The sequence below is a fragment of the Eleginops maclovinus genome, chromosome 9, assembly GCF_036324505.1.
Source record: "Eleginops maclovinus isolate JMC-PN-2008 ecotype Puerto Natales chromosome 9, JC_Emac_rtc_rv5, whole genome shotgun sequence".
Classification (NCBI taxonomy): Eukaryota; Metazoa; Chordata; class Actinopteri; order Perciformes; family Eleginopidae; genus Eleginops; species Eleginops maclovinus.
In genome coordinates, this window is record NC_086357.1 from 17948438 (window position 1) to 18013182 (window position 64745).

General features: G+C 39.8%; 2 protein-coding genes across 2 annotated transcripts; one reads left to right on the plus strand and one right to left on the minus strand.

Moving 5' to 3' along the window:
* Positions 1–766: 766 nt before the first annotated feature.
* ankrd13c (ankyrin repeat domain 13C) lies at positions 767–27065 on the minus strand. The gene is made up of 13 exons (XM_063890779.1): positions 24776–27065; positions 23129–23170; positions 17773–17877; positions 11899–11984; positions 11011–11056; positions 10123–10189; positions 8656–8800; positions 8049–8180; positions 7074–7235; positions 3452–3531; positions 2828–2926; positions 2314–2414; positions 767–2192 (listed from the first exon to the last, which is right to left on the minus strand). The coding sequence occupies exons 1-13, from the start codon at positions 25149–25151 to the stop codon at positions 2062–2064; spliced, it is 1572 nt and encodes a 523-aa protein (XP_063746849.1). The 5' UTR covers positions 25152–27065; the 3' UTR covers positions 767–2061.
* A 154-nt stretch (positions 27066–27219) lies between these two features.
* LOC134869280 (cystathionine gamma-lyase-like) lies at positions 27220–37871 on the plus strand. Its single transcript, XM_063890784.1, has 12 exons — positions 27220–27499; positions 29257–29338; positions 29529–29624; positions 29809–29918; positions 30613–30747; positions 30866–30923; positions 31260–31337; positions 31900–32052; positions 32735–32856; positions 33389–33441; positions 33840–33978; positions 36482–37871. The coding sequence occupies exons 1-12, from the start codon at positions 27314–27316 to the stop codon at positions 36497–36499; spliced, it is 1230 nt and encodes a 409-aa protein (XP_063746854.1). The 5' UTR covers positions 27220–27313; the 3' UTR covers positions 36500–37871.
* The last annotated feature ends 26874 nt before the right edge of the window (positions 37872–64745 follow it).

Sequence of the window (64745 nt, forward strand, 5' to 3'; positions counted from 1 at the left end):
TTATTACATGAACTTCTTTTCAATTGTTACACTATTTTCATGTGTTTACATACTGACCATGATTAATTTAACTTGACTTGTTCACAACATACTAAGACTTTTTAAACATCGATTTACAAACACACATTTAGTCCATTTTATAGGTTCACTATTTTATGACATGCTTTTTTCAAGGGATACTAAAATATGAACTACAATTAAAATAATTAAAGTCCAAACTCTTGGAGATGTGTGGAATTTTTATTTTTAGTGCATTTTTTTATTGAAAATAGTGTTGCAGACCTCTACAACATTTTTTGCTGTACATCCGACATGATGAATATCCAACCTAAAACATGGACAATAAAATAGCTGAAGACCGGAAGGAGCATAAAATGAAATGTAAAGTTTTATGTCAGGAGTAGAACTGCCAATTATAGCTGCACTGCCTGTCCCGAGGAATGAAATGTGAGAAATGTAATGTATTAGATTACACTGATACTGAACATGGAGGCGAAAAGGCTAATTGTAAAGACTTTAACCTTCACATCTGTGCAGTACATTACATTTTAAACTCCAGGAGAAGGCAGGTTAACCAATAAACATGAGCACCTGTCGTTATCGAAAGCTCATGAATTACAGCAGCAGCTATCAAACTTGTGAAGTGTTCAACTTTCAGAGGAAGCTTTGTGCTCTAGGTTTTTTCCCCCTGTGGAGTAGATTGTCCGGTCACACACCTGGAGGAGGGTCATAAGGTTTATCAGATCAGTGAAATAATGACAGAGAGTTAAGTGATTCACTGGTCCTTTAAAACATTACAAGTATGTACAAAACCGCAACCGCCACCATTTTACAAATAAACAAATTCTTGATTAACTTGTGACGCTACTATAAAAAAAAAATCCACAAGTCTTCCTCTTATATTCATCAGCACAACAAATAAGAAAAGAGAACGTAAAAGACGAAAGCTCATAAAACATGTATTTACACATTGTGCAGGGGAAAAGCCTGGCTCTCGTTAGGTGTAAAAATGGCATGAATGTTGTAGACAATCCTAATATCTTCTTGCAATATAATCCCCAGTCCCAATTAATGATTGTACAGTTTGTGACATAGTTTACAAAGGTCTAGTATGAAACAAAAGGCTTAGACATCATTACTTACACATGCTGCCACTCAAACAAATGAAACAAACGTTGTGGTACCACAGAAATTGCAGCGTTTCCTCGATGAAATTAAAATATTTTAAAAGCATGATTGAGTGTTGAGTTTCATAATACAGTTTTTGAACTCGACTGAATGTAGTGGATCTAGATAGTGCTCGAAGTTTCAGTGATGCTACTCCATGCCCGTTAAAATCAATGTTACACACTCGCACACAGTTTAAGGAATCCTGCTAAAACAGATTCTTAGGTTTTTAACCTCCAACAGATGGTATTCCACACAATTTCTAATAAGGATTTCAAATTCATCAGTGTCTGGAGCATCTTTCAAAACCTTTCATGGTTTAACATTGTTAATTAAGTCTAAACAATCGTGGTTTTATTCTCCTACACACCTGTCTAACAAATATTCATGAATAGATTGATGACAATGACCTCAGATCTAATGTAAAAAATTATAAAAGTCTATCGACGCAGAAAAAAAAGGACCGTAAAAGTCATTTTTGGCAGAATCCCTCCCCAACATCTCACACAGTAATATCAGTGCTTTACTACAGGTCAGTTAAACATATTCCCTTTATAAACATTACTTACACACTTAAATACATAGCATCAACTGAACTGTACTTATACCCCGCTTACAGAAAGCCTAGTTTAACTTCAATGCCCTCTTATTGATGGTTTAATCCCCATCTGAATGTGAGAGTACTGCAACACTGAGCTTTTAAAACACTGTTATCATGAGGCGATGTCGACCTCTTTGCAGCGGCTACTGTGATGTCCTGGATGTGTGCCGTTTGTGCTGTTCAGGGATGGGATGGGCGTTGGAATTAATCTCCGTTTCGTAATTTAAAAAAGTATGTTTTGTAGCATGATTTTGCCTTGTCGCACGTTTCTTCTCCTGTTCCAGCTTGAGGTGTTAAAGGTCGGGGAAGCGGCTGGGGTCTTCTTTATACTCGTTGGGAATGGTAAAAATGGTCTGATCGAACTCATCGTAGCGAAACTCCTGAAACGTGACGGTGGCAGTGATGGTGGGAAACACGGGGATGTCTGCACAGAGACACAAGAGGAATGGTTATAATAAAGAAATCTTACAGGCATGCTTTTGTTTTGTAAAATCTTTCAACGGTAGAATTCCTTCCGTATTTTAAATGTTTTTACTTCCACTCACCCAGTTTGACAGGAAAGCCGGGGGGGAGCTTCATCTGAACGAACTCCCTGAGTTTATTAAAGTGCTTGAAGGGTGCAATTACCTCCAGAACATTCAATAACCTGAGGGAGAGCAAAAACACCAAAGCACATAAACAACACAAAAATGCCAGGTTATAGAAAGAACACTGTGAACCATACACGTACATCTGGAATGCATGCTGATATAATGCTTTCTATTTGAACTAATAACATGTTTAATTATAAGTGCTTAGCTTTTTGAATATTTTCTTACATTCTTTATTTATAATTGCTTATTTCAATATCCAATTGAGTATTTATTAACAGTATTTACTTCATTTGCTGCTTTCATCAACACAATTATATTAGAAGCTTGAGAGGACAGATCTGTAACACATTGCTGAAACACAAACATTTCTCTTTTCATCACCACTGATGAAGATAAGATACATGATAAGCATTCTTCCGGATGCATTTAAATAGCAAACTGGATGGTGAATTAGGAGCAGACTCACGATTCGATGCCCAGAGGGAAATCTTGACTCATGGCTATCGTGGCTTTGAAGTTTTTCTTGCTCTCTTTGCAGACCAACTCTCTTCCTAGATGTGGAGCTCTGAGTGGAGAGAGAACAAATACATCCTGTCATAACGTCATCTCGTGCTGAGGAGCTTACAGATGTTTTATACAGAAATCTTTTTTACACTTAAAACAGATCCATGAGTTTTAAAGTGTGTAGATATTTTCAAGGAAGTAACTCGCCCTGCCTTGTGTCACTCAAACAGAAACTGAAATGTGACTCATCAGAGAGGAAACAACCAGCTTTGAAAGGTGCAGTTCAACTTTCTGTGACTCTAAAATTCTGACGTTTTCATGAGAAGATTTCCATTAAATTAAAAGAAACATCCGATTCGAGCAAGAAGAAAATACAACCTTCAATGTGTATGAAAATTACATACAAATAAGCCTGCAGCAAGATACTGTCTATAGAAATGGATTAATCTGTACTTTTTCTTATTTATAGCAGGAAACAAAAAAACTAGTTTCAGAATGTAAGTCTTTCATTCACAAATACACATTGTCTATGATTTACAGTAACACTACTGCTCATAATGGTTCTGGTTTCCTCTGTGACACGTACTTTCCGTTGTCAGCACTGATGTATTCCTCCCAGGATATCGTGTTGGGTGAGGGGGCGGTTAGAGATTGCCTCCTGGCCGGCTGAAGAGCAGAGAGTAAACAAAAACAAGGTTAGTGTTTTGTTGTGTTAGAGGCAAATCTAAAGGCTAAACTGCACCGGGGTCACACGTTACAGACAACAGTGGAAAACAAAGAAAAGTGGTATATATTCACACTGATGTCAGACAAAACAAACAAAATGTAATAATGAATCAACTGAAAACAGACAAACACTAAGCAGGTGTTGGAAAATTGGGTCAATGGAATATACTTATGAGCTCAACAGCAGATCTGAAAACCTTAGTTAAGAAATAATAATCTCAAATTTGATTTTGTTTTTCTATCACTCTGCCATTATTTATCCCTACAGAGCGATGCTATGTACAGCACAGGCCTGTAGAGGGCCCCGCTGCCTCACTAAACCCACTGACATCTGTTTGGCCTTTACATTCTCTCATAATGTGAAGTGAAACTGAAGTTCTATAATTAAGCACACCACTAAACAGCTGATACCTGAGACATGAATGTATTTCAGTGCTCTTTAACCTAAAAAAAAAAGTACATATTCCTGCTACTTCCAGAAAAGCAGCATTGCTCTTAATCCTTTTTGAGTTCACACAGAATTCCATTTCTACATTAGCAGAACACAGCCACAAAGTGTGAGTGTCAATACCATAGGTCAATACAAGATGTATGTTTGCTGTTCTGGGAACAACTGAGGATGATTACAAAATTCTGTATTGACTTTTAGTTGTTTACTTTCCTCGCTCCATCAACATTTTGCTTGCAGTAGTAACCCATGGTTGTAACAACTACATGAAAGCACTTATTATATGATCAGAATCAGTGTTTTACATTGAAGGGACAAATGTATAAGCCAAAGGAAGCAGTAATACACTTATGCTTTCCAACCAAACCGGTTCTGGTTCTAGCCTGTAGCACCCCTTGTGTTTCCACTGCTCAGAGTCCGAACGGAGCTCAAGTGGAGCTGCGTCATTGCGTCATCGTCTGCGTCAACGAAACCATTTACGTGCCCTCTTATGACTGATTCATATTCACTGTCTGACTGTCACACAAGCAGCTGATGCATACCCCCTCCCCATAAGTGAATGTGTTTCAGTCTGAATTGACGCTGTTTGGCATCACAACGCTGTTATGAAAGTGTCTCTGGCATTAGACAGGTGATGTTAGCATAGCAAGTGAGGCTACTCTGACTATCTTCACTACTCTGCTAACCTATTGTGGCATAAGTCGTTTTCTACAGGAACATTTTACCGGCGTAGTTTTCGTTATGATTTTACTTGTGATGGCAAACTGTGTAAAACCATGTATTGATTCCATCCGACAGCTGCAATAATACAAAACAAAAGGAAAACATCTGCCTGCTCTTGGTACGGATGGTCATTACAGTAAGGTAGAAATAAACAGAATCAAACTAAGCCTGGTTCGTGTTGCCTGACTTTATAAAGTGTGTGGTCACGTTCTAGTCACTTTGCTCAGCGCTACTGCTTGTATTCGCTGTACTCGCCATGAACTGTTATTGCTCAGGTTATTCTCGCCCCCCTCCAACGTAAGCGTGACGTATTTGGTTCTCGGATCTTGCCGGGCAGCCGAGTGGGGTCAGCAAGATCCGGTTTTTCGGCGCTTAAAGCTGGCGTCGCTGCGGTGGAAACACGAAAAACTAGATCTTTATCAGCTCCATCTCCGGATCCAGGTTGGTGGAAAAGCGGCATTTCTTGCAACAGTGATTAATGGAACTCCAACTGTCTTTTCCAATCATTTTTATTATCATCTGTGACTATCCACCAGCAAAGAAAACAAACCTCTAGAGATCAGCTACAAAAAAACGTTCCTCCTCTTATCAAATACTAGTCTAAACTTCCTGAGGAAAATGATCCTGCCCTCCTAAATAAAGTGTAAGAGCTTTCCTTCGGCGTCATTTTATTTTAAGATTGCTCTCGTTGACCCTATGAAGAGCTCCACCATGTTCCACCTAGAATTGACTTTCTCCTCAAATGAACTTGATGTTCCTGCCAACATTCACCCTGAATCAGGCCAGCTGACCTCTCTTTTGTAAGCTGTGGTTAAATAAAGCAACTAGGGCAGAATAATGTGGGAAAATGTTGTGAACGGCTGGACATCTGATTGTGCTAGAAGTCTGCTGTGTCGTCTCCTTCCCCACCTGCACTCTGAACACACAGATGTTTTGGTGTGTTCACTACTGGCAGCATCCTTGTGCTCGCTCTCAATGTGTTTATGGGTTGTGGCGTGTTGTTGTGACGAGGACAGAGTACACACAGCCGGCTCAGGCCCTGATATGTTGGTATTCCGCCGCCCCCCCCGCCCTCCATCATTCCATCGCACCAGGGGTTTTAGCCTTCATCCATGTGATCAATAGTGTCCGCTCTGTTCAAAAGCCCCCCACGCTTCCCTGTGTCCACAGGCAGCGCTGACCCTCTCTGCATCGCCGTGGTAAACACAGCTACGTCACAGCAGCTGCTTATTTTCCTCTCAAACACATTCCACATATAATTTCTCTGCTGCAGCGGAAAGAGAAAATATACCCACATCGACGCTAAGACCCACAGCTTTTTACAACACACGGGTGATTTGAATAAGTGGTGATAGTTTGACAGACAATAGAGATGATGAGACAAAGCCAAGCACAGAACAAGGCAGAGCGGACAAAAAACACACAGAGGCATCTATTGAGAGGTGAGAGGCTTTCATCACTGTGCGACTGGCTTTATGTCGGTGTTTAGACAAAGAGTGGCTGAGCAAACTCTAGAACCAAAAGCAGTGACAGACGATGGGCGGGACAATCATCCCTGTGAGTGTGAAGGTGCAGCTGTGTAGCCTTCACCACTAGATGGCATTGCAGGGACTTAAATCCGTGCAGAGTGGATGAGTAGGGGGGTGCACCTGTTTAAACTTTTTCATCCTGCTTTCATATCTGAAACAAATCTAAGATCAAAGAAGGACGGTGGGGAGTAAGTCAGGAATGTTTCAATAAAGCATGCAGAGGGGATTGACAGTGTCCAGCAGGAGCTATGGGATGTTTCTACAGGATATATCTCTGTGCAGATACAGTAGTGAGATCTGTGAGACTTCAGTCCTACCCCAAGGTTCCAGCGAGACAGGACAGTTTCAGGACAGGACTGGTGGTTACGCTGCAGGTTTGAGTGAACAGGATGTTTATCCAAGGAGCATTTTTACTGAAAAGTTCCTCGTCCTAGCTCTTTATGTCACGTTGCACACTAGTAGCCACCACTTGATGTCTTCTCAGTATCCACCAACTTTGTTTGTTTTTACTTACCCAAATACGTTGAAATTGAACCCCCCTGATGGGAATCAGTTTAAGTAGAGGCGATGGAAAGGACAAAACCCCCAACTCTTGGTTATATTTGAAGACACACTAACATACTAAATTTAGTTCTGAAATAATGGTTGCAGCTGTAAAACCTTTACTTTGTTTGCGTTGGCTGAATGTTGTTGTTTGTGCAGAGAATCACGCTGTGGTAGCAGCTCTTTTTCCTCAATCTACTGTGGAAATGAAAATAAGCCATATTTGAAAGCTGACTCACCTCAAAGTTCTGCTCTATGATATTCCCTCCTTTGCTCAGGCTCTCCATGATGGCTTTGTTCCTCAAGATGTCCTCCTCGCTCAGATGCTCCCGTCTCTTCCTGGACTCGAGCACCAGGCCGTTCACAGAGTAGAAATCTGCCAGAAAGTTTCCCACTCGCTCCTGGAGGAGGGAGAGACAGTTAGATAAGTCCCCTGCTGAGTCACCAGTTTCTCTTTTAAACACATGTTTAAAGGACAAAGTCAGAAGACATGAAGTAATAGCCACATAACTTATCCTCCTTCCCTGTGTGTGTTAACAATGAGTCTTTCACCTCTGGTTATTTCCTGGGGTAATGCCTGATTTAATTTCTGTCTTTCCTACCTGGTATGGGAGATGTACTGAAGGAAAAATGATCAGGAAAAGGGAAAGAGTTTACAGAAAGAGAAAGGGCGGGCTAACAACACATAATCGGGACGAGTTTATATGCTCATAAAGATGGAGAGGAAGAGGATGAAAGGACCAAAAGAAAGGTCTAATTCAGTCCAGATCAAACTATTGCCAATTTAACTGAAATGCATTACATGGCATTATGATCCTATAGTCAAGTAAAAACATGGATCCATTTATTTAAAGCAGCATATTGTTATGGCTTATAGTTTTTCCAGGTTTTTCAGGTCAGACATGCTGTTGTAAAGAGGTCACAGTCATTGCTCTTTTCAATAAACCAGCTGAAAACCATTACATATTGCAACTGATGTTGTGCTACAGATCATCTGTAATATACCCTTTGATATATATCTGTGTACCCTCAATTTCCTGCCGTAACCAGACAATTGATCAAATTCTTTTGAACTTTCTGTCTGGGTCAAACCAATAACAATTCCAGAAATTCCATATCCAGGTTGAGCCCTGCGACTCACAGCTGACGTGGGAGGACGTGGGAGTAATAACATGATAACAACTTCACAATACAACTTCAAGTGTTCCACAGACCGTCTTGTCCTCTCTGAAGAGCCAGCCGGTCTGCGCCCTGGAGAAGGTGATGGACTTGGTGGACAGAGTGGCCGAGTAAACATCGCTGCTCATCAGGATGTCCACTTCCTCCTCCGTCTCCATCTCCGACTCCTGAATATGCAGCACAGTGGTCAGGAACCCACAAAGGCATCAACACTCTGAATTGATGCTGCTGTTACATCAGTCAATGTCTGTTAGCAAGAGCAAGATATCTTAACTACTACGGGCCAGATTAACAATGAAATACCAAAAATATACAACAACAATGTAGACATAATTTAGTCATTTACTGAAAAGAGTCAGGTTTGTCATGAAATTGGGCTTTATTTTTTTTAGATCAGCCTTTATTATAGCTTCCCCATTAGCCCCACAACCAAATGTTTGGTAATGCATTATAGCTAAAACAATCAAATCATTGGTCGACTTACAGAAAATGTATCTGCAACTATTTTGATTAGGAATTTAGGAATATAGAAAAACACTCTGACATCGTGTTAACAAAACCACGAATCAGTAAAAATCAATATAAAAAATATAATCATCAGTCTCCGTCTTTCAGTCACTTATCAGCATGCATCTCACACACCTCGTGGTGTATCCGTTGGTAAACCTTCTGTTCGTTGTCAAGCACAACAAAAGACTCGGCGGGGATGGCGTTGCCGTTGAAGATGAAACTGAGGTCCCCACGCTGACACTTCATGTCTGTGAAGTCTATCAGGGTAGTGTCCAATCTACACACACACACACACACACACACACACACACACACACACACACACACACACACACACACACACACACACACACACACACACACACACACACACACACACAAATATGCACAAACAGAGTGTGTTTAGTTTAGTGTTGGAACTTTAAATACATGAAAGGAGATGACAGCCGAACCACGAATAGGAAACAGAGGGTGACAGTAAAGGACTGCACTTTGGCCGACACTTAGACACCAGTAAACACCAGTCAAAACTGATGAATGTCACACCTTCGCTCTCAGAGTTAAGAGACAATGTGTATGGTAATCATTGCCATTGGAGACCTACAACACATTTCAAGACTCTCATTTCTCACTTTGTCAAAGTGGGTAGTCCGCGGATGAGTCAAGATAGCAAAGAGAATAGCTGGTCTCCGCTCAGACACACAGTGGTAGGTGGGTAGGTATGACAGGCCTGACACACTGAAGCAGCAGAATGTAAATGAACTTGCTGTGACAGTTTTTTCATTCACTCTCTCTTCCTTTTTTACTCTCTGTTCCTCCAGGATAACGAGAGGGCATTTTGAATACCAAATGAGACCGCCAGGAGCAGTTCCACAGAATAATGACAGGCTCTACATCAAGGATATCTCACACAGCATGCAGAGACACAAACACACTCTTTAATGTGCCAAGTTGATTCTTCAAATAGATGTAGTTGATATGTTATGATACCCAAACATAAAAGCACTTTTGTATGTGCTGGATGAAGGGGGGCCCTGGTTTGTCTAACCAATAAGCCGCTGTGCATCTGTTTCAGAAGACAAACGTCTGGTAGTTCAAAACTGCCAAAAGGCCATGAAAAACTGCAAATAGGAATCTTTCTGTATATTCATTGTTGTGACTTTGTGTCAGCATGTGTCTAAGTATGAGGACTTTCTGCGGAACAATTGTGACACATTGCTGTGACTCTCTCACTATGAGGCTCTGATTTAAATTGAAACACAGAAGCAAAAGATCTGTGCACAGAGGCGCCGCCTTTCAGCTTCCTCATACTGCTGGCAATGATTTCACACTCTAGTTAGCCAAACTACTTTAAAAGAAAACGAGGCGGTAGAGAGGAGAGGTTGGTGTGTGCAGCACAAGATGAAAAGAATACTTGGAAAATGGCCTCAAAAAATACTTTCTCAAAGAATGACTTTGTTGTGGATTCGAAACTTTGATTTTCTAGTTTATTTTAACAGATCACAAAACATATTGATGTCATAAAGCAGCTGTAAAATGCCTTTCTTTGGTTTAAAACATCAAACACTTTATTTAAATACATTACTTGACAGGACTTGCCTGATGTTGAGGCCCTGCTTGTAGATCTTACAGGCATCTGAAGGCAGGATTCTGGAGAGCAAAGGCACTGCAACATGAAGAGATACAGTAAGGACATGTGAAACTGCGCCTAAATTTAGAAAGCACACTCAATAATGCAGACCACCGTGCTCTTCAAAGCCTCGGTATCATATAGCTCTGTAACTAGAGGGCTGTACAACGTGAAAGTCTGTGGCTAAATATGTCGTACTCACGAGAGTAACTCAGAGCAAGAAAAATTCCCTTGAAGTTATATCATAGCTCAAAACTCTAGAGGTGTTTAAAACACCACACAAATACTGTCACTAAACCATGTGTGACTATGAACACTTAAACTCTCTTATATCAAAAATAATTTAATGCCTTTACAAAAATATGTCAAGAAGCAGGTTTACATGTCGTTACAGCAATGTGTATTACATAATACTGCGCCGCTAGTCAATAATTCACATTCAATACATACACAGTGAGCTCACAGAATTATGTCCTTGCTCACAGTGTAAGCCAGACTTGTGCTGACTAAGCCAATGCTGCTACCAAGCACCAGAACACATACAATAACAGAGTAGCAGGGTACATTTAATCTGTATCCAGTCACAGTTTATCAGGTGAAATTGTGCGAGAATACAGTGCAGATGGAAAACACATGCTGCTTCAGAGGACGTTGTCAGTTTATGTCCAGAAGGAGGAGGCATTTTCAGCCTGTTGCCTCTGGTGACTCTGAGTCCCTTATGGCACAGATAAACATGTACTAACCAGACAGACTTGACAGACTTCATTACATTTGTCTGTCTGTAACACATTGTTCTCTACCACAGTGGATGATGTTTTCTGTCACTACTGTAAGAAAACAGGTTTTGATTGACTCACCCCAACTTTGGAAGTCCCAGTGAAGCTCCAAGTAAAAGTCTCCAAGCTGCAAACAAAGACAAATACATCTCAAATACAAGTAGAACTACAGGAGTTGAAAAGGGGTAATACGAGTTTTGTGTGCAAATCAACCTGAGCAAACAGAAGCTTTTATCTCCATCCAAAACAAATCACACCTGACTGATACAACTCAACACATCCACATTATCCTGCGAGGTACTGAAATGTGATGTACTGATCTCATCATCATCATCATCATCATTGGGGGACTCAGTCTGGCCTTCAGGGATGATGTAGAAAGCAGATCATCCTTTCGACGACGATGCAGAAAAATATAATCTCTGCCTCATCATCCAGGATCTCATCCCATACGTCACACACAGGCTCAACTGAGTGTCAAGTATCTCGTACAAACATAAAAACCTGGAATTTCTCTTTAAATGCAGCTCTTACAAACAGGGTTTGAAACAGTTTACCGGTAACTCTTTTGTTCTTGTTTCTGCCCATTTGCTTTTTTTCTCCCTGAAGCTTTTGTGGGGGTGGCATTGCTTTAAAGCTGACCTTGAGTCTCACTAAATGGCCTCACTAACATCATGTTAGGTAGAAACAGCAAAACAGAGAGGCTATGTGTCTGTACAGTATGCGTATGTAAGTGAGACATTATGTCACACAGAGACACTTGAAACCCTGCAGGAAAATGGTCTGTCGGTCAGTAGAAACATGTTGACAGAACATGTAAGTGTTCATGTGACAGCACACCAGGTAGCCACAAAAGCCCTGAGCTTTTATTTAACCTTAAACACCTCTCTGATTAAACTCTATTTACTACAAGATGATAGGGGCGTGAGAAGTAAGAAGCTCTTATGAACAGAAAAAAATAAGACTCACTTCTTTCAGGGCTTTCAGCAGCTTGGGCCTCTTGTCCTCTACTGTCTCCCTGGATTGCTGCTTCAGCTTCCTCAGCAACGCTGTGACTGAAAGACAACAAAAAGAGAACCATCAGTGAGACCCAAACGGATTTTTGAAGTGTGAAAATAGAATAGTTTTCCAAAGCTTTTTCCAAAGGGGAAATTGTAGGTGTACAGAAGAAAAACGTTCCATAACGTCTGAGTAAATTCTTTCAGAATAACATTTTTCTTTTACTCAATTTGATCCCACCACTAAACTGGCTTTAAGAGGATAATTCCCCATATTCAAAAACATATTCCTCTACTACGTTGCTTTTGTTTTGGCAAACAGGAAGCATCTTTCACTACACGCCATGGAAGCCAGCTTCTACTTAATCATGACAAGTTGGCTGAGGGAAATAACTCATAATTTCAAGCACATTTTTAATGTGCCAAAACTAATGCTGCCTAAATGAAGCACTGTACAGGAAGGGTATTATCCCCTCCAACATCACGGTTGGGGGGGGGGGTCGGTCTTTGTGAAGGTTAAGGCTTAATCTTAGGCCTGTGTGAACGTATTGCGAGTCACCACTATTATCTTAACAACTCACTAGCTTGGTAAATCCTGTCAGCAATGTGACATGCTAAAGCAAACATCACACAGTTAACATTAAGGATGGCTTTCAGCTCAAGGTTACGCTAACATCCAGGGGCCAGAGGGGAAACTCCCAGCAGCCCAGGGCCAATCCCTGCACACCGCCTGCAGGGATCAAACATTTCCAGGAAGTTCAAGGGGAGCCAGCCTGGGAGTTGTGGAGCTTCCTGCTAATGAGCTGCGTCTGTAACCTCCTTAACGACCTGGGGGAGAGACACTCGCAGGAGACGTTGAACCCTGACGGGGCAGATTAACAAGCACTCACAGCTTTTAAGCCCGATTGCTGCAGAAGGCTTGTTTATGCAAGGTTGAAAAAAAATCCACACCCAGATAGCGAGCATTACTTAAATGGTACTTACTGTTTATAAGGGTGTTGGAGTATCAGTTTATCACTGATGTAATTCAATTATGACATGATTTATTAACTAATGGAAATCGTTCAATAAAAATTGGTTTGTGACACCCGGACTTCTCAACAAATGTATGTAAAACAAGGCCAAATGGGACCTAAGGCACGCAACCGCACGCACAAGCACACACACACGCCCCAGTTGACACAGACACGAGTGAAGGACGAGAGTGTCTCTTTTCGGCCCAGCTGCCTAACGAGTGTGGACAAGCTCTGGACGGGGCTCCTCCTGATCCTCAGCGCCTCTCAGCAGGACGAGGAAATAGATACAATCCCACCATCTGCTCACAAACCACCCAGCCAACACAGGCCCAAAAACAAACGCTGCCAGCTTTAACACTAAACCAGACTGACTCTCCACGCTGGAGATATTTCACCCAGATACTGATGAGGGCACTTTCCTGGCATTAATTAGAGGAGGGATCTCAGTGATTTTGCCTCCATACAGTAATGAGAAGAGACAGTCAGCACCATGTTGTATTTACATCACCACAAACTGCCACTCTTTAAGAATTAGGCCAGGATCTAGCTGGACAACTGCTGCTGGCATATCTCCAACAACCTGAGAACAGTCAATATTGACTCAGGAACGCAGTGGAGTCACTGTGTGGTGGGGCAAAGCAGGTAAACGGGTACATCTTAATTGAGGTTCAAATATTTAAACTTACCGAGTAATGGTCAATTAACTTTACAAGACGTCTAAAAATACTTAAAACTTCTACATTAACTGAATATCACACACCACATGCACAATAGAGAGATTTTAATCTTTGATTACAGTAAATAAGCTGCTTTAAAATGTAGTGGGGAGGAAGGAATATCCTCTCTAAGTCTCAGCATGTTGAGCTGGAGCTTTAATATTTAGTTTTAATATGTTATGAGGTTTTATTGCATTTTAAAAGTCCCTAAAACATACAGTATTTGACTGTAGGTCCATGACTACAGCAGTGTGTTTACAGTATTTTAAAATCTTTAAAATGTTTCTTAAATGCTTAATTGTGTTTAAAAGTAAAGACTCGTTAGACATCAACAAAAGACAAAATGTTGCCGTTTAGTTCGTGGTGATTGTCATGGCACACCTGGCCTTACCCCAATGCTCTGCCAGAAAAATAAAAAAAGACATCCAAGCCATACTTTAAGAACACACTGATGCTTTACCGAGCTCAAAAAATAACAAAGCTTAAAGTCAATCAGAGATATTTGTTAATTTGATCCCAAAACGCAGGAATAATACAAAGACAAGCATTAATTGTTGTCACAATCTTCTTTTCATAAAGGCAAGGGACAATGAAAACAAGCAAGCCGTTTCCGTCTAATAAACCCAAACATGACTGTGGCAGCCTTTCATCAAGCTCCAGCAGCCAACACTGCTGTGTAAGCAGGACAGAAATAGCTCTTATCAAACAAAACACATGACAAAAAACTATTTCTGAGTCGCATTTTGCCTCGTTGTTTAAAGGTCCCCTATTATGCAAAATGCAATTTTTGCTCTCATTTATACATAAATGTGTCCCTGGTGTGTAAGGAGACCCACAAAGTGTCAGAAAATACAGCCCTCTCTCTTTTCCTCCTTACCCACATCTCTAAAAACGGGGGTACCAACGAGCTGATCCAGATGTGCTGCCGATATGATGTCATGTCGGAAATGTGGGCTGGCTTTACGTTGAACTTCTGGCAACATCCCGCCCACGCGAAATGTCTCAACCTATCGTCTGCAATACAGTCAGCGAGTGGATTCCCCTCCGCAGTACCTCTGTGTGTCTGTGTATTCAGCAGGATGTCTGCAGGAGGGACTTAGATTTGTTGTTTATATAACACATATAATGTCTCTGTTCTAGTGGTAAACACTGAGAAGTGTTTCAGAAATAATGCTTGATGTGGTTTGGAACATAATATGCTATTTAATCACGGCAGCGTTTAGCTGAGTTTCTCCGTTAGAAACTTCTCTCTTCAGACAGAGATCATAACGCTCCAAAGGGGCGTGGCCAGCTTCAGCTCAGCTCAAATTTAAAGCGACAGTCACAGAATCAGCACTTTCGAAAACGGGGCTGAAACAAGAGGGATAGCGGACATGCAAAAATGCATGATCTGTTTGGTATTTTGAGCAAATCACATCAGAGACATTTTCTTTTTAATATATTTGGGACCTATACTATATGCCATACAAGAGCATAATAGGAGACCTTTAAATGATAAACCTGTAAAAGCTGAGGTATTGAATGGATTGAATGAGAAACTAAAATACAAATGATGCACTGTCCACCCCAGAACATTTGGGTAACAGTAAATCAAACAACTTCTCCCCTTACACACTCTGGAATCCCACTGACTGAGCTCTTACTGAATAACCATTGGCTGTATATATAAATGAATAAAAAAGGTAGGGCTCTGCTTGGCTAGGCCAATAAAGGAATCAACATGTATTGCACATAAATGGGTCACAGTTTCCTTTGCACTATTGACCTTTCATGTTATTGTGGCAGCCAGGTGAAAATGTATGCGAGTGTGCAGACTCAGCCGTTTGGAGCTGCCACAACAGAGGCCCTGCCCTGTACTTTGGAGGTAAAGAAGGTAACATAACAACAGCCCTTCTCAGTGGCACAGTTTTCGCTCCAGAGCAACATAAGAAGCCGTTACTCTTGTCTGATGAACAGACTGACCTACTGTACCTGTCTGCCAGCAGGTCTGTCCTGTACCTGTCTACTGATCTCTTACTCTGATCTGGACCACAAAATTCTCTCCTTGGCCTGCATCCATGAGACGCAGGTATAGTCATAGTGAAACGCACTTCTCCTGAACAAACAGGATTTTTTAAATCACTCTTAGTTAGGCCCCTCTCCTAGTGTCCATTTGCCATATGGTGTCCACAACCAAAGCTGCTATGACAAAGAAAACAACATATACTGCCATTTGAAAAGAGAGCATTTGGGGGGCTTTCAGACTGAGGGTTGCCCTCTTTAAATACAATGCAGAGGGCTGAGTTGGTGGTGTGATGCTACAGGTATCATTGAGACGATGAAATATGATCCAGGAAGTCCATTTTTAGCTAGATTATGACGGGACTTACCAACTGCAGGTGCACTTCATCTTTTTTCCCCCATCAATTAATGAAAACCCTGAGATGGGTTTGTAAACCTTGAAACAAGTTTTTAAGTGTAGTATTATTGCTCGATCCTTCCACTTAGTTTCATAAAAAATCTAAAGGAAATCTTAACAAAAACTGTTCTTGGCGGAGATGACAAAGAACGCCCTTGCTTTTTAAAAACAAACCTTAGATATTCTTAAAATCACACACCACTACACTACCCTAGTTTTTTGGTATGAATGACTTTTTATAGTGTTCACTTCAACTGCTCCATAACTTCATAGTACTATGAATTCAGTGAGAGCTTTTCTGTAGTTCCCTGAATCACAGGTATTTTGTCATGAAGGTGATTCTTGGTGAGCTGTCAACCCTAAATGAAAAATGTGTAAGAGAGTTCACTGCAGGCTCAGACGATAGACACTTGTTAATCGGGTAAGGTAAGTGGACAGTTAAATAGACAGTGCAGTGAATGGAGACAGTTTAAGCGGCTTATTGTTGGCGCCAAGCGGCTGCACTAATAGGCCCCAACTATTTCACACTGATTGATTGACACTTCATATGTGTTTGAGTAAATTCAACAATATTTTACCTATTAGCTCCATTATAGCCATATTGCAAATGTCTCAAGGTAATATTGCTGTGACAATAGAAAAACATATATCGACTGAATTTGAATTTTTGTTTGAATTGTTTTATTCTTCCTTTTTGCTTTATTTTATTTATTTAACTAAATCACAATGTTTTAACACCATGTACCTGTTATACGCCTATATCTGTTTACAGCAAAGGCCCTTCAATCTCTGAAGTTTTCTGTTGTAGTTGAGTTTGTCAAACTATTTTTGTTTTGTCTAACCACGGCTACACAGTTCCACCAACCAGAAAGAAACCTCAGGCCTTCCTGTTCCAACTACAATAACTTAAAATAGATAATGGACGAAATGCACATACTTTTTTATATCTTATAAAAGTAGGCATAGAGACATCAAAAAACGAAACAGTCTGTGAGGTCTGCTACAAAAATGGGGATTATGGTGAAGTGTGATTGGTGGTTTGCGTTCAAAGCACATTTTAGGAATCACATCCAGCTTTTTTTGTACAGCTTACAGAGGAAGTTCAGCGCATTGAAAAAAGCAGATAAAAGACTTGATAAGCAGAAGTTCTTCATTCAATATGTAAAAAATAAACTGCCAGTGTACAAAAGGTGTTCTCACCCTGTACCTATAAAAACTAACAAGAATGGTTTCACTTACATGTCAGTAACAATTTTGTACAAGCCCATGGTCTCAAATAAAGCAAACATAACAATTTCAAATAAAAATGATTCTTGAAAAATGTTAATACCATTTTTTTAAATCTCAGTTTGAGACACTATGCACTGTGGGTGGAAAATGGGCGTGAAAGGGGCTGGAGCATAATCAGCCTATGAGAAGAGAGAACCATCTGATGAATCGGCTTTCATTGGAGCACAAAGCCACAGGGCCTTGAGGAATGTCCCCCCTTCTCTCTGAGGGACAAAAAAGGCTGACCGGTGTCGTGGCCTCGCTTGGAGGCAGCAGTGTGGAAGAAATGTTGATTTGCATCTGTTGATCAGATCTTTTTCCCCCACCTATCACTGTTATCACCGTAACTCAAACTGAAACCCAACTGAAACCACATCGTTTACAGAAAATAAGTCCATCACCGTTGGTAGAGGCAGTGGCGGGGTTTCACAATCACAGATACTTACTCATTTGTCGATCACCATAGCTGATGGCCTCGGCAAGGGGACTCCATCCCTGAGCGTTCTTCACCTTCACTGGTGCATTGTGGGCCAGCAACAGGTGGGCACACTCTGTAAAAAGGAAAGGAAGAGGGTCGGATAGGTACATATTTACTTAAATCCTAACGTTTTTTTAATGATAACTTTTACTAAAGGTGTCACAGGACAGAAAAAAACATACGATTAAAAAAAGACCAGCAGAGAATACAACTCCAGGGAGAAAAGACAAATATCTTTACATGGAATTAAAGGATTTGAAATAAAACACTGTTCATTTGTCACCCGCATGCACATGTTAACAGCACAGCTAACAAAGTGGAGTTTAAACCCACAGCGATAAGTAAAAGGGGGTTCAGCTAAAAAAAAAAACGCAGCCTTCGTGGTGAATTTTATTTTTACTACCAGTTTGATTTTTGACTTCCTTCTGCTTGAAAGAAGCAATGGAACCATCATATAAGGCAATTAAAAAGAGAGGTGATAAAAGTATAAAGAGATTCCTCCTCAGTGAAAAATGCAGCCCCAATGAAAGCAAAACAAGACTCTGAACCTAATTATAAACAGTGTCTCAAAGGCACCAGAAAAGTGGTTTCCTTTTAACTAGAGACAGAAAAACACACAGAGAAAAGGTGTGATATTTCGCAAAACTTAAGAAAGAAAGCTATAATGACTTTCCTCATTCGTTTTTTCGTGTCCTAATGCTACTTACCCACAACGGAGGAATACAAAACGTTAAGAGACAGTCAAAAGAAAACAACTAAATCTACACCACTTTTATGGCATAAGTCTTTCTTTATGTGTTCCCTTTTCCTGCACACATGCTTCCATTTGATCTGATCACATTTTTATCACTTTGCAGTATATATATGCAAATATTGTGGGGCTGCATGTTCACATCCCTGTGATACACATTTGTCTGTAGCATAAATCAACAATGAATTCCTGCTTTATTAGAAGGGCAGAAGGTGTGTAGGATTGATATGTTAGCTGACCCATTAACCAGAGAGCCATATGGGACCTACAGTTATACAAGACTGAACATCCCTCTTTAGAATCCATACTTTTGTCAAATTAGGAGTTATTCTCATGAATAAAATGTCAAACACCCCTTGGCACTGTGCAGAGTCACCCTCAGAGCTGTGTCTGAATTCCACAATGGGAAAACAGCCAAAGAGCCTCATCCCTCTCTCCATAGCGAGATCTGCAGTAAGTGCAAAATCCCTTCTCTCTCTGGGCAGCCTGTCAACAAACTGCAGCAAGCCAAAAAAGAACCCTGTTGTTCCGGCTCTGCCGTCATTTCTCTCATGACATAATTCATTATAGTGTTGGCGTCTGTGTGGCTCTGTCTGTGTGCTGGGCAGGATCTGTCACAGTCAGAGGCCTGTGAGCAGCAAACCAGTGAAATGCAAAGCAGAGGCTAAATATTAACAGTCTGCTGCTGAGTGGATATGGACTCACACTCGATAGGAAAGGAACTTGATGCAGAAACTCTCCATACAGCCCTTCTTTCATTTCTATCCTGTGAATCAGCCCTATTAGTCATGCAAACAGATTCAAACTGGTAACTGGCCTCATGTTCAGACTTGTTGTTTTTGCTTCACATTAGCCGAAAGCCGACGAAAGTGGTGTACAGTACCAATTGGGTGGCCAGGACTAGAACTAAACAACGTTTACCTTTTGAAAAGAGAGCGTAACACATAACAGTCTAAATACCAGATCACACTCTGAGCTACATACTCACAATGTTTTATTAATGAAAAGAGGCCAGGGTCTCATGCATTCTTTATGACAGGGAAGAATACATTGTGAAACTCTCCTAATTAAACACATTCTCCACAAAAACATAAGAGAACTGTGGCTATCCCAGGAGTGCATTTACACAAAAATAAAAAGGCGCGTGTTGATAGGACCGAAAGCACTTAGTCTATATTCTTTAATGAAGCAATTATCAGCAACACCATTGCTCTAATGTGCAGCTTATTTCAATGTGCGAGCATGGCAAAGGAAATCTAAATGAACAGGCCAATGGGAAGTTATTGTGTTTGTACCAGGAGAGCAGCTCAGGCTCAAAGACTTGGCTTATGAATGGTCATAAATCTGATTTCTTATTCATTTCTGTTTGAATAAACCTGCATCTTAAACTCTCTCGAAGTCTTAGCACTTCAGAAAGATTGACTATTATCATCTATATGGCATGCTTGAGTGAAAAAAGTAGCTGCATTGGCACTGAAAAGGGTTGCTGTAAGTGCCTCGCAAAGAGCTTTACGTCAGCAAACAGAAAAGCAAACCTATGTGTTTATGCATTAGTCTGATCCGTGGACGTGCTCGGTTAAGAAACAGCTGATAACAGAAGTTGATGTTGGGAAAATACAGGCAGCAGAGTGCATGAGCGTTTCGCATTCTGATGTAAGCCCTGCATTCCCTCTGGCCTTTGACCTATATATCACCCTGCTAAAACCAATGATTGTGTAATAATAATGATTACATATAGCAGATATACACTATGTAAGTGTAATATGTCCTAAGCTGCTAACCTGCTAGCTGTATGCTTTCAGGTACAAGCAGTGGACTCTTTGGCTTCGAGGATTAACTAATATTGCCAAATATATTTCAATGACTGGAGTTAGGGCTGTATGATATAGGATTTCAGCAGTGTGTCCATATGCTGTAGTCAGATGATTGCAAATGTGTGACATACAGGTAATTCATGCAACCATTCACAATCATTCTTGATCAATTTATCCAACAACAAAAGCAGGCCCCTTTATTCATCTGTCACAACCTGAAATGCGCAGGAAAAAACTAAAAAATAATTCATTAAAAAACATCTGTTGAAAAGTCCTGTATTCTGCTCTTAGCACCATACAATACAGTTATGACATTATATTCCGTAATTATGGTTTGGTTTTATATTTATTGTAGGAAGCTGGGAAATAGTAATCAAGCAGCAGTTCATTCATGTGAATCAAATCGGAAGAGTTGCCTTGATACATTAACATGTAGCCTATAACTCAAAGCAATGGGTTGCTGTCCGACTCAATACACAGTCATAAGGTATTGATAAGGGAAGCCTCACTAGGGGTTACTGGGTTGATTGAATGTGCAGCAGCTGGATGGAGGTCCAGCTTGATTAAAAAAGAACTCTAACAGAGAAATGAGGGAGGCAGAGCAGGATGGAGAAATAAAGTGCTAATCTAATGCTTCAATACATGCAGTGGCTACAGATTGGGCACTTGTCAAGAGGCTCTGTGGGCTGTTACAGCCCCCACCATCACCACCCATTCTTGTCCAGTACATTTATAAAATGGCTTTTCTGCCCACTTCGGCATCGATCAAACACTCATAGAGTGCATCAAACAGCAGTTGAAGAATCACATTGCTGTAGCCTCAAAAGCAAAACTGACACTCCATAACATCTCCAATTTTTTTCCAGAAGAAAATGAATGTTAATGTAAATTATAAGCCTTTAATATCCTCTCTTGATTCAACAGGCTGCTCTTTTTTAAGTGATGACCTGATAAAATGTTTCAAAGTGCCAACTCAGAGGAAGACTAACCATGCAAGACTGGCAATTTGGCTCCCAAACACCCACTAGGTTGTTATTATGTGTCTCTGAAACTAATTTAAAATATCTAGAGATTTTATCTGTCTGGCCCTGCAAACAAATATTACAACCTTGGGACAAAAGGAAAACAGATTCTGTCCTTTGATGGGACCAAACAGGAAACAGGAGGAAGCTATGTTAATCGTATTCTTCTGACAGTTGTGTCATCTTAAAGAAACTGGGTGTGAAGTATTAAGAGTACTCAAAATGTACATTTGTATTCATATTTCTACAAAGGACTAAAGGAGTGTGGCTACAGAATTGTACTTGAGAGATCTATATGTTCAGTTGTTATAATTATGAGTTGATAAGGATACTGTAGTATATTACAAGAAAAACAGTACATGTGCACACTGCTGTACCAATGTTTATTTGGTGAATAAATGATAATGTTGCGCCTAAAATCAAACAACACTTCTTTCTAAAAAATGTTTTATCATTGACCAATGACAGACAGCAATCACCTGTATTATGCTCAGTTTTGGGATTTAAGTATCAAGCTGTGCAATAGGAAAGTTCAAATTTAAGAGACTACATTTCTGTCATTTGTAGTCTGTTAAATAATAAACCATACACAAAGAGAGCTGTGTCCTGTCCATCCCAACAGACCAGCCACACCCAGAGTATGATCTCATGCTGTAGCCTTCAGCCTGTCTGGACTGAGCATCCCTAGAGGACAGGCTAGCAGCTCAGGCAAGAGATAGGCAACCTCATTAGCTAAATCAAATCCATGGCCTCCCATCCGCCACGACAATGCGGCAATCCACTGTCTGGATTACCGATAGGCAGAAACAGGGACTTCACTCCGTCGACAGGATTGACATTTCTGAATGTGAAATCATTTGAATCCCTTGCTACACTGACAGACACTAAACAAATCTGACCATGAACCACGAGTAACCCTATATGCTTGAAATGTTCCCTGAGAACCTGCTGCAGAAGAGGGGGGGGATTAATTTTTCAATAGCATGTTCTGAAGTCTCCTTCAATTGCATCAATATTTTAAGCACATGCTTTCAGCCCAGCCAATTGAGCTAAGAATAAAATCAGGTAAATACTTCTACAAGGCCTTGGTTTTTCTAAGACGTTTTTTTTTATTTCCTATTTGGAAACTACACAGAGCTGAAACATATGAGGGAAACATCTTGTGTGACATCTGTTTCAAACCTGAAATATAATGCACTAGAAACTATGACAATAACTAACTAAACCTCTGATGCACATGATATAGCATCAAAGTATTAATGAGCACAAATATTATGGAAGTTGAAAATGACTCCTCCTTTGTCAACTCATTATCCCCATTGCCAGCTTCTAACTATTAGTCTTTGAGCCAGTGGTGGTACATCTATTAGAACAAGAGACTTTAGCCAAGGAGATGACCTGATTTCTTGCTCTGTAATCATTATCTAATCCCACTTTTTTACATATGTTCTTTCTCTATAAATGTATTGCTCATTTCTGTTTTGGACCAGGCAAAATAAGAATCCAGAAACACAATCTTTTTACACATGCATGAGCATCTTGCCATCTGTGATTTGTGTAGTTATCTGTGACAAATGTCTGCTGGTGATTAGTCAGACAAATGCACAAACAAAGCAAGGCAAACAAACTGAAACACACAAAAACAAAAACAAGACATACAGAACCGCAGAGCAACCAATTCAGAATGCCAGAGACAAGAATAAACCACATTGAGGTGCATCTTTAAGCATTACTCACCTTTGTGCCCCATCATGACGGCAAGATGCAATGGTGTGTTTCCTGAAGAAGAAGAAAAAAATATTATTTGTTGCCTACTTTTGATAATAACAATAAGAGACGAGTTTCAGCGATACGCCCTGTGCCTCTAGTCTCAGGCTGGATTAGATGTTTAAATTAGTAGGCAGAATCCATTAAATTCCAAATTACATGGTACGTTTATGCCTATTGTGTGTTCTCTCACCATGACAAGCAATATTATAGTCTATTAACCGGCCACACCTCTGAAATATGATGCATTTAACAGTCAGGGACATGGCTTGTTAAAAGAAATAAAGTTACTAAATGCTACTGGTTGCGCAACAGAAATGCGTTTGGGGAAATTTGAGTCTGGTGTGGAAAAGCCTAAAATGTTTTCCCTGTTACGTGAAATGTGCCTCATAAGCATTGGAGAATCCCTTAGAGGAAGACAAACTGCACGCTCAGCTCCTCCAGGCTTCTCTTCCAGGAAAAAGTGGTGGGAAAGCATCCAGAGTAAAGAGACCCTGACAGTAGAAGCCCTGATGTGTGTAAAAATACAACCTAGGGATCAGCTAGCAGTCCCACTGGATAATGTTGTGATAAACAAAATGGAGGTGAATGAAATATAATTTGTATTAGCAACGTGCCTTCCAAATATCCATATGCTGGTTACTCTAGAGAAGACTCATATGTTGCTGTCACCATGACTGGCACTATCTCTTCTGGGAAAGTAATAATTGTTAGTAACAGCCTATTACACTAGTGCAGCTTCAGTAAGTAAGTAAATGGTTTAGTGATCTGGATGAATTGGCAATAAACAATGAACTGTAAATTAAACTTGCTATATGCGTGGCTAATAATGTGAATAATTAAGTGTTTAATGAAACTGTCCTAGTGTGACGGAAGTGCTCTAGCCTGTATCCAGTGGAAGCTAAACTAATGTGCACGTAAACACACAAACTGCTGCTACTGAATCATATCAACCCTCAACAAAAGGTGGAAAAAATGCAGGATGGGGTTCCAAAAGTACACTTGAGGCAACTGTCTGACAGCTTGTTGTAGTGCACCACTTCAGAGCTTTGAGAGCACATTCCACCATGACAATGAGCACAAGCAGCCTACAGGCCATCTTTTATCTCTGCACTTGAACCGGAACTAAACAATCTCAACCCTTTGTTAGTTCAGGGATGGTTTCTGTGGAAAGTGTGGCGTTATCTGAGCAGACTTTGTCCTGCAGAAGAGGTGCTATCAGTCTGGGAAAAGTCTTGCAAACAATCTCTAAATAAACACAATGGCTGTGGACCAACTTTCTAATAAGCATTTAACCAAAGATGTTAAATCTGAGAGACTTTTGTGGCTAGCTCTAGTTACTTAGGAATGTCAGTGATTTAAGTGGGAGGAGGTATTGAAGCTAAACAGAACAATCATTCTTACACACGTTTCTATTTTGTAGATTTGTGGGCTGGAGGAAACAAAAAGTGGATTAATGAAGATATACCTATATTTTGGCCTTCGTAGGGAAAAGCCTCGCCTATTTTGATACTGATAAGGACTGATGGCCTATTAGCGAACTAAAACTAAGCTTCACTGGACCTTAAAATTGGTGATGGGTTTTAGGGCTGAGGGATAGGCAGCTGGTAGACTCACCATGGACGTCTTTCTGGGCGATATTCTGTGTCCGTATGAGGGAAGACAGGCGTCGGACATCTCCTTTAAACACACACTCATGCACCGGGAAGTCCTGCCCGGTTCGGATGATGGGGTTCTTGTTGTTGTCATCGATGACATCGGATGTTGACAGCGTGTTGGTGTTAGCGTTAACCTGCGACTGTAGGTTCTGCTGCTGTGTGGATGAAGACTTGACTAACTTGTGATTGCTGAAGATTTTACTCGCTCTGCTCTTGTTGTTCGTCTTGGAGGCGGTGAACGTCCCGGTTGCAGCCTCTTCGTCCGGTTCCAGTAAATCCTCGTCCTTGCTCGGCCTGTGGTCCTTACGCAGGGAGCGGATCTTCTCTCCGGTCATTTTCCACACAGTTTACCGAGCTGACGACGACCCTCCGGGCGAACTGATGCGATCCGCCAGTTGGAGGTCTTTACTCAGGCACAGTAAACTGCACAACATGAAAACACACTTAATCTCTACCAGACAGGCGAAAACGATGGTTTACTCGAAGATGGACAAGTAGAGGCGAACGTTGACCGGTTTACTATGAAAACAAACACTTCGCTCCCCTCCCGTCGTTCAAAACTGACGCTGGTGGCTACACAACATAAGCGCCTCCAGTTGACTAGTACGAAAGATTCGGCTGTCTTCCGCATCGTAGTATCGCGAGAGTTCAGGAAAGGTTACCAACGGTCACCAGTTTATAGCCAATATAAAACACACATATTCCTTCAAAAAATGTATTCCTGGAAAGTAACAAATTAAGTATTATCTTATTATGTACCGTATGTGTTAATTTGCATACATTCCCATATCTCAAATGTGAACACTGGATGAAGCCAGGCTTTTATTTTGACATATTATATTTTCTTCAGATGGAATTTTGAATAACATGTTTGTGTCACAAAATGTATAACAATATTTTGTGAACGGCCATTTCATTTTTTTTTTAAAAACACGTTAGGAGAACCAGGCTATGAATACTTTATAAGAAACAAACCTATATTAGAAAAACATGAATACAACTACTTGTCTCATCATTAGGCAAACTCATTTGGAGCAAACGGCATGCCTGTGTTGATTTGTATTCCCTTGTGATAGAACATGTTTCCTTTTGATATAACATCAAATCAAACTTGTTTGGCTTCCTCTCACCTACACATACATTTACAATTATTCAGGATTTAATTTTTAAAAATGCACTATGAAATAGCTGTGTCAAAATACCATTCTGATTTGAGTATTGTTGTGCTGCAAAGATAACCCAGTTTACAAATGATATGATCATTTAAATATATTTTCCAATCAAAACGAGGATAAAGATGCAAAAATTAAATCAACAAAAACAGAATCATAAAATATCAAAATCATTCATCAACACTATTCACAAGTAATTAAGATGAGTTAATTTTCAATATTTGAAACCTATCTCTAAGAGTGTTGTTACCTTACTTCTGCACGATTTAAGTAACTGAGCTTTGTTTTCTGGTTGTACTTTACAGTGCTCACTGCAGTGTCGACTCATTGACACAGGTGTGGAGCATCCCCAAGGACAGGTTTCAGCAAGTTGAAACAGAACGTACCTCCAGTGCTTCTACTCAGTCGTTACAGAGAGCACTTCCTCCCCCTATGGCTCAAGAATGGAAACACAGTTAAAAGTCTGCTGTGTGTGCCATAAGGACCACAATGCACAGGATTAAACTAACCTGTCAAGCAACAAATGTTATAGTGTTAGTTAGAGAGAAGTAAATAAGTTGTTGATTCCTTTCAGTTTTGTAAAACTTAAGAATTTTTATTTTTAATGTAATTTAATATAGATTTTAATTTGGACACTCAGCTTTCTCCATAGAGTTCTGACCTCAAAGTCCCACAAACATACCATAGCTGTACCCTATTTTAGCACATTGTACTGTAAATGACTCAAGTGTGTGGTTGTTGTGTGACGTAAATTTGATTACATTACCATATTTGTTGTGTTTTGTGGTTTCATGATAAAGAAAGATGTACATTGTAGCCTACTACGCTGCGGGTGTAAAAGCTTAGCTATAAGCAAGCTATTCATTAGCAAAGTAGCACATCAGGCAATCAAGCTCTGTATTGAACTACGTTACTTTGCATAGATCGGATTTATCATATAAAAGAAATTCAACTTTCAAAAACTTCATTTTTTAAAATGTTTATCATGTTGCGATTATCACACTCACAATCTGAAAGTAAATCTGAACATTTATTGAATAAAAAAAGGAAACGTGTCCCTTACTCAAACAACAGGAAACGTTGCATCATAGCGCACACACACTTACAAAGAACTCAAACAACGTTCTGCGTCATGTGGGTTGGACGCCCCCGCTGAACCACCAATCAGTGCCTTCCTGCGCTTGTTGATGAGCGTTGATTGGCTCACAGAGACGAGCCGGGCACGTCTAGGTTACACCGATATGCCTCCCTGTATGTAACAGTGGTAATGCATACCCAGCCTCATTGCACTGTGGTAGCCTAAAGATTTAGAGGAGCGCATTGCCATGGATCAAAACCACAAACAAGAGGAACAGAGCGATTTGTTCGCCGGCTTTAGAGAGGCGTACAAATCGTTCGCCACTGATGCAATTCACGTCGGCCAGGAACCGGAGCAATGGAAATCGATGGCTGTAGTGCCGCCGATTTCCCTTTCTACCACATTCAAACAGTCCGGACCAGGAAACCACGCGGTAAGTAGCCCGATATGTCTTGTTCCTCAAGGCGGGGGGTGACGCTATTTTTCCGGTGGTATGCACATGCAGGAAGCAGACCTTATTCAGACCCATTCACGAGGACTTAACAGGGCTATAAAGGAACATATTCATTTGTTGTTGTTTTTTTTTATAAATTTGAAGTCATGGAACATTTTGTCTGTGAAGCTAAATATAAACTATATTATAAACATATTTATCAGAATATATTTTAGGATATAATCAATATTGACTAAATTAGGCTGGTGCCTATGATGGATAGATACAGTTGTTCAATAATTCCAATATTTGCTATTCATTTTGACTGCATTATTCTCCCTTGTTGTAAAAAAAAAACCCCAACTTTAGGCCACGTCTGGGAATCCAAACTAAACTGGACTGTGGGTTTAACTCGAGTTTACTCCCTCACTTCTAAAGTCTCCCTGTAGTTAAGGTAGTAAGCTTTGTGCAAACAAGGTTATAACTGCTTACTTAACTGCCTCTTGTCTCCGTCAATGATTATAAAGTAAGTTAGATATGAATTGTTTTACAGATTGCAAGTCTGGATTTGCCATTGTTATTACAAAGAACTCATAAACAGTGGTTGAGAGTAGAGGTAATTGAGGCTTACTCATGTTTATTTTTTCACACAAAGGTATAATCCATTAAGGAGGGAATGAGTGCTGTTTTATGTTTCGCAGTTGTAGGGCTAATCTTGAAGCATACTGTATATACAGAATTAACAGCTAAATCGGCATCCTCAATGGAATTATACAACTAAAAGAAATACGCCTAAACACTGCTCATTCTGATCTTCTGACCTCTCAACCTTGTTTTGTAGAACCTGTTATGTACTCTCACAATATCCTGACCAAGCTCACAATGCCTCCATTTCACCACGTTTGGAAAACAGATTTTACCTTTCAAAACAGCAGCTGCTGCTCTTTCAGAAATGAGTTGACTTCTCTGCAACAGTTTGATAAAGCTTATCCACTGTTTGTTTTACCACAGCTCTATTTATGACTGAATGCAACAACATCCACTCTCTATCCACAGTTAACATGTTTTGGAAAGATGTACCCCAAATCCCAAGCCGACATCCTTTGATGTCCTGTTTTGTTCAGTTAACTGCCATGGAGGAATACAAAAAAAACAGAACATATTCACATTTCTTAAGCTGGTAGAGAGAATTGAATTTGTATTGACTCAAATCAAATTATTAAAGTAGTAAAGTAGTTGTCAAGTACTCCAACAATTTTTGCAGCTCTGTTGGAAGTGAGGTATTCTTTTCTCACAGTTACCCTGTTAAATGGTGGTTCTCACAGTTTCAGCCTTGTATACACTCCCATCTTATTATTAAAGGATCCCACAATTGTAAGCCCTGGCATTGCCTGCAGGCGGCAAGCCAATAAACGTTTGGAGGTGCCGTTAAACCCTGTCGATCTACCACCCATCTACGCCTCATTTTTAAGTCAATGAAGACTATATGATAGGTTGATTTCAGTATTCTATTCCTGCTGTGCTAAAATGTATTACAACACACTGAAGCAATTGAATCATTATGAACACACTAAAACCCTTTGTAAAACTGTACTTAATGTCAAATTATTGATTATTTATAATGATTAGTCTTAAATTACCCATACTTGTCTGATTTTCTTCCAAAACACTGCTTGTTGTTGTTATTTGAACACAGTGTACTATAACACATGTTGATTTAGGTTACTTACATATCTTCTTATCATGTTTTTATGTAGGGGTTTGAATACAGCCGGAGTGGGAACCCTACACGAAACTGTCTTGAGAAGGCTGTGGCTGCTTTGGATGGAGCAAAGTATTGTAAGTGAGGCTATTTTAACAGATGCTCAGATAATCATGACATGCACATTTTACAAGAAGGGATGATTCAGCAAATTGTTGAATGTGACTCAAACATGAATTATTATGTAAGAAATGTATTTGCTGCCTATGATTCCTCTGACAAAGAAGGATGTTTGGTCTCACAGACTGTCATGCTTTTCCCCTGCAGGCATTGCTGTTGCCTCGGGGCTGGCAGCCACAGTCACCATCACTCACATGCTCAAGGTGGGTGATGGCATCCTCTGCATGGACGACGTGTACGGAGGTGAGACACCACTCTGTAACTGATAACTGTGTGTTATAACATGCTGCAACCATGAGATTTCCATATGCCACTAGAAACCCACCATTTCCTCAATTGTACACAATTGTTCATATTGTAAAAGTGGAAACATATTGAGTTGGTTGTGAACCACACATGGAATTTTAACTCTGTTTTATCTTTCAAGGCACAAACCGTTACTTCCAAAAAATTGCTACTCAAACTGGTATCGAGGTGTCTTTTGCGGACTTTACAAAACCAGAGCTGCTGAAGGCAGCTCTCAAGGACAACACCAAAGTATGTTAAATAATAATACATTAATAAGTTATCTTTGTGTTGTTTGCTTGTAGCTTTATTTGGACTCTCTTCAAACTGATTTTTATGATCCCGTCCTTTTTATAACTGCTGCTTCAATACTTATTTGATTGCAATGTTGTGTAATTGGGTGTGTCATTTGGTGTTAGCCAACTTCCAAGCAGTCATTATGAATCAGCACTGTGTGTTATTTTGTTTTAGGTGCAGTAAGTCTTGCAGAACTTTTCCCGTAACAGAGTTTGTCATTGCTAAGGCTGTACAATATATTGTCTTTTTAATTTCTATCGCCATGACAGCTTTCGCGACGGTGCACAAATTGCGAAAGATTTAGACTCAGGGACATTTTTAATTAGTTGAAAGGTAGCACCAGGAGAAAACTTTAAAAGGATATAATCATTATTCTTGTCGTGTTTTTTGTATCTGTCTTCAGGTTCAGAGGTTAATTTGTTCAATAAAAACTAATAGTTTTAATGTATTGAATCCAATAAGTAACTTTTATTTTAGAATAAACTGAAAGCAGAAAAAGGGCAAAACTGAGCACCTTTTATTATCGGTTTACTTATTTTAAGATACATTGATGTTGACATATTAAATGCATATTTTCTAATATTGCACAGCACTAGTTTGTGCCACATTTTTGCCACACCTTCCCAAACCGGCTGCTTCTTTTTTGTAGCTGGTGTGGATTGAGACGCCCACCAATCCCACCATGAAGGTTGTTGACATCAAGGCCTGTTCTGATGTGGCCCATGAGTTCAACAAAGACATAGTGGTGGTTGTGGACAACACCTTTATGTCTGCCTACTTCCAGGTGAGAGGGACAGATGTGCACTTCGTGTTCGATGTTCAATAGTTTCCCTCTATCAAATTACAGCTCACGTAAAAACAAGTCCATGATTAAATCAAGTGATTGTCTTGTGTACTCTTAGCGTCCCCTGGCTTTCGGAGCGGATATCTGCATGTATTCAGCTACCAAATACATGAATGGTAGGTTCTCTACATTTACTTATTTCACCAGCATAAGATTTCATTAAAATGTAATATTATCCAAATATTAATCCCACTAAAGTCATGCATGTCTGCTTATGTTTCAAAATGAGAATGATCTGCAGTCAGTAGTTTCCACCAGCAAGCAACTCATTTGTAAAGCTGTAGGACATGACACAATAAGACCTGATCTACTGCAATATTTCCACCAAGGAATTGTTTTTCAAGGCAAATTAAAATAATCTGTAAACATTCATAGACAGGCATAGTTCAAACATGCAGAAATACATATTCATATCAAACTTTAAATTTTTTTCCTTTCTTTTAATTTCAAAGGGCACAGTGACGTGGTAATGGGTCTGGCCTCAACAAACCGGGAGGATCTGTATGAGCGACTGAAGTTTCTGCAAAATGGTGAGTGGAAAAACAACATTATAAACTTCTTGCATGGTCTGCATTGACTAAATGCAGCATTGCACATGTTGGGTAACATAACCTGTTTTTACACAAGGTCAATGAGTAGCTGCAGAGACGGACTGCTTTAGGTATACAATAGAATCGTGCAAAAAAAGGTACCGGTACTGTAACAGAAAGTCTGCAAATACCATGAACAGTGATTTATGGTCATCAAAGAAGAAGCCAAATATTTGCTTATTCTAGCATTAATGCTTACAATTTGACAATTAAATGTAAATTCAGGGCACTGATCTCAGAAAGCTTTAGATTCATAAATGCAGCTCCTGCTCACCCTGCTCTGCCACAGTATTTGGTGGACTGGTTATTTCAACCTGACCTATATTCATTCACTAAACAACCAACATATACCCCAGAGGATAAAGTTCTGCACCGATTAACAAGCTCTTCAAAAGGAGGTATTGTTTATGCTTTTGTTGTTTGCCTGATTTCGGTTTTTGGGAAGCTTTGTGACCTCATTTCCCCCCCCCCCCCCCCCCCATGTGGTTATGCCATGGTTCAGCACTTGGCGGTGTACCGTCTCCTTTTGACTGCTTCCTGTGTAACCGTGGGCTGAAGACGCTTCACCTGCGTATGGAGTGCCACTTTAAGAACGCCATGGTTGCTGCGAAATTTCTGGAGGCAGATCCCAGGGTGGAGAAAGTCATTTTCCCAGGTAAACTGTCACTCTAATGTAGCAAAGAAGTTTGATATACAACCCTCATACCAAACCTTTGTTTAGTAAAGGTTTGGCAGGTGTCACTGCCAGATTGTTGTTTAATGTGTGTAGAAATAAGATTTGTTGCTAAATCGTTACAAACTTGGGCACATGAGCAAATGCTTTATTTTTCTGCCGAAAAAGCTTCTTTTTTATGTCAGGATAATTGATTTTTCTCCTACCTCTAATTGCTCTATGCTTTTCATACTAGCAAAACACATACACACCTTTGATCTTGGCATGTTAGGTTTGCTAATCATTCGCAACAGCAGGCTGCCAGATGTCATTGACTCATCCCCTCCCATTAACACTGCATTTTGGTGTTTCTTTATCGTTCCCTCCTATGATCTCTACAACTACAACCTACATCTTCACCTGCAGCTGATTGAATTGCAGTGTGAACCAAAGGAGGAGTAAACATTCAAGGGTTAGCACAAATTAGTAGAGCATGTTTAGAGTAAATATGCCCTGTTTACAAACCTCCAAAGAAGCTTGGGGCTGCTTGCATGTTAATTCAGAAATAACAATGCAAACCGACATAGTGTGTTCAGAGTCATTACACCAACCTTTTCATGTTTTAGTGAGGAAGAAACATCTTATAGCCATCGCCTGACTTTTTTTAAACTATCCCTCTACATAGGCTTGCCCTCTCACCCCCAGCATGAGGTGATGAAGAGACAATGCACCGGGTGTCCGGGGATGATCACCTTCTACATTAAGGGGAAACTGGAGCACGCCAGCGCATTCCTCAGTAACCTCAAGGTAATCTGGCAGTTCATTTTTAATTTACTATCGACTGCTCGAGTTTTGTAGGAAGGCAATTTGTTTAGTGACTTTTGCAAAATGACTTGAAGAGATTCCCAGACTGGTGACAGACCATTTATACCACAGCTACAAGGGTGCCTTAGCAAAGCACTGAAGTCCTACTTGCAATTTTTTCCTGCAGCTGCTGAGGTGATCAGTAATTACAATGTTTTACTCATAAAAGGGTGCTATAAACATGATGTTACAATTTGCACATTTTTGAGTTCATCCAAAAAATCATAAAATGTATTCACCTTGGCAAAGTCCTCACTAAATGGATTGCTTAAACAGCTAACAGCTTTTTAAAAAGAATTACATCCAAGGTCATCATTAGTCCTAAGCTCAAGTTCTTACAGGAAGACAAGATTGAATTGTGTTGACATTTTTCAACGTGAGCAGAAACTATGACCATGGCTTGGCTACTTTCTGTCGTTGCTTTCTTATCTTTTGTCTGAACTAAGTTTCAATTCCTTCTTTTCTCCTCTTTTAGTTGTTTGCCATAGCTGAGAGTCTTGGCGGTTATGAAAGTTTAGCAGAACATCCGTAAGTATCTTTACAGAATTTTATAAATAAAGATATTATACAGATGTGTATAATGTTTTACTTTTGGTATTTAGCCGTACTAAAATGCAGACTGTGTTTTTGAAAATAAGCGACAGGAATGGCAGTACATTTAAGAACTTTGATGTGCAAGTTTACAAAACTGAAACTTTGAGCAACTGTAACCCAAGAAAGATGTAATGTTACTGGAGCACCACAAGGGGGCAGCATAGCTCAAGGAAAATAATCCATATCAGCCTCTGCAACTGATTTTAATTGGGACACTTTATTTCCATTATAAAGTCCAAGTCTCTGTTGTAATCCAATCTCAAAGAGCTGGTTGTCTTCCTGTTTATGGCTCATATGTATCTGGCTCTGTCTTCTATGCTATCATAATTTAGGGCGATTATGACCCATGCATCAGTGCCAGAAAATGAGAGGGCTGCCCTGGGGATCAGTGACACGCTCATCCGGCTCTCTGTGGGCCTGGAGAACGAGGCCGACATCATCCAAGACCTGGAGCAGGCCCTGGCTGCTGCTGTAAGTAACATCCAACACCAGATAGTTTTTCATCCATTTCATCAGCCGTTAAAATGATCCGCCACAGTTGTGTGAGGATTTTATCATATTCTGCCCCCTCAATAAGTGATAGCACACTAACTTGTTTTTCAGATAATCAATCTCAGGTAAGCGAGAGCACATGTCTTTTGAGTTTGGATACAGTGAAACCTAGTGAACAGCCAAGATGGTTAAGAGGTGTTTTGGCTCCTTTTGCTGTGAAAAAAAGGCTTCTGGGTTTGAACAATGTGTTGATGCCATTTCCCAAAATGAATGAGGAAAACCAATACTCATGTTAAGGTGAGATGGGGCAATATTTTACTTGTTCATGTTTTTTTTATGTATGGCTTCTTCAAAGCATTAGGTTGTCAGGCTCTCTGATTGATCGCCTTGTTGATCGATACGTGTCCATCAGGCTGTTTCACTTTTCAGCAAGTGTCTCTGTGACAGCTGCCAGTTAGCTGTAAGGCAGGTTTGATACTGAAGACACACTGACACTTGGTAATGGTCTTTTCTGTGAACTGTCTAAACAAACATGTGTCAAAGGGTCAATGATTTACAAGAGTGAACTGCTGAGTTGCTTCATCTTCCACTGCTACTCATAAAACAAATCACTTATGTTCATATTTTGATTTCTGGGACATTAACATTCAGTTAATTCTCATCACTTATAAGGACTGAATTGCCAAATGAATAGGCTAAAAACTCCCCAAGAGCATTATGGGTAATGCAGTTCCAAAACATATAGCATGATTATATAACAAAAAGGGCAGATAATAAAAATGGAAATAAACGAGAACCTTTAATATCAACCTTTTTTCCTCAATTATTTTTGACATTCAGGCACATAGTCTTAGAAGTGTGATAATGGCAGGCAGTGTTAAGAGACCCCTTGCTTTCAAGCAAGCTATTTGCAAATGTTGCCTCCAGAAAATGTTGCAAAGAATGTATGGGTATTTGATTGACCACCATCTCTTTACTTAACCACATCTCACTTCCCATGCTGAGCTTTATGGAATGAATGCTGTGGAAGGGATCCAGTTGCCACACGTGGGGCTTGTTAATGATTAAAGGGGGGCTAAATGCAGTCCTGCGTAGCAAGTACAAGGTTATATCTAATCTCAGAGCTCTGTGGACTAACACAAAAATAACAAATATAGTTACTGGTTAATTATATTTTCAATGAAATGTCCTGAAGAAGAAAGTGGCAATTATCTTTGGGGATTATTTAGGGAGAGCCAGGACAGGAAGAGTTGCAGACCAGGATTGAGTTAAGTATGCAGTGGTTGCAAACTGTGAACTTTGTTGAGGGCTGTGGTATAGTCATCCATCCCATGTCACTCTTTATCTTCTCTTCTGAAAGTGTTATATCTTAAAAAAAATATGCAGTTGACCATAGTTTAGTTGTTTGAAAAATACCAAAGGCGGACAGATGGCTTGACAGAAGTGATCCAGTGTGCCCAAAATCTATTCCAAAGTGTTTTTCTCACTTCAGTGTACATTTTGCCCTGAGATCTGGCTAGAGCCAGTTCAGACATCTGCATTTTTATCACTTTCTTTCTGTGTGAATGAATGGTGTCTAAATGTGAGGTTTTATTCTTTCTTTCTGCCCAGGCAGCTGAGCCTTTATCAAATTCACTGTAAAAGATTGTTTGTTTTGTTTTTTGTGTGTGTATATATATATATAGAGGAAGTAAGAGAAACCTTGAAACGGTCATTTAAAACCAATTCCGCACATGAAGCTGGTTGGGATTTTATATGATTTGAACAAGCCCCTTTTGTTCTGCTTTTGAAAGATGCACAATTAATTCCCACCTACTGACTGGCTGCATTACAATGAAATTTAAGTTTAATAAAACCTTTTTTTGCCACGTCATGCAGCCATATCCTGCATGGCAGGCTGCACCCCCTGTGCATGATTCAGATAATATCTCTGAATCGTTTTGCTGATCACCAGCAAATGGAAATTAAATGGAGACAAATATCTCCTAATGAAGGTGTGGTTCGGGGTAAAAGGCAACTCTGATGGGTGAATCGTTTAATTGAATGAGACTGCAGGTCAGATTGGGGCAGACGGTCATATCTGCTCAATCACCCTCATCTCAGGGTTAGATTGGAATGACAAACTTTTTTGTAGGTAATCATTTTGAACTCTACAAATGAAGGTCGATGGCATTTGCAGCATTGTTGCTGTGAAATGATGGGTCTGTGGTGTTTTATTGACATGTTTTCTCTGGGGTATGCCCCTGTGTTAATCTTCTTTTGACTTGTCTTTATCCGAGACGCTTTGGTAAACTGACTCAGCACCTCAAGCGTAAAGAGGATAAATTACTGTCTTTGTTTTTTTTTCAGGAAAGTGTTTGTCATTTCAGGAAAGCTGTAGGTTATCAACTGGAACCTGATGTCTGTCCGCTGGTTCCTGGCTATACAGAGTATTGATTTCACTGGTCGTTCTTTTTGTTTTCCTGTTTCCTGTTTTTAATAGCATCCAAAGAAGAAGTGAATTGTCTTCAGGGCTTCCTCGAGGCTGAGGTTGAAATCAGTCGGAATCGAGATGAAGACCAGAGGTTCCTGAAGTATCAAATCATCGCAGATCAACGCTTGGTACCTCAGTTCAGCGCTCAAACAGCAGAGATTCAACATCAGGGAACAAGTTGTGCCATCTGTGAATAATTAGCACGTTTTTACCAGTGATTTGTTTAAATGCCTCTTTCTAGAACATCAGTTGTAATCCTGTTTACCTTATGCTGAGTTTGCTTTGTTTTCTTGTTTTTATTATTCAGTAAAGAGTTTTTAGTATGAGTTTCTGCAGGAAAACAAGATTTTCTTTAAAAAGAAGAGATCTGCAATGCTTGATTTTAATGATAAAAGAAGAAAGGTTCAATAGCTCTTCTGACGAAAAGTTAAAAAGCCTTTGATCAAATGTCTCTTAGACCCCACTTAGCAGCACAAACTGCTTTCTTCAGGGTGTTTACAGCTTAAAAGCAATGTCTGTTTAGAATTTCACCATGAAAAAGCCTACGGATTAAAGGCGTTTTAACATTTTGCCCAAAGAGTGCCTTTGACCATCTTTCTTTTGTTTAAAACTGTTCTGTATAATCTCACTGTAAACTTTGTGTTCAGTTTTGCATCCTAGTTTTGATGCAGTCTCAAAATGTCACAGCCCTTAGTACTGCAGCTGTGTGTATTAATAATTCTAGCAGGCTTAGTGTCTCCTGTAAAAGATTGTATTAAGACATTAATAATATCTTATTTGTCAGAATAACCAGACCTATGCAAGCGAAGCCAACGCATCCATTTATTGATCGAAAGTCTGACAGATTTTCTTCAATGTCAACATCTGCTCAAATATTTAAGGCTCTTCAAAACGATTACAATCCATTACCATCACAACAACAGAACAAAACAAAAACTGTTATGCTCATCAAGAGTCTTCCTTCTAAAGATGAGGAAAGGAGCCATATTCCTCATGTATAAGACTAATCAAGATATTAGCCAATAAATAAGGTATGTTTGGTTAGCATATGCCTTATTTGGAGCCCAATTTCCCAGCAATGATGATGTTGAAGGTTTTAATAGTCACAACTGAAGGCTGCTGCAAGACTATTTCTCCTAATATTCCTGATGAATAATACGGAAACAGTTCATGTGTGCTGTTGAACTCACGTCAATGTGTTTAGGGCTGATGAACAATGCAACATTTCCCCCCAAGGACAGAACATGCATATTTCACTCAGCCACTCCCACCTTCTGCTCTCCTGCTGTAGTCACATGTTGCATCGCTGCTCAAGTATTTGCCTCCTTTGGAACAGACCGCTCACAATCAATGCCATTTCTGTAACCGACAAATCCATTAAAATCAGTTTGCAGTAGAAGTCTCTGCTTCTCTCACTCCCTTTCAACCATTCGATCTACAAACTCGAAACAGTGTAATTGTGAGATCAGCATCAGTAATCGTAGTCAGTCGATAAATGTAGTCTTAATTTAGTCCAGGATAGTGGTCGGCTGCTGACACTGCGGGATTTGGGATGATGGATCAACAGAGCAAGTTGTCGTGCTAATGACCAAACCATCAATAACATTTCCACCAGGATGCTCGGATCAATTATAATCTCTAAAAGGTTTTGGTTGATTGGAACTTTAATTTCTTGTAACTTACGAGCATGTAATGGATTTTATACCTCCAAGGTGCTTCTGATCAGCCATTACGATTTTGTCTAAGCCATGCTCTTACCTTTTTAATCTCTGCCAAAGGCTGATTTGATCATTTAGCTGCCACAAACTCTGCCCCTGAAGACTTAATGAAACCTGGCACATCCAGTTAGCTTGTGTATATTAAGGGGGAAGTGGTGGTACAAATGGAAACAGGGCTGAGGGAAGGGATTCAAAGTAGAGGTGCTGCTGAGGTGTTTGAAATTCAGCTCTGCTCTCACCTTGACTCATGTGGAGGGATCTTATCAGTGACTGTGAGTGGTTTAACTTTCTTTAATAGCCTCATTATTCAGTGCAGGTTTGTTGATCAGCTCTCTCCAGTTAGCTGGGGACTTTTTTGGAGCTCTCCATCAGATGAGAGTCAAAGATGAATAAAAGTCTGACAATGCAACCAAGTGGAAACACAGTGTGTCTGTGTGGGATTAAGCTGTTTATTTTACAAATATGACTGGACTACATTCACTGCTACATAATGTGTGCTATCACTCCTTAAAACAACAAAACGTGCGGCTTAAGTCTTGAATATAAACATGAATTCACTGTTTTTATTCCTAATGTGTGATTTCAATCTGTTGCATCACTGATAAAAAAAGAAGCCACCCACTTGCATTTACTGGAGGCCCATCTGCCCTCCATCACCTCTGAAGTCTTAGGTGACAGTAACGAAGGAAATATGTAGATAAGAGCTTTAAAGCTTGGAAAGTGTCTGGCTCTGTGACAGTGGCAAAAAAGGATTTGACATATTGACTTTGGTTCCCAGAAATCCTGTGAAGTGACAAAGTATAAACAGCCTGGTCAAGTAAGTCACTCTAGGGAGTTTTTGAGAACTACAGGAATTTATCAAAACATATTTACAAAAACATACCAAAGACATGAACGAAGCCAAAGATACAACAGAGTTGAGATGGAAACAAGGCAGAGACTGAATTGACTCAAAATAACCTGAACCTCTCTGTGGAAAAGCCTACATTTAAATAATATTGTTTCTACATGAAATTCTGTAATTTAAATGCTCTTAAAAATCTTCACCTAGCAACGGCCTTTGATTTTGGTTGGTCGCTCAAACTATTTTTGTACCATGGTCTCTAGACTAGACAGCCAACCAAAAGTTTAAGTCGATGGTTTATCATAGTTAATCTGTATCTGATCGAACATTGGCAGTAAAACATTGCTGATGAGTCAACAAATGATCCCTGAATCCATAAACTCTGTGCTATATTTGTTTGCATGGAGGAGAGACCTGAGATTAAAAAGCAACGGTGTGTGCACTCTGTTTTATTATCCATGTAAATTACTGGGGGTAAATGTGAAGATAAATAAACCTGTTTCGCAGTTGACTTAAGCCCAATGTTTGGTGAGGATCAGTAAAGAGTTCTTAACAGCAGTCATAATCACAAATCTGTGTTACCGATATATTGAATATGGCACATTGTCCTTTTTTTCTTAATAATTAGCCCTTAAGATTAAAGCATACACAATTTGTAGATTAAATAAGACAACCAAATGGACCAAACAAATATAACTCCAGTCGAGCTGACCTTCAGAGCATTACAGTTCATGAACAGTGCCATGTTATATTGCTTGGTTGTATTAGACGTCCACATTGACGGTCATTTTTACAGCATCTCCGCCAAGCCTTGTTTTCTATAAATGTCAGCACTGCCAGCTCTCACACTCACAAATACTATAAACACTCTTGACAACGCTTTTACGAAATTGAAATGGACAGGAAATGGCCATAGTTTTCACAGTTTACTCTGCAGTAGTTTAAAGAAGAATTAGCCTCTTGGTTTGAACAGAGGATGACTAAGAGAACATATATTTTAAGGACTGCAAACGAAAGGAAGCGATAATTACATGTCTGAATGATTTCAGACCCCATTTCTTCTCTCAACCACACTGTTCTGAAAAGGCAAAGGACACAATTAGTCCTGTATTGATTTTGAATTATGTCAATGTGCTGCTGTTCTGGGAAAACCAGAACGAGCAGCTTTAGCAGCAGTTGATCTTGTGAGTGGTTAGGTATGTTAATCCATTTGTACAACAGAACTGCATTAGAGTTCAGAGATCGAAAAAGTGACATTTGGAAATGTCGGTTGTTTCTCTATGGTTTGACTCACAGTCAGTAGATGTATGTTTAAACACTGCTGCCATTATATACTGTATATTGATGGGATAGGGGGAAAACAGTATAATCCAATGTAGCTAACCAATGGCTGAATTAAATGTTTTAAATCTAAAAACAAATCTGACTTTCTTCAAGGCACCATCAACTCTTACCAGCATTCCACCTTCAAGATTAAATTCAACTGATGTGTCGACTGAACAAGCTGATGTTTAATGAAGATATATTCTTAGCAGAGGTTTGTGTTGTGTTTAGGACAACCTTTAATGTCTGCATCCTTGTTACAGTAGGTATTGATCAAGGCCAGCATGGCCCTGTGTCTTTGAATTATAAAAGGTCATGCTTGCAAGAGAAATATCTGCAAATAAAAAGAAATTGTACTTACATACGCACCATTTGGTGGAGACCTTTATCCCTGAGCTGCTTGAGTGAATTTTAAGGCAACACAAATGCAGCAGCAGACAACTGAAGCAAACCTATCTTGTTCCATTTCATTAAAAAAAAAAGAAACAAGAATAAATATTGTACGGACAATAGAGTAAAAAAAGATAAGATTAAGTGAGTTAGAGATTGACAATTAAAAAATATAACAAACTGTTGCGCTGTATTTGTTAAACTTAAGAATCTATTACATTTAAAACTATGAGCCTAACCAAAACCAAAAAGAGACAAAAAAAAGTAAATGTCATTGTTTCATTTTATTTGAAAATATAAGTGTACTTTATTATCTTAACTGTGGCATGAACGGAAAAATCCTAGAGTGGAGTCACTTATTTTCCTTTTTTAATATATTTAACAGAATCTCTTTGGGTTTAGGATTTACCAAACAGGTTATTTAAAGATCCCCTTGGAATAGGACTAGGAACTGGTATGGACATTTTTCACTATTTTCTGACATTTTACAGACCAAAAAGTGGTGAGTTGCGGTTCTAACGGACATATTACTTTATTTGTTTATGTTTCTGTACTGTAACACTGGTGAAGGTATAGAACCATTTGACTTGGAGGCCTTCACATATACAGTACATGTCAAGCAAAGGTCAATATACTGTATGTGCATGTTCTTGACTTGGGGCTAAATTATGTACCAGCACAGAATGACATACATGGAAGTAGATCAAGCAGAAAATTGCATGTTGTTTCTCATTATTACCCTCCATCTGCTGAGATGTATTGTGTCTGTCATCTGTGCATGTTTCTAAGAGGTGCGCTGCCTCCTCAGAGAGAAAAATGTCCAACAGGAGTCCATCAGAGCAGACAGAAGAATGATGTACCTCCTGAGTAAGGAAATACATTGTCAGTGCTAACACGTTGGAGATGGATGCAGGTTGAGCTGGAGGGAATATTTTCCCTACTCCTGACCCTGCCGAGGGGAGGTATCTATATCTATTATTTACACTGTAAGGTGTTTTGTTGATGTACAGAGCCGATTCTGCTTTCCCTCTGACTCAATCTTATGTTTCATTTGTTTCCCGGAAATCCTTGTCTTTGCTCCTGGAAACTCATCAGTGAAATGAAAAAATCCATCCTTGATTAAATATAAAGTTGAATCACAACACCCCCCTCCGTTACTACACATGAGTCTGGCCCTCATTTACAATGTGACTCAGACAACAGAGCAGCATGCTACCAGATACTCAGACCACTAACGAAAAACATTAGAATTTATGTTCTGTTGAAACAGATAACTAAAAGTGTCTGAAGCATGTAATAAAATTATATTAATACACGCCACTGTTGTCTTGAAATGTGGTGACTTTGGCTGCGAAGTAGTGCGGTCGCCTTTAACTAGAAGGCTGTGGGTTCAAACCCAGCCTGTGCAGTCAACATGATGATGTCCTTGGGCAAGATACTTAACCTGAGTAGCTCCCGATGGCACAATGGTGTTTGAATGTGTAGGAATGTTAGCTTTCCTATGCAAGGGGTACTGCTCTGCATGAATGTAGTATGAATGATGACATGTAGTATGTAAAGCGCTTTGAGGGGCAGAAATGACCTGATAAAGCGCTATATAAGTACAGTCCATTTACCATATACGTCTATATAATATAATACACAGTATATATAATAGATATACTGTACCTAAACAGGTGCTCTTTAGTCTGCTGATTAAAACACAAACACATCGTAAAAAAGTACAATGATACTTTACAGTGTAATGTAATCGAGCAACTTTAATGAGAGCAAAAAAGGACTTTAGTTTACCACTGGTTAATCACTTGCATTGAAAGTAACGAACAATAAGGGGTGCAGGAATACTGACATGCATAATGCTATGATTTTTTTCTTTCAAAAAGGGTATGAAGTTAACAGCTAGAGGGAAAGAGAAAGATCAGAATACATTTCTTCTTGTTTTTTCCACTTTTGTATTACAAAAACCTTTCTGACTGCGCTGCCAGCATGCACAGTAAAACCTGCTAATGGTCCAAAATGCCTAGTCCTCAACCATCCAAAAACAGCTAATGTTTCTCTTTTTCCACCACTCTCCTCTGGCTCCGTATTCCTGCTCACATTCAGTTTGAGTCACTAATGCTCGCTTACGCAGTGATGGAGTACAGGACCTGAGCTCCCTAGTCCAGGTTTATGAGCCTTCTAGTTCAGAAACATCTGCAAATAAATACCACACTTTTTTCTCTCTTACTTTTCATCCTTCTTAATACTTCTTTTTTTCCAACCTGCTCTATCACTAATTATCTGTCAACATTTTTTTATTTTCCATGCCCACTGCAATCATTAATTATAATAACAAAGTATACAGTAAATGTTAGTTATATTTTGGAGGTTACACAAAGCATTTGTATGTTTATTTAGTTTGAACGCGAGATACAGATTTCCCCAGAATTAGGTGCCTTTTTTTTTTTTATCCCCTCCACAATTAATGCTCTTAATACTAATACATTACAATATCTTGGGTGCCTTTATTGTCATAGTGTGTGTTTAGTTTGTTTGTTTTTTTCATGTTTTATTTAAGTTTTTTTATGTTACATTGCTACAAAAATAATTGTATTTGAACTTTACTTGAAAAGCAAAGAAATACCTTTTAACTCAACAAGATGCTCTGGTACCTTCTGAACCACATAATCAGAGCACTTCTTGTTCTATTTATAAAATGTCTCTGATACAAACAGGTACTCAAGAGACACATTTACTCTATTTCTGCTGGTGTTGTGAAGATGGATGCCAAGCAGTAATGACCAAAATATGTGCCAGGGATATAATACCCAGAATGCAAGAGGGTGTGTGTGGGACAAACATTGGTTTTGTGCCACAAGGAGACTGAGCGACATCCTCCTGAGGGAGCCCATCACAGAACCTGGATCTGCACATCAAAACCAGACAGGAGATGTAATCTCTGTGGGGGTGTTACCTGCTGTTTACCTCAACTGTTGTTACATTTATTACCGTTAAATGCTTGGTTATTCCTCCTGCAAGCAAAATTAGAAAGTTGATCAAATCTTTTAGGAGGAATTCAACTCAGGCTGTTTAAATGATAGATTGCTTACCAAAAAAAAAAAATGTAATTTGTGTTGGAACAACTATTAACAGTTAAAAATATCCAACCATGTTTGAGCATCTGAAGTGTTTTTGAAATCAAATGGCAGTCATTTTGAAGTGGTGCACCAAAAGTGGCATTGACTGGGTGAGTCTTCAGAAAATTATGTGCAATGAAATACCAAGCACACCCTTTAGGCTCTGCTAAAAGCAGTAGTGCGAGGTGAAGGACAATGATAAAAAATAAGACAAAATCAAAAACTAAAGCACAACAATTGGTATCCTATATAATGTATACAATATTCCTGTCCTATAGTTTTGCTTAAAAAGGTACAACTGCATTTTGAAATTGCAGCTGAATGTGTAGATATCTGTTATGTTCACACAGTGTTAAAGTTAGATTCTTATTAAAGAGATGAGGATAACAGCTTATATAAATTATACAATCCCAATAGTTTCATAAGCATTCAAAGCTGTGAAGTCAGTGAGCCGAGCAGCAGTGTAGCAAATACGATAATATGTTGTTTCAGATGCAATTTGGGATCTAAATAAACAAGCATTTACTTCCTTTTCAGATCAATACGATTACGTACACATTAAGTCTGCAAACTTCAAGAGTCCCATTATGTCTGAGTTGTCATGACAACCAACCAGAAAGTCCTTTCATGACTTGCTACTTGGCAGACATATTGGACACTTTCATCAGCCCGGGAGGATATATTTACCATTATAGCAGGCACTTGCAGGCTCAATCAGCAAATATTGATCAAAGACTACACAAGCAGAGTGTCATGATCCTTGTTTTCTGTCTGTTTCCGGTTTTATTTTGAAGTGTTTTCCCTCTGTTGTGTCATGTGTAGTTTTACTTCCTGTCTTTTGGTTTTCCTTGTGTCTGATTGTTTTATTGTTGTCACCTGTTGCCCTCATGTTTCTGCCTCCCCTCCCCAGCTGTGGCTTGTGTTGTGATTAGTGTCTTTGTATTTAGTCCTGCTTTCCCTTGTGTTCTCTGTCAGTTCGTTATCGTCTTCATGTGTTCAAGTCAAGTGTTTTTCATGCCCTGGATTTGACCTAACTTTGTATTTTTGTAAAACAGCTTTGGAATAAAACTCGCCTTTTGTTTGTACCCATACCTGCCTCCCTTTTTGCTGCACTTGGGCCCTATTTCCCCAAGCCCTGACAGAACGAACTGACAAAAGATGGACCCAGCAGCTGAGCTACTTGAGGTCAAGTACAAATTAATTTGCCTAAAGAATTTGTCTCGATATGCCTCAAGTAAAGAGGAGAGGCAGTGTTTCTTGTCCATGACGCGCCAAGAAGTGACATCAAGGCCCTGGTTAAGGGGCTCATTTCCGGATTGAGAAAAATACTTTATAGGTGATTATGAGACCACACCTGATTCCAGGCATGCTAGCCCTCTGGCCATTCCCAACGAAGCCCCTCTTGTGGACCCCTTTTTGGGATCCCGCCTGGCCTTTGGAGGCCCGCGGCGCATTCAACAGGCTCAAAAGGGACGCAAGACCAGGCTTGCAGCCAAGCCTCCAGCAGCCAAGCCCGCTGCAGCCAAAACCTCCTGCAGCCACGCTTCCGGCTCAAGTTTTGGCCCTAGCCATGTTTCCAGGCCAAGCCCTGGTCGCCATGCTCCCAGCTGCAGTCTGGCCCGACTCCAGCAATGCCTGCCCTGTAGGCGGCCCGGCCCACTCCATCCACTCCTGCCCTGTCGGCGGCCCGGCCCACTCCAGCCCCCGGCTGTCCTGTCGGCGGCCCCGGCCGATTCCAGCCCCTGCTGTCCTGTCGGCGGCCCACCGACTCCAGCCTCCCCTTTCCTGTCGACTCCAGCCCCGCCTGTCCAGTCGTCTCTGGCCTCGCCTGTTCTGTCGTCTCCGGCCTCGCCTGTCCAGTCGACTCCAGCCTCGCCTGCCCTGTTGGCGGCCCTGTCAACTCCGGCCTTGCCTCCAGTCTCGCCTGTCCAGTTGCCTCCAGTCTCGCTTGTTCCTGCTTTGTTGGGGGTCCCGCCTTCCCCCTTTTCCGATGGGGGTCCTGCCAACACCTGATCCTGTTCTGTTGGGGGACCTGCCGTCACCTGTTCTGATGGGGTTCCCGCCAACACCTGTTCCTGCTCCAGGTCCTCCGGAGCGGTCCCGCAGCCCTCCAGAGGGGTCACACCACTGCCTACGCCGTCCTCGAGCATGGTCCTGTCGTCCTCCAGCCCGTCGTCCAGAGGCGTCCCACCATCCTCCAGCCCATCGGCGAGACGCAGCCCGTCGTCCAGAGGCGTCTCGCCGTCCCACAGCCCGTCGTCCAGAGGCTTCTCGCCGTCGCACAGCCCGTCGTCCAGCGGCGTCTCGCCGTCCTCCAGCCCGTCCTACAGCCAGTCCCCCAGAGGCGTCTTGTCGCCGTCCTCCGGAGCTCTGTCGTCGTCCTCCAGGCCGTCCTCCGACGGGCTGGAGGACGACAGGTCCATAATAAAGGTTTTGTTTAGAGGGTCTGGTTAAAGGGTAAAGGTATTAATGTAAGCAAATTATTAAGAGCGTAATGTGAAGGTATGGGCTGAGATAATCTACGGCAAGTAGTGTTGAAGCTGATCAGGCACTCTGCAGCATCCCTATATGAAATGGCATGGGATGTTTTGACTGGACTGTGAGTCACTTGTATTCCAGAGGGATGGATGACTTGGCTTGATATTTGTGCTCTGATCAGTCTGCTTGTCTACAGAGGAAGATCTTCAGCATAAAGGACAGTTATTCATTGATTTTTCTGCCACAGGTGACTTGAACATTTTTAAGGCTGTCCAAAATGTAACATCCTAGGCTTCACTGTGGAAGAGCCAGGTCTTAACATCCTTATTGTTTGACATTTCACTGGGATACTTGTTTTCCTGCACTGTACTACATGACATTAGTACAGTATTATTACATTACATTACAATATTAACATAAGACATTGCAGTAGACAATGGCCAAATTGAAATATATATATATTAAATGAGTGTATGGCTAAGTCTTCTAAAGTGGCATCTTAGAAAGTGCTGAAAAAGTTGAATTGCTTGCCAATAGGCTAACAGTAACACCCTCTGCCACATATTTCATTACATACTTTAGTTGAATTAGCTGTTGCTCATCTCGAGAACAGCAGAGGATCGGGCTACTCGTGTTCAGATATTTAATCCTGCTGGCCAGTGATTAGAGAATCCTACAGAAAAAAAAAAAATCTATAATACAGCTTCTGATACTGATGATCCATGAAATGAATTAACATGTTTGTTTTTTATTTATTATGTGCTTAAAAAGTTAAGCACATTGTGTAATGAAGAGGATTTACTCATGTGTTACATGAGAACACATCCACAATTCAGAAAGAACAATACAAATTTAAAAATATAAAGGAATGAGAACATTTGAGAAATCGATTGTAATGCTAGGGAAAACCTTAATTTTGTATAAATGTGTTTATGTGACCATAACAAAGTATTTGACACTACTCCCTGGTGGACAAACTATGAAACAGTGACACAGTTTAAAAATATATATGTATTTGGCATGTCTGGCAAAGTCGTTTACCAGCTGAGGAAGATGCAGAGAGCACTTATACTGTATCTGATGATATTGGCGATATAGCTTCCGGGCTGCAATCCATAATGTTCCTCCTCTAATGATAAAAACTCATAAGATAAAAATGTCCTTAACTGATTGAAAATATAATTCAAGTTTTTTAGACTTGAAATCCTTTTAAGTAAAACATTTTTGTATTCAAGAATATATTTATCTTAGTTTGCAAACTTAAAGTAATTAACCTGACCAGAAGCCAAAGTTATCTTATGTTGCACCATGGTTACAAAAGCAGTCCAAAATGCATCTTCTGTCCACTCTTATTTATTTTTCCCACTTGTGATATTCAATTTCTGTCAGTTTAAAAGTGGATCAATGTGATGTTTGCACAGAAGGACAAAGAGACAGCTCTGTTGGCAGAAGGGAAGTGAACTCGATGATATCAGACACAAACCTGCTCTGGCACTCTCAGGCCTTTCTGTCAGCTGGCGACAGAGGCTAGAGTTTTATGATGGCCTGATGTTCTCTACGGCATCCTTTGATGGGTAAGTGCCCCATTACATTTATGTGTGTAAAGATGCACATCAAAATGATTGTTATGATATGTTGTAAAAAAAAAGCCTAATTGATTATTTTTTCTGTGTAATATCAGTTGCAAGTGATATAAGAGTCTATATTTGATGTATGTTTATTTTCCCCACCACAACCTTTGCTGTGGCTTTTGAAAAATTGCATGTGGGAATTTCCGTCTGTTCTACATTACATAATCAACCTCTTTTAATATCCTCCTGTTGTTTGTGCAACACTCTCTGAAACATGCTAATCAGGTCTTATTTGTAAAAGAGATTGTGATATCAATGAGATTACCTGATGAAATGAAGGTCATATATGTAAATGCATATGCAAACAGATGAGAGGAATACCTTTCAAAGACTTGCACAGATGACTTTCACACTGGGATTCCAGTGTATTGTGTCTGTTTTGATGAATAATATCCCTTGAAATTATGTTTGTATAGGACATTTCTGCAATTCTGTGTCTTTTTCATCCAGGAGCAACACTCTGCAAGGACATGATATGCATTTTATGTGTCTGATTGGAGGAGCTTGGGATATGTCAAATGAAAGATCTGCAATTTTATTTTTCATGTATAGAAAAAATGTGGATTCATAACTTTTCAAACGGTGACATTGGCTGTAAAACATTTTTCATTATACCTTATCCACGTTCTGTCCAACATCAATGGGCTTGTTGGGTGATAGAGTTGTTCTGCTGTGGACATTGCCTTGTGCAGCTCTGGACTCAAATGTCAACCCTTAGATTAAACTGAGGCAGGGATGTAAAGTTTCCAGACTCTGGCTTGTGTTGCTGAGAGTTGATTCAGCAATGAAAACCTGGACACTTTGACCTGTTAGGGCACATCTGAGTTATAAGTTCCTTTATGACCATAGACAGCTCTGCAATGGTGTTGGATTGGTTTGAGAAGGTGTGGATGCCTCAAAATACCCGGAAATCTGGTTTTGTCAAGTCAAGATCCTCTCACTTAACCACTTTTAAAGCATCTACATTCAACACATTTAATTTATTAAATAATTAAACGAGCAATTTTGCACACTAGAAGAGATTTATATCTGCGTCTTTGAAGTATTCCTGTCACAGGACTCGTATCATTATTTGTTTGAAAACAGGAGAGGTGATTATTGGATGGTGTCACATTTTCCTCAGAGTCATATTGAAAGAAGAAAGACAAGCTGAGATAATGAATGAACAAGCCATAATTGATTATGTAAATGTGATTATAATGTGCGGCCCTCTCCTCAGATCAATGGACATAAAATCTATTGCCAACGATCGTATAATTTGCCTCATGACAAACAGAGAAGATAAATATACTGCAAACATAGAGCTGTAAACACAGAAATCTGGTCCAAGGGAAAAGATGTAAAGTTGCTTGTGATCCCTAACATTCTGATGACAAATAACGTCATTTGATGATTGCATATACATCATTAAAGTTTAGTATTGAAGAAAAGAAACAACAATAATGGCTGATGTTTGAGATTACGAGATGTTTACAGGCATAGAAGAAGTTTTTAGAACAATATTTTTCAAGGTGTTGGTGGTCAAAACACATGGTTTGGCTTTTTGACTTATTAAAGTTGATATTAATATTATTATGCTGGTCAGAACGATAAAGCTTTTTCCACATGGTGGAAACCTGGTGACTCTTTAAAGATCCTGATCGATTTCTGTTACACAAAGAGTTATTTACTGCGCGACCATAATGATGAAAAACAGCCTCTTTACCGGCATGGAAGGCACACTCCATTAATGCTGAAGTTGCATTCTTGATAACATTTGACAACACCAATTTACTATGCCATTAGGGGTGCAGCTTATTCTCCCGGGCCATGCATGAGCGGAGCAGATAGGGCAGTTGGTTGCGGTCCAGAGGAAGCATATTTATAGATGATTTGTTTCAAAAATTCTTCCACTACAGCATAAGAGTGTAATAAATTGCAGACTCATCCTGCTTCTCTTTTTACTTTCTGTTATAGGTCAAAATAATACTCCTTATGTTGCTAAAAGATCATAAAACACAGGGTACATTAAGTCAAGTTGTGTAGTAAATTCTTGTTAAGCACTCACTTTAGCTCAGCCCGAAGCTTCAAATGTGCAATAGATCAGATTTATATTTGACCTCATAAGCCAGTTGTTCTTTCTTTTAGTTTTCTCTCTGTGACCTTTTAAGAGATAAATAATTGTATGTGTTTTTCAATCTCTGTTCTCATTTAAACTTTTATGATCCAACACTGGAAACAACATACTGTAGGCTGTAAATACATGTTGCATATCTGGTCTAACATGTTAAAGGCACAGTATATCAATTGAAATAATAAAGTTGTTCGCTGTTGTTGCAGGCATAATGACAAGCAGAAGTGGGCTTTAAATAACAAACCAACCACATACCGGACCACCCATTGGCAGACTGTGACTTCCAGTGGCTTTACTGCAGGCTGCAGAGGTCTAACAACCACGTTTATAAGACAATAAAGCAGCTAGAAGTGAAACAAGAGGTCCGCCCAAACATAACAATTATAAGATGACTACCATATTTGTTTGTGTTGACTGACTATTTTTATAGACTTTTTCTTTGCATCAGTCTTGATTGGGGATCAATTTTACTAAAAGGTGTTTTCTAGTAATTTGTCCACAAAGATGTCTACAGAGGCCGTATTTATTAGCACAAATGATTTTAAGACTTCAGCTGATAATCCCAAACCCAGAGTAGGTAAATTGTTCATGAGCCATAAATCACGATGTGGAAGCAACATGTGGTAAAAACAAGATATGTTATATTTCGTTTCTCATGGTGTTTGAAACAGGGGGACATTTACTGGAAGTCAGGAGCACATTTCTCGATTATTTCGAGACCATCTGAGTGCTGCACAAATGCCCTTACTCACAATTTGAATTCAAGACTAACATCATTTGTCTCTGCTATATGATTAATCACAAATGCCCTTACTCACAAATGGGTTTTTGGGCCTTTGAGATACTCTGCAACCGACTTACATATTAAATCAGGCCAGAAGTTTTATAATCCCATAATCCTGCTGAATCTCAGACAACGGACATACAAACAGACATATCAAGCCGAAAAACATATTTCCATTGCAGTAGAAATTAATATTACAATATGCATGAATGGAAATGCCTAAAGATACTGCAACTAAAGATTGTCAATCTGTGGTTGTATTGTGCAAGTCATGTTTATCTTATCAATTTTGTATAGCACAATATCTGGAGTGACTAGAGAGTGCTGTGTATGCCCTGGGTGCAAATGATGTTGGTCTGAATATCTTAAAGTGTGTTGGTCGGACATAAATCATTTTAAGACATCCCTTGGGCTCTGGGAAATTGTAATAGGTCACCATTTACTGATGTTTTAGACCAAACGATTAATTAAGAACATTCGATGATCACTGCTTATAGCTGTCTCATACCAGTGATTACAGACAACATCTCATCAGCCGCTTATATACTCAATCATCTATGTTTGTCCGTCAATTTTAGTGTTGATATGTATACAGGCTTAGATGTCTGCATTTCTTAACATAATCCGAATTTGCAAGGTGACACCATAAGGTTTTCTACCTTATCAGCTCACTGTTTGAAGTGTAGGATGGAACAAAGTTGGCTGAATCAAAATAGAATTATTCATAAGCAGTTTCATTCACTTTACTTATTGACTTATTCATGAACAAAGTCACATATATAGCATTTAAGGGAGCATCATGAGGTGAAACCAAATGTTGAACATCTGTCTCCCTGAAGTAAATCCATTTATACGAATTGTCCACCATGGCAGATTTAGCTCAGCTGAAATTGGAGTATTATTTCACTTGAGAAGAGCATTTTGGGTTATGAACTGAAAAGCCATGATCAGAGAAATTCATGGTCTGAAACCATCAGCAGCCCCCTGGCTGAAGCAGACACTGCTGCACATGTTTGATCAGCACAGTGTCATCAACTGCACCTCTCCATTATTCCTGTTCTCCTCTGAACATTTTATGTAGATTGGAGCAAAACTATGTGACCATGCTCTGGTGTTTCACAAACGAATGTTTCTGCTGCCGGACTCCTGATGAGCATTTGATAAGTGTATATAGCTGCACTTCAAAGACGCTCTGCTAACCATGGTCGTAGATTAAGAGGTGGGGTGATTTATTTGAGTTACCCAATTTATTTCAACTCATGAAGAGCATGATGAAAAACAGTCAAACACTTGTGAGTCAGAAGAGAAAATTGTCCTTTTGAACTGCAGGCCTCCCTTTGAAGGAGCTCCTATGATGTCCAATTGGTCATGGTTTGGTATGCTTCACATGGCTGACTTCACGCAGGTGCACAGACAGCTGCTGATGTCAATGATATCAGACTGGAGCTCGGAATTAAAGCTAGGGAGAGTAAATATAATAATAGCTTAGAGCTCTTGATTTTAATTAGAAAAACTGTAAAAAAGAAGCTTTTTCTTCTTCTCAAATGAATTGCTTCACCTAAGCTATTTCATTTTAAACAGATTCTCCTCTTATATGTTCCAGCTTCCCCTCCGTTGTAAATCACAACAGACAATCTCGTCCAGAACATCCACCAGCCAACAATCAGACAAGCTCTGAAATATCTTTACTCTAAATCACCCAGGAGCCAATCGGCATGCTCTTCTAGCTTCATGCATCTGCAGCACAGTCCCTCCTCCTCAGGAAGATTCACAACAACATCCAACCATCTCCACCCTCACCAGCAGCAGGATTAGCATGATGGCCATATCTGGGTTTGATGTTTCTGACAGTAAATAACTAAACTGTGCTTAAAGTTAATAGGTGGAAAGTCTTTTTTTTAAATGCAGCTGTTTTTTCTCAGTTGATTTCAGGTTTAACTCTGTGATTATATCACGCAGGCAGCCCTGCCTTGGAGAAATGTTTGTTTAGCTGAACTGTGGTCTGTTATCCTAAATATCCCAAAAGTAACACCAGTTTATGATTATCCAATCATGCAGGATGAGTGTTGTAAATATTTAACAATGTCCTTATGCTCCGTGCCAACTACATCTGCTCCATCATAAACATATTGGTTGGGAATTAGCTCTGTGATTTTAATATGCTACTGTTCACTGTATTCACTCACTAATGAAGTGAATATTAATCTGAGGCAGTTTATGACTCAGCAAAAGTAACGTGAGACTTATCGACTGGTGAAAAGTCTGCAGTCTTTGTCTAACACACAGACACTGATTTCACAGACAATGAAAGTGACTTTTTATATGGACCACTGACTTGCAGTGTAGTGAGTCAGCACCACTAAGCATTTCTGTCATTACTTACTACAAAATAATAAATCAATATTTTGAATGTAGATGCAGCATTTACTTTGTGTGACTAAATGTACATTAATCAGTGTCATTGTTCCTAAGATTGATTACTTGCTAACCCTTTCAAATATTCTGTTTCTGGATTTTGCTCATCAGCCTTGGCAAAGAGTTTTTATTGCTCCGTTTTATGGAAATTTAAATAGGCTGGGAACTTGTGAGACTGCTGATTTAACAATTATTTGTTGGACTTCAGAATTTCTTATAAAGTAAGATCTTTCCTTTATGTAGTTGTTTGATTAAGTTCTTGTCTCATGTTTTAATAATATTCAATTCTAGATATGACTGGTCAGAGCAGAATTCACTTACTCGCATGAAGGATAATAGGAATATGACATTTAATTATCTGTATCAAGATTAGTTTTTTCTCAGGCAGCATTTATTCACTCATAATTCCTCTCAGTCAGCCTTGACCTTTATCTCTTGGACATTGACACTATCAGTTTTGACCTCTGATCCATAAAATAAATGACTCAGGATCTACAACCATTTGTTGTCACCATCAGTTTTCAAACTGAAATATGATATACTGTCAACAGCGACGTATTTGTGGAGGAATACTGACCATTGCTCAATGGATGTGACATTCAAGGCCACTAAACAGTGTGTTGCAGTGTGTAACAGCTGGACCATCTGATGACCAATCATGTGTTCCTTGAACACCGGTGTTTTTAAACTTATGGACCGGATCAGAATCAGGGAGCCGATATTTTTCACTGATGGATACAGCTATGTACAAGGTGTGCACTCTTCAATTGCCCTTCTTGTTATTATTAATAATATTGTGGTGATTTTTTGCAACTTGTATGTCAAAGTAACTAAAATGTTCTTATATAAATAAAACCAACAGAATTCAATAATCCCAAATGTTGAATACATGACCATGACATTTCTGTTGACAATAGCTAACAGTTTAATTTAATACAATTTTAAAAGCCTCTTATTTCAAAAAGTATTCCTCAAGTTGAAGCTACTTTTTATTCTAAAATATTTGAATATATTTTTAATATCTGGGCCTTTCCTCAAACCCATGTATTTCCAAAACACAAATGCTGCCGGGTAAACAGAAGGGTGTGGAGAAGTCAGACCAGCAGTCAAATGAACAACTTAGCCAAAGCTGATAACTTAAAAACATGTTTGCTCATTGCAAGTTTATGTAAATCTCTGCTACAAGTAACTGTATATTAGCAGGGACCTTTTACTGAGCAAAAACACCCATTATCCCCATCAATTAAGCCAATAAATCTCCAGCTGCATTCATCTGGACATGCTTAGAGTGATTGAAGCCATCTGGTAAAAACGGCCAGCTCATGCTCGGAAACATTGATATGGATGATTTTACAACCACATCTGTGCAGTGAACAGTAAATATTCAAGGTTAAGCCTATGTCTAATTTGTTTAAACAGGAGCTCAAGCTTGTCTAGGCTACAGTAACACCATCTGTTGTGGGGACAGGTTTGTTTCTGGGGAAGAATCTTTAATCGCAACAACACAGTCATTAGAGTCAAGATTGATAATGGATCTGCACCATATGCTCCAGCCCTATCCCTGCATTACTTTAACCAAGAAGTTGGCAAACCTCGATGTGGGGCTATATTTATGCACATAAGGAAACAGCTGGAGATTTGATACAAGAACCCTGTGAACTCACAGTGAATGCATACAATGGATACGTTTGCTGTTTCGAGATTTAGCTTCACAGACACTTTTCAGAAGCAGAGCTGATATTTACATATCGGTCAGGTTGAAAATACTTCCAGCATTTCACTCTGTTAAGCTCACAATTGACAGGTTTTTAAAAAGGTAGCATTATTGATGCAGCAGAACCAAATGTAATATGTTAGGTATACATGTTTTTATTTCTCACATTCTAGTGAGGAACAAACCTAATGCCTAAACCACAATGCAACTCCACAGCCTACAGTTCAGTCAGAGATTTGGGTGTTTTACTCTAATAGTGGATAATGTGGACTCGAGTGATCATTACTCAAGTTACAGCACGTAATGGAATTTATTTGATTTTTTTTCAGCTTTCTCAGGAGCCACAACGACTTTTTAATTCAACAACATTTTTCACATACGTAAGCAGTAGTTCCCCTTTAAGCTTGGATTAAATAACCAATGTTTTTTTAAATACAAGTTATCTAACAAGGAAACTTAAATGGCGCAGAAGGAACTTGAAATGTTTATAATGCAATTAAAGAGAACTATCAGTGTTACGTGTGAAGCCACACTTTTTAGATGAATAGGATAACAAAAATATAATACAGCGATACTAAAAGATAAGCCTACAAAAAAGCTACCAACAAAATCCTTGATTACTGACCACAACTTCTGTAGTGGGGTCTCATTTACATGTACAGAATGTAAGCCTCTACCCAGCTTATTAATGCCATCCATCATTTGGAAAAGATTCAGCCTAAGCCTTCAATTTAAATGATGGGCAGATCAGTCAAGTGAACGGTAGCTGTGAAATAACTGTTCCTTTTAACTACCATAAACTTAAGTCAATACATAGGCTACTTTCACTACTACTACGGCAACATGCACCCATACCAGCCTTCAATTTCTGATTATTTTTTGAGTATTGATAATCTATAATCTACAATGTCAAACACAAATGTTCACAGTTTCACAGAGAAAAGGACAAGAAGTTATTATTTAAAAACATTAAATTATGAGAAACATACATATTAACTAATGCAAATTAGATAGAGGAAGAAACAAGCAGCATACGCTCTCACTGGAGAACTGACTAGAATGTTACAGGAGCGATTATTGAAAATAAAGAATCAGAATCAGAATCAGAATCCCTTTATTTTTCCCACAGAGGGGAAATGTTAAGTGGAACAGCAGCAACAGAGCCAAAGACAGCTTTACAAAAGAAAATATGAACATAAAGAAAAACACACAATTTACAAAATACACATCCTGTAGTGAGATATGGCTGCCAGGCAAATATTGCACAGTTATTAATAATGGCATATTTCAGTTTATATATTTCCCATAAATTGTTATTGCAAGAAAGTTGCAAGAAAGTTGCTGATTCATTTCCTGTCGATTGATTAAACGATGCATCTCTCATGCCGAAAGGGACTCAAACTGAATTCAAGATCTAAGAGGAAAGAGGTTTGCTTTCCACCAGGGCTCTCAAATAATCAATTTAATTTGGTTTCACCAATACATCTTAGGTAAAAGGTCCTGTGACATGTTCAAAATAAATCAACAAGGGCATGACTTCTTTCACTTTTTTGGGGACATTATCCTTTTGGACATGGTTTTAAAGCAGGCCTTGTGTCCTGTTTATCCCACATTTCATCAATTATGAGAATGTAAATTACACAAATTGAACTACAGAGGGAACAGTTGGGAGCAGATATAGATATGAGTATTTATACATTTGTTAATGGTACTTAACAGAACTCTGGTATTGTAGAAGTACCCACTAAGCCTGGAAAAACTGTACACAAGGTTTCAAGGTTTCAAGGTTTCAAGGTTTTATTTGTCATATGCACAGCAGATACAGCGTATATGTTGGCAATGAAAATCTTATGTCGCGTGCTCCTCCAACAACTCAACATGCATGGTGCAAAAGATAAATAAAGTAGTGCAAAAAGAGAGAAGAATATTTACAATATTAACAATAAAGATTTGAGGATGTGAAATATATACATATGTGGAATACATTGAAAGTATTTAAATACTTTACACTGTTGAATGAGGAGGTATGGACAGATGCATATAGTATGTATAGCCGATGTATATGGCAGATATGTACAATATATAGATATGTGTACTATAAACAGATATGTATGGCAGATGTGTATAATATATATGTATGTGTGTACTATAAACAGATGTGAGTAGACATTCACACAGCTCAGGAGTTCAGTAGTCTTATAGCCTGTGGTATAAAACTGTCTCTGAGTCTGGTGGTCTTGGTCCGGATGCTGCGGTACCGTCTGCCAGACGGCAGCAGACAGAACAGATTGTTGCTGGGGTGATGGGGGTCCTTTAATATCCTACCGGCCTTCTTCCTACACCGCTGGGTGTAGAGGTCCTCCATGGATGGCAGCTCCGTCCTGGTGATGTGCTGAGCAGTTTTCACCACCCTCTGTAGAGTCTTACGGTTGAGGGCGGTGCAACTGCCATACCAGGCGGTGATGCAGCCAGTCAGGATACTCTCGATGGTGCACCTGTAGAAGTTGCAGAGTATCCTGGAGTCCATGTTGAACTTCCGCAGCCTGCGGAGGAAGAAGAGCCGCTGTCGAGCCGTCTTGGATATGACCCTGGTGTGATGTGTCCATGTCAGGTCCTCACTGATGTTTACCCCGAGGAACCTGAAGCTGCTGACTCTCTCCACAGGAGTCCCGTCGATGGTGATGGGTGTGTGTGCCTCTCTCTGCCTCTTCCTGTAGTCCACAATCAGCTCCTTTGTTTTGCTGACGTTGAGATGGAGGTTGTTGTCCTGGCACCAAGATGTCAGGGCTCTGACCTCCTCTCTGTAGGCCGTCTCGTCGCCGTCTGTGATCAGGCCGATGACGGTCGTGTCGTCAGCAAACTTGATGATGGTGTTGGAGCTGTGTGTGGCCACGCAGTCGTGCGTGAACAGGGAGTAGAGGAGAGGGCTGAGCACACAACCCTGAGGGGCTCCGGTGTTGAGGGTCAAGGTGGAGGATGTGATGTTCCCCATCCGCACTGCCTGGGATCTGCCCGTCAGGAAGCTCATGATCCAGTCACAGAGGGCGCTGTTGAGCCCAAGGTCCCTGAGCTTAATGATGAGCTTGGAGGGCACAATGGTGTTGAATGCTGAACTGTAGTCAATGAACAGCATTCTCACATAAGTGTTCCTCTGGTCCAGGTGGGAGAGGGCAGTGTGGAGGGTGAGGGAGATGGCATCATCCGTGGACCTGTTTGCTCTGTAGGCAAACTGCAGGGGGTCCAGTGAGTCAGGGAGGGAGGAGGTGATAAAAGTTTTGACTAACCGCTCAAAGCACTTCATGATGATGGAGGTGAGTGCAACTGGGCGGTAGTCATTGAGGCAGATGGGTTTTGTCTTTTTGGGGACAGGGACAATGATGGACTCTTTAAAACATGTGGGGACTACAGACTGGAGCAGTGACCTATTGAAAATGTCTGTGAACACATCTGCCAGCTGAACTGCACACACCTTGAGAGCACGGCCAGGGATGCCATCAGGTCCTGGAGCCCTGTGTGCGTTGATCCTTTTCAGAGATCTACACACATCTGCACTGGTTAAGACCAGTGAGCAGGGATCCTGGGCCTTTTGTGCCTCCACAGCCGGGGGCTTCTCAAAGCGTGCATAAAATGTGTTCAGTTCATCTGGGAGAGATGCAGACACTTCCCAACACTCCTTACGGCAGTCTCATCAATGCAAACCTTATTTCCTTCATCATGGACATTCATTTCATTTCTATTGGAAATGATCCAATCAATATTTCCTAATGAAAGCAGCCCTTTATTATGGAACGTGCAATTATCTGATTCAGCTGGCATGTGCAAGCTAAGGCAATTATCCTCCATTTGGTCCAGGACAGGCTCATTGCAATTCAGTTCAGTCTCAGGTCAGGAGCATGAGACCTTTTACTGAGTCCCTGTAAATTGAGATGGAAAGTCAAATGCCTTGAAATATTTAGAGGTAGGAGCAATGAGGGCAGAGGAGATTTTTTTTTGTTGTGGTGTGGAATATGGATGGATGAATGTACAATGTGTTGGTCTTAATGGTTTTTGAGTTGAGGCTAAAATGTTCTTATTTATTGTCCCATGCCACTAAAATCCAATTATATATAATCTATTGTGTAATTATAATTTTGCTTGTATATTTATTTATTTTTCTTATTTATTTATGTAGCATAGACTTTTTTAGTATTGATTTTAGCTTTCATGCAACTACAGTACAGTGACAGGTTCTGACAAGATGAGATTGCTGAGGCTGCAGCAGCAGTGGTCCACCACTAATGGTAACACAATAACCAAAGCCAATGGCCTCAAAGCACAGAGCCAGCCATCTCTTTTAATGTAATTGGTTTATGATTTACTGAAAGACATGAGTTACCAACAACCTCATACCTAACGCCCTGTAATGGAAAAACTAGCCCCCTGTTCAGCACTGCGGTCAACTTTGATGAGTCCAAAGCAAATGTATTACGACCTGGGTGCATATTCTATACCTACCTTCATTGATTTATCACTTCTGCTACTCCATTTAGTTTAAACTCCATCCAAAAAGCCAGCACCCATCCCTTTGTGCCTTGGACAACCTGCAAAGTGTTTAACGTCTTGAAGGCTGAACTGTGTCCTCAAACATTTGTTGCCAGGGCAAACAGAGTTGCTATGCAGGGCTCAAGTCCAACAAAGTACAAACATCCTTCGTTTTGACCAGCGGTCAGGGTAAGCTCAGGATGGTATCTATTTTGTGAGTGGATGAAAAGTCAGTGGCACTTCAATGCTTATCCTACTGCAGTAAATAGGAACATTCAGACTGATTTTCCTACTCTGGGTAATATCAGATATCTGGTAAACTGTCAAATGTTGCCCCGTAACTAGACTTTTTCTCAGTGAAAGAAGAACCACAGAGACTAAAGCTTAATCTGAAGATAAGCAATCCGTTTTTCACAAACAATGATCCATTCAATGCATTCGGGAAAAGAACACGCTTGAAATAGCACTGATGCAGCTGTTTTGTCAGAAGCACACCGGGTGAGCAGAGACGATAAATGTCGGGGAGGATTTCTATAGAAACTGGAGCACAACAAACTATTTCAGTCCTTTACCCAAACTGATTGGGTAAGAAGAACTGAGCTCTTATAGTGGCCCTGGTGGTGCTGTGGACCATGACTTCTCTCTGTGAAGCAATTAGAAAGCAGTCCGTCACTTTGTGACATCAGGGCATTTGTGGCATGCAGACATTTACGTGTCCAATAAAAGGTTTGGACTCAAATGGACCATAAAAATTTATGCCAGTGGTAAAATTGTTTGATTACTTTATTGAACCACATGCCCAGAGAGACTAGCATTCTTTTGTGACTGAGCATGAATTACAGAGATTTGACAGTTTAAACTCGTTTAAAGAGTCAAAGCTTATAGAAGTCTGTGCCCGCTACTGGAGATTTATGATTTACACATTTTCATGCTGGCTTGAAAAGTGAATAAGTAACATTTCCTTACTGCTGAACAAATTCAGGACTTGATTTCAGTCCTGCTGTTTTGTTCTTGGCAGCTGTGACTGCTGTGAAGCACTAATGAGAAAGAACATACAAGGCCTCTTAACGGCGTATCCTGAAAAAACAATGAATATATGACCCTTTGGAAATTCCTGCAACAGATCTTCTCTTTACTCCTGCCCTCAGTCGTTAGCCACAACCTCCTGGTGTCAGTGTTTCTGTCAATAATGCCTGACCAGTAGCACCAGCTGTTCAAATTAAGCCTCATTATAACAATATAATCTTAAGTGTCTAACTGGGTGTTTACGCATGAAGATTGAACTTTACATTTCACCAATAACATCACAACAAAACAAAAAAGTTCTAAAGACTAAATTACCAGAGAAATTGTCTAGGTTAGCTAAAAAAAAAAAAAAATCCCAATCACTTTAAATATTTACACGTATATACACTAATACACTTACAACTATTGGATCGATTTTAATGTGTTTAAATACTTTATTTTATTACCAAAAGTTTGCAAATCTGACATGGTGGTAAACATGGTAAAAGTAACAGCTGCTTTATATTGGTCAATGTTTACATTGTGAGCGAATTTAAATATACAATCTGCTGGTACAACAAACATCTAGCCGGAAACATCTAGTCTTGAACATGGATGTTTTAAATAACTCTCATCCTGCTGCAAAAAGGTTAAAACCAAATATGGAAATAACAGTAATTGGGTTTTTTGTTGTGTTTAAAATATTTGGATGACAAGCCATTTGCTCGTCTAAAAGCTGGTCAGTTGCCTGAAGGATGAGTTATGATGTTAATGCAACAGTTTTTTCTAAACTGTCCATCTGTGCTGTCACAAACTTCGGACTATCTCGTATATGTCAGTTTGGAAAGCCTGCACCTTTGTATTATTTTCTTCAGGGCTGTTGTTCTTAAGTGCAAGTTCAGAGAACATTTCATAACAACGTCAGCGTGCTGTCGGGAAAGAACAAGCTGTTCAAAGTAATTCATTGTTTGAAGAGTTGCCAACATTCTTCCCTGAGGAGAGGAGAGGAAAGCTATTCAACAATCCTTCAACAAGAGCAGCAGGGTTCAAGCCCCGACAGCAAACATCCACCCGCTTCAGGTGAGAAGTTTTACTCTGTTGGTGAATGTTGTTTTTCAGAACAAATGTTGTTTGTTTATTAACAAACGTTCATTAAGTGGCAACTTGAGTTGTGCCTGTGTAGGTGGACCCGAGCAAATCGGCATGAAAATGATAATATTTTTAGATATAACAAAGAGGAAGGAATAAAAAGATTGGTTTCTAAAAAAAAGCAAAGTCCCGGAAAGGATTATTAGTATAATTATCTGTGTTGGAGTTTTGCTGACAAAGAACATGTTTGACATTTCATGAGTAATAGGGAAAAAAAACATTTCTGGTGAAAATAATTGGAGCATGAAGGTCAAGTTGAGAACCTGAACTCAACAATCCCTGCTGCTGAGAAACCTAAAATAAAAAGAGTAAAATATCTCATTAATTTTCTAAAGATTATGGAGATAAAAATGACACATACTTTTATTGAATAGAAAGTATACCAACGTAGAATATTAAAGAAATAACTTGAATGGACACCAAAAAAAACGAGTGCAGCTATTTGTATAAGTAAAATCAATAACAGTCTGTCATTTTGTGTCCCTTATCATATTAGTTCAAGTTTACTCGATACCATTCAGCATTCAGCTCATATAACACTCGGAAACCTTATAAATGGTGCTTCCCCGCTCTAATCGTTTACATCTATTAATTATCTAAGTCCAAAGTGCCAAAATAAGATAGGTGCTCTCCATGGTCCTGCAGTAACAACTGTAACTGGCACGTTAAGGGTTAGTCGGGTGCATGACTGCTCCTTCAAATGACTGTTTGTGTGGTTGGACTAAAAAAGAACCTACACACTCTGCTGTCTCCTGTGTTCTTCCTCAACATTTTTTACTGTTGTTGCTTTATGTGTTTACCTCTCTCCTTGTCTAAGACTAATGGCCTTAGAAATTGTCTAATTAAAGTTTCCTTTTGTTTTTGTGGTAAGAGCCGGTTAAGATTGGGATCTAAACAACAAATTGGTTTTTACTTCTGTTAAACACACTCGATTAGAGGTGAGTGTTTGTCCCCTCTGTGTTTTGTTTGTGGCTCATTCAGAGTAATTGGGTCTTCTTTTCACCCAAAATTATTTTCAATTTTTGATAACATAAGTAAGTTTTTGTTCAGGAACCTCCAGTAACTGTTTTTGTGCCAGGCATTTTCTAAAATAATAAACAGTGTAAAACCACTGCATTGGTTTACAGAAGTTATATCACTGTTTTTATTGTTACTGGATACTAAATTTGATTGGCAAATTGTGTAATAATGCTTTACTTGCATTCACTTAGCCCTCTCTGAATCCTTCATGTAGGCCCACATCCCACTTTTGAGTACTCTGAGTAAGACTATATACAGCTTTGTTAGGGTTAGGGTTTGTAACAATTCACTGTCAGCGGGGCTAGCACACTTTGCTTGTGTTAAGCATAGCGGCACTGGATGAAATATAGCTTTTCTACATGTTTACATGATAATGCTTATTGAAAAAGCATATTGATAAACTACTGGTTTTCTACTGCAGAGGTTTTATCACAGCAACAAGCATAATTGTCTCCAACTCCAATCATCTTCACTTCACTGTTTCCATTGCAACCTCTCTGCTGCTTGCTGACTGTGCTCTCTCTCTCTCTCTGTGTGTGTGTGTGTGTGTGTGTGTGTGTGTGTGTGTGTGTGTGTGTGTGTGTGTGTGTGTGTGTGTGTGTGTGTGTGTGTGTGTGTGTCTTCGCACACATGGAGGAGCTCAGCCCAGACACAGAGCAGAAGAGAAACTGCAGTAAACATAAAAAATCCCAATAAAAGAGCCGTTAATGTCTTGGCTTATCAATACTACGGTCTTAATAATGATGCTCCGGGGCCTGTTTAACTCTAAGTGTTAGAACCTACCCCTACATTTAAGATTTTATCTACGAATACAGATGAACTACAGATAGTATCATAGTACATCCCTTAGTCTAATGTTGATGCTGTGTCCAGTTTGGGATCAAAATTGTTTGCTCAAAGCTTAAAAAGCTGCATTCCTGAGCTGAACCTCAGAAATGACTTGAGCCTCTGGTTTGTGTCATTGCTGACGCTTGCTGACAGCTTTTTGGCTTCCCTCATTGACCACCAGCACACACTGGGCCTGAAGAGATAACAAGCTGCAGGGCACTCAATGGTCTGGACTCCTCAATGGGCCATTGAGCTGCAACATGGTGGACTGTGACATGCTTTTCTACTCCATTTCCCTCTGAAAATCCCACCTGCTCTGATGTGAGACATTCATGAAAGGATTAGAGGAATTTACGCAGCCAGCCGTCCCAGCTGACGAGTGAAGCAAAGGAATTCTTCTCCTTTTATTGTCTGTCAGACATGAACAAGTAAACCATTAAAAATAAAAAGGCTTTAGGTAGACTGCTAAACAGCTGCTTCATTTATCATTATAACAGTTATAGCTGCAGGAATCAAAACTATTCAGTTCAGCGGCAGAAATCCTGGACCCAGACCCATGACAAAAATACTCTAAACTGATCTCTTAATTATAGTTTGTCAGCACACAGACATAGCAGACATATTAATAATGTAATAAATAAAAAGCAAGACTAAGGCAGCTCTGAGGGAATGTGCTTAGGCAAAACTGTCCTTGTTTTCAATCTAGTGTGTTAGCAGGCTAACATCTGCTAATGAACACTTAACACAAAATATGGTTGTGGAGGATGAATGCCAAGACTCTGTGTGAATTCTCCAGGGTCATACATCTATCCATGTTCTCCATCCCCTCTCCTGACAAATCTGTACTTTCTGCAGTGATAATTATAGCATATCCAGATGCTTTCAATGAAGGGGGGACTCCAAGGAGACTAAAATGGCTCTGTGCCATTTCAATCATCCTCACGTGGTAATTGCCGACTGGAAATGCTTTCTCATGTATTACACTTTAATACATACTAATGGATTCCAAGTTTTCTGACCATCATTCACACATGGCCTATAGGGCAGTGAGTCTTGTTTTGTTGTATTAAAGCTTAAAACAATAAGTTGTTATTGGATGAAGGGTTCTTTAACTGAGTCATGGTGTGTACAGCAGCTAATTTTCTCATTTTGCATTCAAACAAAAAACTGCTGATGAGAAGTAAACAGAAATGTGCGAGGTTTATTGTTCAGACTCCGTACCAA

Bases quoted from the DNA above. Each gene is read 5' to 3' on its own strand.
- ankrd13c (XM_063890779.1), bottom strand. From the start codon at position 25,151: ATGACCGGAGAGAAGATCCGCTCCCTGCGTAAGGACCACAGGCCGAGC. The intron at 10,190-11,010 runs GTGAGTCAATCA...TTCATGTTGCAG, and splicing joins CTGGGACTTCCAAAGTTGGG to TGCCTTTGCTCTCCAGAATC. The intron at 3,532-7,073 runs GTGAGTCAGCTT...TCTGCTCTTCAG, and splicing joins TCATAGAGCAGAACTTTGAG to CCGGCCAGGAGGCAATCTCT.
- LOC134869280 (XM_063890784.1), top strand. From the start codon at position 27,314: ATGGATCAAAACCACAAACAAGAGGAACAGAGCGATTTGTTCGCCGGC. The intron at 29,339-29,528 runs GTAAGTGAGGCT...TTTCCCCTGCAG, and splicing joins TTTGGATGGAGCAAAGTATT to GCATTGCTGTTGCCTCGGGG. The intron at 31,338-31,899 runs GTGAGTGGAAAA...GCCATGGTTCAG, and splicing joins ACTGAAGTTTCTGCAAAATG to CACTTGGCGGTGTACCGTCT.